Source organism: Coffea arabica, chromosome 6c, assembly GCF_036785885.1.
Source record: "Coffea arabica cultivar ET-39 chromosome 6c, Coffea Arabica ET-39 HiFi, whole genome shotgun sequence".
Lineage (NCBI taxonomy): Eukaryota > Viridiplantae > Streptophyta > Magnoliopsida > Gentianales > Rubiaceae > Coffea > Coffea arabica.
The window spans coordinates 13,217,764-13,278,711 of NC_092320.1; the positions used below are offsets into that span (position 1 = coordinate 13,217,764).

The 60,948-nt window shown below is 38.7% G+C and overlaps 4 protein-coding genes and 4 long non-coding RNA genes across 15 annotated transcripts in view; 6 read left to right on the plus strand and 2 right to left on the minus strand.

Annotated features, from left to right (window-relative positions):
- LOC113741334 (uncharacterized) overlaps positions 1-4,681 on the plus strand; it is a 5,735-nt gene extending 1,054 nt beyond the window's left edge. For 3 of the 8 annotated variants that reach the window (XR_011815860.1, XR_011815857.1, XR_011815855.1), the window contains 10 exons: positions 13-52; positions 141-202; positions 1,012-1,083; positions 1,396-1,428; positions 1,783-1,835; positions 1,948-2,023; positions 2,220-2,271; positions 2,392-2,492; positions 2,568-2,671; positions 3,588-4,681. This is a non-coding gene — a long non-coding RNA (uncharacterized lncRNA). Of the gene's footprint in view, positions 1-12; positions 53-140; positions 203-1,011; positions 1,084-1,395; positions 1,429-1,782; positions 1,836-1,947; positions 2,024-2,098; positions 2,144-2,219; positions 2,272-2,391; positions 2,493-2,567; positions 2,672-3,587 lie in introns of those variants that run through there. The other 5 variants (XR_011815859.1, XR_011815861.1, XR_011815858.1 and 2 more) reach the window with 5 other exon arrangements.
- A 458-nt stretch (positions 4,682-5,139) lies between these two features.
- LOC140008629 (uncharacterized) lies at positions 5,140-9,380 on the minus strand. The gene is made up of 6 exons (XM_072053460.1): positions 9,360-9,380; positions 8,118-8,382; positions 6,017-6,221; positions 5,774-5,934; positions 5,555-5,645; positions 5,140-5,403 (listed from the first exon to the last, which is right to left on the minus strand). The coding sequence occupies exons 1-6, from the start codon at positions 9,378-9,380 to the stop codon at positions 5,394-5,396; spliced, it is 753 nt and encodes a 250-aa protein (XP_071909561.1). The 3' UTR covers positions 5,140-5,393.
- Positions 9,381-10,095: 715 nt separating this feature from the next.
- LOC113692957 (uncharacterized) lies at positions 10,096-10,884 on the plus strand. The gene has a single exon (XM_027211554.1). The coding sequence runs from the start codon at positions 10,096-10,098 to the stop codon at positions 10,882-10,884; it is 789 nt and encodes a 262-aa protein (XP_027067355.1).
- Positions 10,885-25,650: 14,766 nt separating this feature from the next.
- Positions 25,651-26,136, minus strand: LOC140008631 (uncharacterized). The gene is made up of 2 exons (XM_072053461.1): positions 25,894-26,136; positions 25,651-25,770 (listed from the first exon to the last, which is right to left on the minus strand). Exons 1-2 carry the CDS (start codon positions 26,134-26,136, stop codon positions 25,651-25,653), a joined length of 363 nt encoding a protein of 120 aa, XP_071909562.1.
- A 15,687-nt stretch (positions 26,137-41,823) lies between these two features.
- Positions 41,824-43,265, plus strand: LOC113694278 (uncharacterized). Its single transcript, XR_011815406.1, has 2 exons — positions 41,824-42,000; positions 42,683-43,265. It is a non-coding gene; the product is annotated as an uncharacterized lncRNA (long non-coding RNA).
- A 2,717-nt stretch (positions 43,266-45,982) lies between these two features.
- On the plus strand, positions 45,983-47,413 carry LOC113694279 (uncharacterized). The gene is made up of 2 exons (XR_003449302.2): positions 45,983-46,118; positions 46,803-47,413. It is a non-coding gene; the product is annotated as an uncharacterized lncRNA (long non-coding RNA).
- Positions 47,414-49,614: 2,201 nt separating this feature from the next.
- Positions 49,615-51,040, plus strand: LOC140007988 (uncharacterized). The gene is made up of 2 exons (XR_011815407.1): positions 49,615-49,748; positions 50,433-51,040. It is a non-coding gene; the product is annotated as an uncharacterized lncRNA (long non-coding RNA).
- A 5,091-nt stretch (positions 51,041-56,131) lies between these two features.
- LOC140008632 (uncharacterized) lies at positions 56,132-58,404 on the plus strand. The gene is made up of 4 exons (XM_072053462.1): positions 56,132-56,487; positions 56,629-57,322; positions 57,959-58,100; positions 58,166-58,404. Exons 1-4 carry the CDS (start codon positions 56,132-56,134, stop codon positions 58,402-58,404), a joined length of 1,431 nt encoding a protein of 476 aa, XP_071909563.1.
- Positions 58,405-60,948: the final 2,544 nt, after the last annotated feature.

Sequence of the window (60,948 nt, forward strand, 5' to 3'; positions counted from 1 at the left end):
TGGAATGGACAGGTTGTTGCAGTTAAGCAATTGGATAGAAATAGACTTTAAGGTAACCGGGAATTTTTGGTTGATGTTCTTATGTTCAGTCTTTTATATCATTCTAACCTTGTAAATTTAATTGGTTACTGTGCTAATAGGGACCAGAGGCTACTTGTCTATTAGTTCATGCCCTTGGGATCATTGGAAGATCATCTTCATGGTATCATTTCAGGCATTCTTGTTCATTATCTTGTCAATTGTTTGCGGTTTAGTTATTGCATGCATTTTTAAGTTAAATTTACATGTTTACTGAAATTTACAAACTACATAAATTTTCTTAAGGAAGGCATGATGACTGTGTAAGTTTTGTTTAGTAAGTTAATTGGGTTTTTTCTACTTAAACTAACTTTTATGTTGATTGCTCTTTCTTTACAATAATGCCATTTATAAGGAAAAATAAAATGCAGAACTAATGAAGCCTCAAGGATAGAGCTTAGGCTCAAACTTGCTTATTCTAGGTATGGGGGTCAATATTCGTTTCAGGAAAAGGGGAAAGGTGGGGTTGAGGGCATATAAGTGGCATAGTATGGTGAATGGATGGTTTGGTGTTTTTAATAGTGGTGATAGCTGCTAGCATTGAAGAATCTTAAGTCCTTTAAGGTAATGCCTTCATTATTTTGTCATTTCTCTCCATTTTTTTTCCTTCCATGTTTGAACTATTGTGGTGTTGCTATTTTTTGTAATTATCAGCTGTTCTTTTTGCTTGTTTCATGGTTGTTTGTTTTGATTTTTCTGCCCTGAAATTTTCTGTTGGTTTTTTGTCCGATAAAATCCATCTAAAGATGACTATTATTTGTGTTAGTATGGCTTCTGCCTCCGATTAGTGATGCAAATTTACTTCTTTTTCAATATCGAACCAGCCTTTGCATTTAGAATAATGTCTTCTTTAACTTTCTGCCTTTTGTTTTCCCTGTATTCTATACTTTTAGATGATTTATTATTGTTTTCCTATTATTGTTGATCTATTAGGGTTCAGCTGCAGAAAGTGCTTTCTCGGGGATTTGATGAAAGTACTTGGCCACTCCAAACTAAAACCGGCAGGTATACTCTACAAAAGATAAAAGGGACAATTACCTGCCATATTCACCCTTTTGTAGGTTAATACATACTTGAACATTTAAAATTGTACTTATGAGAAAATTGGAATAGCTACTCAAACTTGGTATATTTGTAAAATTTTGACAAGATTGATAAACATGCTATATTGTTTACATGGTATTTTTCTTACTTGTATTTTGCTAAATGGTTTAAACCATGCCATGAGATAGATGGATATATTCAATGATGCACTGGAATCTTTCTATTTTCATGCTTAATAGTTGCTATTAATTCATTTTCTATCTTCTGTTGCAGCTTCTAGAAATAGCCCAAGTTCCTGATGAACATGTGAGATTCAATTTCTTCTGGTTTCTTTACCTTTTAGCGAAATGCTTTTAACTGTTGGCATACTGCATGCAATCTTGTGCAATTTAAACATTGTTTCTTTAAATAACTATTTCTACATAAGAAGGTCCCAGGATTGATGTATGTAGGGGTATAAGCACGTTACATATAACCAGTTAGGTTAATCAGTATGGTTGTTTACTTAATGTGGAGTTAGATCCATCGACCTATTTAGGCAACTAAACAAGGGTATCCAGAATTAGCCCATTCTTGATGTAACATCTTTTTCTTGGGTTACACAATTTCATAGGCATCATTTTGATATTAAAGGATTATGCTGCTCCTCTTTTTTTACAGGTGAATGAATTCAAGTTGATAGGGAAGTTCAAAATTTTCAATCCCAACAACTTGTAAGTGTTATGCTTCTCATTTGAAGCTAAAATATTATTTGCTTCAAGCACTGTGGGCAATGCTTCCTTCATGGAAAATGCAATGGAATGATATATTTCTGCTATCATATAGATGGGTGAACTTGAAAGCAATCAAAAGACTTGTACAAGAAAGTGCACTGAAGATGGAGATTATTCCAAATCCAAAGGTTCTATTTCTTAACTATCCGTTCTGCATTCTGCCAATGTATTTGTTCTTCTATTTAATTTTGTCTGATTAATAGGAAGTAGATGGGGTGAAAGTTCTTCAACTTGAAACTGCTATTGGCGCTACAATAAGGATACATTAACCTTATCTCTTGATATTCATTTAAACATCTTTATTTTCCATTTCTTTCCATTTAGGTTTATCAATATGGCATTTCACATTCAGTCTCCTCTCTACCAACAACCAAAGGTAAGAAGTAAAATCATTTACTTTCAGCCCCCACCCCCAATCAGTTCTTTGATCATGCTATTGAATTCTGTTTTGAATACTATATGAATTGGTATTTATTCATGCATTTAACCTTTACAGTCCGACCTGTACACTTTGTCTGATGACGGCTATGTGGTCTGCAACGAGGCTAGGAAAAATCCAACTAACCCAACTATGAATTGGGACCTGAATTTAAGAAGGTTGAGATTTTAGCCCCCTATCTTTCTCCACAGGTTGAATTGTTTATATAGCTAATTGTTTTTTCACTTTTTTAGGTAGGCAACTTCTTAAGTCGTATCAAGTCTATTCCCAGTATTGTTGAACTAGACAGCCTAAAGATGAGTGGTGATGGTGGTTTGGATCTGGTATCACCCTGAAGGTAATACAAACTAACTACTTGTCTCCCTATTACTCTGTTTCCCTGTTACCCTGTTTCTGAAGCTTTATGGATGTATCTGTTCCTTGAAGATTTTCTTGTGATGTGGCAATTTGTGGTTGTACAGTGGTTTGTTATTTCTTATTTAATGTCCATATGGCATATGCATTAATTTCTTCTTTTCTTTTTTTTTCCCCTTGTTTTAAGGGGAAAGTGACAATAACTGCAAAACCTGGAACCAAATTAGAAATTCCAGACAAAGTTGTAATTGCTGATAAGGTAATATATGCAGCCGACTGCCTTAAAAATTTGGTTCACCGATTCAAAAAAAAAAATTGGTTCATGGTGCATAGCAATTTGGCTTTACATTCTCTATCTATTGCCAGGTTATAAATGGCCTTGAGGATATTTAAGAGGTCTAATTCTCTGGAAGTGATGCATAGTTTTGCCATTTTTAACGTTGAAAGAAATATTTGTTTCCATTTGTTTTCTTTGTGCAATTTTTTTTTTAAAGAAAAGGTACTGAAAATTCGAAAAGTGATTGACTACTTTTGAACTATTTAAAAAGATTATTTGAGAGATATTTGGTGAATTATGGTCCATAAGAAAGAATAATTGGCACTGAGAATATTTCAAGCAATAAAAGATGAAATCCCTTCAAAAGTTGTATGATTGAAATTACATTGTTGATGTTAAGTTCCAAATTTTGAACTTTAAGTATCATCAACTCCAAACTTCATATTTATAGGGTGAACTGGTGGTTTAAGAAGAATTATTCTCAATTTCGCAGAATGACGTTGGATGTTAATGTAGGAAAAATTTAATCTGGTTGAAAAATTCTTTTGTAATAATCCATTGTTCATTCTCTTCTGCTTGTTATACATGTACTTAACCCAAATCGTCATTTGGTTTTTTGTAGGACTGGTTCCAAAACTGAGCTTGCTCCAGTTTCAGTTTCAACAGGTTCTCGCACTGATGCAATACCATATTCTAGGAAATATGATGGGGTAGTTGGCATGTTGGGTACAATAGAAGCCATCAACGTTCTAAAGCGGTATGTTGGCTAAATTGGCTTGACTGACTCTTGTTAGCCCTCTTGAATTCTTAAATTGTACCATGGCCCAAAATTCAAGGTTGCAGTTGTTTGCTGGTTTGCTTTACCTAAATTTTTCGCTTGTTCGATGGTAGGTAATTTTTTTACGGAGTTGGAATCTTAGAGAATTGCCTTTCCCCCCTACTCCTTTATGTGTTTCTTGGATCCTTGCTTTACTAATGCTGCTATGCAATGGTCTTAATGCTAATTTTTTCATCTTTTTTCCTTGTATGCTTTGTTCTTTCCCTTATGCTAAATATCTGGCTGTGATTGTTTGCTGCTTTTTGATGTTTTATCTTTTCTGGAGTTTTGTTTGATTTCTTTTGGATTTTTCATAAGAGATGTTAAAAAGTAGGAACAAGTTTTTGGATACAAATCTGGAGAAAGTTTGTGGAGCTTCCCACACATTCATTTGGCAACCAAGATACACGTGATGCTTTGTCTGCAGCAATCCACCATGAGAACAAAGCTGTCATGTACCACTGCAAATATCCGCTTTTAAGGTTTATTGATGACTTTATTTTCATGTCAACGTCAAAGAAACGGGCCTCTTTGTTCTTCTCCCGGTTGCAAGGAGGATTTCATGGATACAACTGCTATATGAATAAAGGGAAATTTGGTGTAAATTTTGATATGGATCATGTATCAGGATTCAGGTCAAATATACTCTATATGGGTTAACTCTATGGTTGACCATAGAGTAAATTTTGAAATGAAGCTTATGGATTTGAAGCTCAAGATAAGATAGCTAATTTGGATTCCTATTTTCGTGAAACAATTTTGCCTCCTACTTATTCATGTATATTATATTTAGCTGTGTACACAAATTATTAACTGACAAACATTTTTGTTCCATGAATCCATATGTCTAAGTGGGCATATTTTCTGTTTATCCCAACGCGCGCAGCGCGTTTTGTGCCTCCTAGTTCTATATATGTTGAGAATATGTAGGCCATCAATTTGCATCACATTTGTTTTCCACAAAAGGAGCGTGCAAGGACGTGGCCGCTTTGCATTGAAGTTTGACTGACGATCAAAATATTGTTGGGCCCACTCAATTTGTTTTAGCTCTTTTAGCAATGTTTTTAACCGGCCAGTGAACCAGAGAGGGGGGCGGTTCACGGTCCGACCGGTCCGACCGGTCGGACCGGCCGGTTCAACGGTTCTCTGTTTTTTTTTTTTTTTTTTTGCAGCTTTAATGCTAAATACTTCATAGGTCTTCACTGTACAGTCTACATTGGAACTTGACGGTTAATGTACATTCTAACATGGTTATTAATAACTTAAGTCCCTAAAATACATTCATCAATATAACTTAAAACTAAATTTAAGTTGAGATAATAATAAATTTTCTAAAAATTATACATGAAACCTGGAATGACAAATATAACTAAAATATCATAATTCACCGCAAGTTTTCATAAATTCATTACAAACATAAATAGATATAGCCCAAATATTCACCAATTATCACAAACAAAAACACACAAATAACTAAAATAAATATTGACATTCTTTCACAATTCTAAAAAAGTCCATAAAAGAGTTCAACTCATATTCAAGGCATACAATTTGAATAACAAATGTCCATCATTGGCATGACAAGGCATGAGCACCCCCTTCACAATTTCATCAATTTAACCTGAAAAAGTTAAAAAGTTTATTACAAAAAATATAAATCTAATTGGTGAAACTAAAAAAAAAAAGCCAAAAAATTTTGAAAAACAAAGATACAACCAAACACAAAAAAAATCAATTGCTACTAAACATCACTAATTAATATGTTATATTACCAATCATTATCTTCATCACCATCCAAAAGGCGCCTACGCTGAAATGCTTCCAAGTCAATATCATTATCTTCTCCAACTTCACTTTCATCATCTAAATAAATAAATAAAGTAACAATTAAGGACTTATCCATATTTATAATAAAATTCAAATTAAAAAATGCACTTTTAGCACCTCATATTACAAGTTAAAAATATATTTATTTTACTATTAAAACCAACCTTCAACTAGTTGAGAATCATCTTTAGGAAGTTCTTCAAGTTCTTCCTCCAATTCATCACAATTAAGCTCGCCATCTTGTTCTTCTTCTATGACCCAAAATTCCGTTTTATCAATAGATTCATAATCAATGGGATCATAAGATCTCTTTCGGTGATCAAACCTACAATAAAATACATTAGTTACAAATTTAATATTACTTTAAAAAATAAAATATAAAGAATAAAGTAAAAAATCAATTATACCTATGTTGCAAACGCAAATTGTAGTGCACATAAACAAGATCATTAAGTCTTTGGTGCTCCAACCTATTCCTTTTTTTAGTGTGAATGCGTTCAAAAACGCTCCAATTACGTTCACACCCAGAAGAAGAAGCTGTTTGACTCAAAATTCTAATTGCAAGCTTTTGCAAATTCGGAGCATCACAACCATATAACTTCCACCAATTTTCTGTCACAATCATATTAAAATATTAGATCAAATAAAAAATAAATTCACAATTTTTGATATTAAAAAAATAGAAATAACCTGGCCGATCAGATTTACAAATAATTAGATATAATTAGTTCATTTGTAAAATATAGTGTACTAATAAGCAAATAAAATTAACAAATTTTCAGTAATATAAGAAGATCAATTAGTCACATGAATAGCTCAACTAAGAAAATGAAAAGAGAAAAGTCAGTGTTAAACTATGTCTATGCGAAAAGGAAAAAAGAAAAGTCAAGCGTAAAAGTGTTACAATGAAAAAATCAACTCATTACAATGCAACACAAATGAAAGCAACAAGAGGAATATTAATGGTACGGTTCTCAGTAGCACAAAATTGAAAAATTCAAATGCAGCAATCTTGTTTTTTGTTTTCATAAAAAACTAGGCCTTAGTTGACCCAAAGAAATAACAAGAAGGATATATACTAATAGTGAGACAATTAAGTACCCAGCCAATTTCTGTGACCATTCAACTAATTTCCTTGTGCTAATGGCAATATATCAAAAGAAAATTTTAGGTTAGGAAGTGAATAAATAGTTTTACCACTAATGTAAACAATCCAACACTTCTTACTTTTAGAGTATTAATAATCAACAGTAATTAAATAAGCTAAAGCTGCCAAACTTTATAGAATATAGCACCAAATAAATCTCCTGAGCTTTGAATGAAAGAGATATAATTTCTTATGATCCTAGTTGCTTTTAACAAATAAAAAGCAATTTATTTTGTAATTTTTTGTAGCCCGGATGGATTTAAAGAATATATATGTGTGTGTTATTGTCTAGGTAAATTGAACAAGCCATAAAAATATACCCAGTCATAACACCAATGATCAAGCCATAAAAATATACGAGATGAAATCTAAAAAAAAATAAAAAAAAAATCTCCTATAACTGAAGTATATTGCATATCTCCACAAAAGACAAACATGTTGAAAAAATGAACAAATACATTAAGGTGGCACAATAACAAAGTACTATCAAAGTCCTTGTGATTGTCAAACCCAGAGGTCCTACAGACAGAAGAAATCCCTGCGCTCCTTTAATTAGACAAACTTCAAGTTGAAATAATATTGATTAAATAAAAAAAGCTGTATGAACTTTGAACATTTGAGCAGAAATTAGTTTTTGGTCACAGAAATTAATTGAATAAAAAAAGGGCATACGGTTGCATACTATAATCATAAATCATAAATTAGTTGCATACGGTTATTGTCACAAACAATATCAATGGAACAAAAAAAGGGCATTCCAAATATTAATTCCAGAAAAATACAAAATTAAAAAACCAAACATGACTAATTTTATTAATTTGATGCTTCATCCAAAAAATAACTTCTCCAAACATGACTGCCAAATAATTTATGATTCATAAACGGATGAAAATTTGGGGGAAAAAAAAGAAGAAAATACGAAAAAATCCACTAAAGATAATATAGAAAACAAAAATCAAGAAAAGGCAAAAAAAAAGCCGTATGAACTTTGAACATTTGAGCAGAAATTAGTTTTTGGTCACAGAAATTAATTGAATAAAAAAAGGGCATACGGTTGCATACTATAATCATAAATCATAAATTAGTTGCATACGGTTATTGTCACAAACAATATCAATGAAACAAAAAAAGGGCATTCCAAATATTAATTCCAGAAAAATACAAAATTAAAAAACCAAACATGACTAATTTTATTAATTTGATACTTCATCCAAAAAATAACTTCTCCAAACATGACTGCCAAATAATTTATGATTCATAAACGGATGAAAATTTGGGGAAAAAAAAGAAGAAAATACGAAAAAATCCACTAAAGATAATATAGAAAACAAAAATCAAGAAAAGGCAAAAATTAAACTTACCAAGATGCAAAGCTTTGGAGTCCCGTCTAAAAATAATAGTGTGCTGATCTTGTTGTGGATATTTGGATGTGGAAGGATGATGAAGAAAAAAAAAATAGATTAACTGGAAATTGAAGGAATGGAGGAACTGAGAAAGTGAGAAAGTGAAGTGAAGCCAAGGAGAAATGAGAAATGGTGCCGTCGCCGTCTGTGCGTTTGTGGCTTTGTGCGGCTGAGAAAGAATTACGAAAGTGAATTGAATGAATGGTGCCGTCTGAAACCAATGCTAGGGTTTTTTTTATTTAATCTAATTTTATATTTTGATTAGATTAAGTATAATTCTACACAAGAAAAGGCTTGTCCCTCAGTTGTAGATTGGTGGTAAGTATACCCCTTGTGATCATGATGGCCCGAGTTCGAATCTTAGCTGCCTCTATTGTTGTTATTGTTTTCAATTTCAGGTCTATTGCTTGAAAATTTATGAACCGGCGGTTTACGGTTTAAACGGTTTTTAACGGTTCGTCCGGTTCTTAGCGGTTTTCCATTAGTTTCCGGGTGTGATGCTGGACCGGACCGTTGATACTACCGGTTCGCGGTCGGACCGGTCGAACCGGCCGGTCCGGTCCGGTTCTGAAAACGTTGTCTTTTAGTTGTGGACAAAATCAAGTACGCGAGCTACACAACCTCTATTATGATGAGAAAGAGTTTGCGTAGAGTTGAACAAAAACTACAATTCTCATTTAGCCCCACTTTCTCGTAACAGCCACTGCTATTAAGGATATTAAAACCGGAAAGAAGACTCAACTATCTGTTTTGGCCCTTTCGGGCTTCATGTTGTCATCTGTACTCGGCAAAACGAGGCTTTCAATGAGACAACATTCATCACTGAGGTTGTTGAACTCCTTGAAAAGCCTAACAGATTGTGACTTTCTCTTAAATTGTGAAGTCCAATTTTTTGATACGCTAGTTCACCTCAGCTGATATAGAAAGTACCTTTCGTCTAAACATCATCAAAGGTTCATGTGAAAGAGTGATCACCTTAGTCTAAGATTCTCCATATTCCTTCATAACCCATAGATCACCAGCCCTACACAAGAAAGAGTCAAAACTGCCAATTTCTCCTTCTTGATGCAATTTCAGAAGCCCAAGCTTTACCAATGTTTGGTTTGGAACTTCCAGCACGAAAGAAGTGTATTAACTTAGAAAGCGACCTATTTAATTCTCAAGCAATGCTGAAATTGTTCCTGGTTTCTATTTTTCTACCTTAGAGCAATGCTGCACCATCCGTGTAATTCTCTATCCCATTGATCAGCAAGCCTGTACACCAAGCACTTTCATTAAATGGACTTCTTAATACAAACAGAAAAAGGGGCATAAGAACAGTATATAGGTGACTAATAGATTCATTAGCTACAGAACAAAGAGGATAAATAGGATTCAACACTAGACAACATGCAACCATATGATATCTATTATGTTCCTTCACATGTAAGCCACTGTGTGAAAGCATGTCCTAGAACATGCGTTTTTTTCCCTAAAGTAGCTGAATTCAAGGCACAGAAGGACCTGCTATCATCAGCTTCTTCGTAACAAATTTAGTGGTGCATAGACCTTAAGCATCAGCTAACCAAACAGCAGAATAAAAGGGGCCTACAAGATGGATTTGGTTGACCAAATTTGTGCTGTAATTGTCGTTGGACAAAACTGCTGTATTACCCTCTATTTTAGGTGTTTTAGGCTTTGGATTATGATGTGGCCCAACCTTCGTCTTGGTATAGACTGGGCCAACAGTTAGCGTCATTAATATTTTATTTAGATTAAACCCTTTGTTATGCAATTTTGGCTCCTCACTAACTTACAAGCCCAGCCTTACACGGCTAAGTTTGTGTAGGAACTTTGGTAAATATGATTCTAGTGACAATAGTTACAGTAGAAAACAAATCTAGGTTCATACATACATCTATTTATAAGAGACATGTTTCCTAAATGAAAGCTTACAATGAATTTGCTTTCTACTTGCAAGATGTTATCTCCGCGAGCCTTCCGTTTGATGACTGTCGGGGCCATGCTGCTCCTATCTGGTGGCGTCTTCATCACTGGTTCAATTTTGGCCTCTCAGTTCGAAACCAGCTGTACCGACTTTGTGCAGTCCTTTTTTGTTGTATATGGAGCAGCTGCGGTCCTATGGTCCTGTTTCGGTTTGTTCTTCCTTTTGAAGAACCATCCATATTGGTACTTCTCTTACATGGTACTTCAAGCTCTCCTCTCTTTGGGTCTTCTAGCTACCTTGATAGCATTCTGGACGTTGGTGGCTACGACCGATCATGGTTTAGAACGTTGGTGGATGAGGAGATTTTTGTCCGAGCATGGATGGACACCTGTGGTGCAATGCTTGATGAGCACTCACTTCTGTAGACATTTCCCTGACGTTGGTGGTTGTTGCCAGATGCCATTTGGTTGTGGCACAGATAAAAAACTTGATCCAGATTGCCATAGGTGGGCAGGCACAAATGAGAAACTTTGTTATACATGCTTTAGTTGTCGGCGAGCCATAGCTCATCGACTGAGGGCTCATGGGAGGAGCCTGCAGCCTGCCTTTGTGATACTTATACTGCTGATGCTACTTGTGGAGGTTGCATTGATAGTAGAGTATTTGAAGAGAGGAGCACTACCATCAACCGATGTGCCGCCCAGAGGGCATGAGCCACCAGTTGGGGCAGCTGAGGGAGTGCAGGAGCCACCAGTTGGGGCAGTTGTGAGAGGGCAGGAGCCACCAGATGGGCATTAGTTGAGCGTGAGTAAGCAGTTGTGGCAGCTGATTCTGAGCAGGAGGAGCAGGTTTCCACTGGGATATTATTTCCACTATGCCTGTCTCTATCGTATTCCGATGCAAGTTTTACGTTATTTTAGTGGTGCACAATCTTAGGGTTATTGTGCACTTTGTTAACTATCAGCTTATTCTTAGAAATTGTACGTCTTTCTGTGTTCATTATCATATCTTGAACCCTATGCTGCAAACTCGTGGGTATCATAGTATTCTAGGAGGACTCCAATCGTGCAAGCACATCTTATTTGGTTCAACAAGTTGTTTCTGAAATCTTGGTTGCTCCGTTAACGAACTATCATCAGCAAACAAGAAGAATAAAAGGTTTATTTTGGTCGAACGAAACTTCATTAATTAATCCAATGTAATAAAGGAAAGGAAAGAGCAAAAGAAATGTTTGGAAGTTGTTGCATTGTATGTGCAAAATTCATCTATATGAAAATTTTGGTTAGACTTAGTCCTCTTTCTTTCAATGTGTCAAAGATCTTTATGAAATATATATGGAGACAACTTACTCCATCTTTGTATTCTCAAAAAAGATAATTTGAAATTGCAAAAGTCAAACTCAGCATGACATAAAGACAGTAAAGTTTTAGCATCTAATTCATGAACAGAATATTGGTTAAGATCATAGAAGAATAGGTGGGCAACTTGAAATCTAGTGCTGATTATTCTCAAGAACCTCCCAGACAATTAGGCTTACATGAATGATGGAAATAAGCATTGCATTGGAGGGCTCTAAGAATTATTCTCCTGTCAGAGTTTGAGCTTGAATCCTGGACCCGCTGGGGGCGGAAGGGTTAAAAAATCATCAAATGATTCCAACCCCAAAATGTACCATATGATATAATTGATTAGACCTGGAAGAGCTGGCAGAGTAATCGCGGACATATGTAATCATTGCCGTTGGTGTTGACCGGCTCTTGCCTGGAAATTGACTCATGGAAAGAAATTTAGGAAATACTAATAAAGGAACTTTTACTACATAGCTGCGGGCAGAAACTTCTAAGACTCTAAGAAAAAACAAAAGAAGTTCAGGGATTCCAATTCAAAACTACAAATGTTAATGAATAAGATAGTAAATCAATTTTTATTAGATGAGACAGGTACCAAATTAACGCAGTTGTATTGCTGAACTATGAGGATATATATATATATATATATATTTCATATTATAGATTTTTACTATTTTCTGTTTCTGATGATGGGGTTAACTTGTTAATAAACAGCCCTCTGTGCCAAACAAAAAGAAATTATAGCAGAATTTGACGTGATTGAATGGGAAAAAAAAGCCTCCCTAAAGGTTAGATGAAGCGAAATTTTGCATGATTTTAGGAAATCATCAACAATAGGAAAATCCAATATTCTACAAGTGCTGATATTCCCCCGCATCTTTGATTGGTCGCAAATGTCAATCACTGTATTTAAACATCACATTGCAACTTTGGGATTAATCACTGAACACAACAATGCATCGAGTATTCTTTCTAATTGCCATCTTTTGCAGCCTAATGGTTGCTAAATACCGACAATTTGTGACTGGAGATTCGTCTCTCATAAAACAAATCTGCAAGAAAACATCGGAACCTCATTCTTGCCAATTTTGCTTTCGGTTGATCCCACGAAGCAATCGAGAGGATGCAAGAGGGCTCGGAGATGCATCGATTTCTCGTGGTCACCAACGAATGTTTGTACAGCGACAAGACATTGTTGATTTGGCAAGAACTTCCAGTTCTAGCAAGTTTAAGGATGGAAACTTGCTTCAATTGCTTAACCAATATTGATTCAATTGGACAACATTTGGCTCAGGCACTCCTCAGTTGAAAGGATGGAAGCTATCGGATTCAGGCGTCTTCCGATCAAGTCCAAGAAGCTCTCGATGATTATCAACGATGTCATGATGGATTAGTGAATTATATACTTACATTAAAAGTTATTAATGAACTTTCCTTGACAAAGGCTTTCGTTGAAGTTGCTCAACGAATTCTCCTTCGATTATAGATTCTATCAATTTGGAACAGGATATATTTCTTCGTAGCAGTTCAAATTTCACTAGGCGTTTCATACGAAATTTAGTTTATATTTGAAGCGTTTCATGTGAAAGGATTATTGAAGATATATTGGTTGCAACAATTTCACAAAAATAGCTTATATACAAAGAGTTAGCACTTTTTAGCTTAATTTTATGATTTTGTTTTTAGTTCTTTAATTATTATCTCTGCAATATGTCATTATGGATTCCGAACAATTGTATATAATTGTATGCACGCGAGGAAGACATTAGCAAGAAGGAAATTCACCAATTTCTTCAGCTCATATATGCCTATCTCTCTAGGCATAATTACTTCTTGAGGTATAAACACACGAGTATGCTATAAACTATTGCCCCGTTTAGCAAGTGGTATTTGTTTAAAACTCTACTGTAGAAGTTGTAGAAATTTTTATTTGAAATATGTAAATTTTTGGATATTTTGAAGTGTATAATTTAAAATTTTTGAAATATTTTTTGAGGTTATTATATTTAAAGTTATTAAAAAACTTGTAACAGACAAATTTGGCCAAAAACTTACTTACCAAACAAGGCCTATATGTAATTCTAAAATTATCCTAAACATGCCATGCATAGGAAAAGAAAAATCTCTCACAGGAACAGCCCTGTAGTTATCACAACAGGTTAGTTTTTTTTTTTTTTTTTTTGTCTCTCTCTCTTTTTCCCCTTACCCATGCGAAAGGATTCTGGAAATCTGGAAGAAAGATTGATTTCAACAGTTGGAGAAAAACAGCTTATACATAAACGTTTACAACTTTTAAGTTACTCACACGATTTTACTTCAATTTCTTAATAAATTCTTGACGGTTAAGTCTGTCCGTAATATTGTATTCTTTTTTTTTTTTTTTTTTGAAAAAAAGGTTTGTTCCCTAGTGCAGAGGCCCTGTATTGGGCCTAGACACGTGGCAGCCCAGGTATAGCCGAGTTGGGTTCCGGCCCCAGGCTCCTGGCTACCGCCCTGGGCCGCACCCCCGCTAGGGCTCCAGGGGGATCAGGAGACCGTCCCGCAGAGGTCGGAGGAGATCCCGCTCGGCGCGGGATTGAGATTATATCAGGAAGGTCCCGGAACGTACGGAGGTCGGACTCTGGCCCAGGTATAAATAGTGCTACACACCCATTGCCCAAGGTACGCTCACTATAGGCAAATTACTCCCGGTTGTTACGACCTCCCGTGAACTCTACTCACCGGAAAACTAACTTGACCGTCGGAGCGCCCTCGGGGACAACCCTCGGGCCCCCTCGGTTAGCTCATCCTTTCTGTTTTGCAGGCTTGGAGTCAGCTCTGCCATCAGCGACCCGAGCTGATCAGGTCAGCTCGGTCCGGGGAAGCCCCGCGCTTCTTCAGTTGGCGCCGTCTGTGGGAACCGTAAGGTAAGTAAGATTGTGCTGATGGCCAGGACGCGATCCAAGCGCACGGTAGAAAGCACCGGTCCGGGGGGCGGTGAAGGATCCCAGCGAAAGGAAATTGAGGCTTCTCGGGGCGCCGGGGGCTCAGCCCTTTCAGGAGAAAGGAGGCAGCAGATCCTCCAATTCGTGACAGAGAACCTCCCCATGCTGGAAGATATCATCCGGCAGGCAAAGGAGGGGGAGGAGGCTGGAGGCGCGCAGACCTCCAAGGCGAAGGGGAAGGAGAAGGAGCCACTCCCCGAACCCTCGGAGGATGAGTCGCGCGACCAACCCCCCGGGAGGAAACGGCCACGGACGCCGCCTCGCCCGCGAACCTCGGAAGTCAGAGACAACGAAAGGTACTCCCGACACAGGTCCACGGGGAGCAAGCCGAGGGGTCCCTCGCCGGCGAGGCCTGCAAGGAACGGTCTCGTGCGCTCTCCAGACAGGTCTGCCAGGAGCCGACCTCGCGACCACCTGCATTCGGACCCTGCCCGGGATGAGCTTGAGCGGATCCTGAGGCCCCGGCAGTACGAGGACAACTACGCAATCTCGCCTTTTACCCGGGAAATAGAGGACTACCCTCTACCCCGGAGGTTTAAGATTCCGAGCATTGAGATGTACGATGCCTCCACAGATCCAGAAGACCACCTTTCGGTCTTCCTGACGCATATGCGCCTGCAAACCGCCGCGGATGAGATCCGCTGCAAGACCTTCCCTATGTTCCTAAAGGGGAAGGCGCGACTCTGGTTCCAGGGACTGAAATCGGGGTCTATACGGAGCTTTCCCGAGCTGGCCCGGCAGTTTGCAGCCCAGTTCGTCTCCTCGAAGGTCTACGCGAGGAACGCAACCCACCTGATCTCCATCAGGCAAAGGCCCGACGAGTCACTGAGGAATTTCATGACCCGCTTCAATGCGGAGAGCTTGCAGGTCAGGGACAAGGACGAAAAGGTGGTGATGGCCGCCTTCACAAACGGGGTCAGGGTAGAGGAGCTTTTCTACGACCTGGCCAAGAAGCCTCCCGTAAACCTGGAGGAGCTCCTTCGCAGGGTGCACGCGGCTGTCAACGCAGAGGAGGCAGCCCGCCTGAAGAAAGAGTCAGATCGAGGGCTCGGAGAGCGGAGAGAACGGAAAAACCCCCCATGAGGTCCGCAAACGGCTTTAAATTGCGAAATTTGAGAGTGCGATGCTCGACCCCAAGAGGTCGGCACGCCTGTTAAAGACGGGAGGCTTGACGCTCAACCCAAGAGATCGGCATGACCGTCTTGAAGGTGTGATGCTCGACCCCAAGAGGTCGGCACGCCGTGACTTACTTTGAGGCAGCTTGTCAAAACCAGGGAGCACGCTGGCTCGGCCCAGGAGGTCGGCACGATTGCCCTGAGAATGTAATACTCGACCCAAGAGGTCGGCATGACTGCCTGGAAAATGTGATGCTCGACCCCAAGAGGTCGGCACGTCTGCTAAAATCAGGGAGCTCAACGCTCGACCCAGGAGGTCGGCATAACTGCCTTGAAAATGTGATGCTCGACCCCAAGAGGTTGGCATATCCGCTAAAATCAGAGTTCGACGCTCGACCCAGGAGGTCGGCATAACTGCCCTGAGAATGTAATGCTCGACCCAGGAGGTCGGCATGACTGCCTGGAAAATGTGATGCTCGACCCCAAGAAGTCGGCACGTCTGCTAAAATCATGGAGTTCAACGCTCGACCCAGGAGGTCGGCATAACTGCCCTGAGAATGTGATGCTCGACCCAGGAGGTCGGCATGACTGCCTGGAAAATGTGATGCTCGACCCCAAGAGGTCGGCACGTCTGCTAAAATCATGGAGTTCAACGCTCGACCCAGGAGGTCGGCATAACTGCCCTGAGAATGTAATGCTCGACCCAAGAGGTCGGCATGACTGCCTGGAAAATGTGATGCTCGACCCCAAGAGGTCGGCACGTCTGCTAAAATCATGGAGTTCAACGCTCGACCCAGGAGGTCGTCATAACTGCCTTGGAAATGTGATGCTCGACCCCAAGAGGTTGGCATATCCGCTAAAATCAGAGTTTGACGCTCGACCCGGGAGGTTGGCGTGACTGCCTTCAAAGTATGATGCTCGGCCACAAGAGGCCGGCACGGCTTGAAATTTTGAAGTCGGAAAGTGCGATGTTCGGCCCCAAGAGGTCGGCACGTTGTGCCTTAACTTGAATGAGTTTGTTTGACCCAAGAGGTCGGCAAGGCTCAAATCTTTAAAAGTCGGGGGCTTAAACCATGTTAGTGTTAATTTGATGCTCGGTCCCATGAGGTCGGCACGCATTGATCAAGTTTGTCGAAACTTGGGAGTTTGACGCTCGACCTAGGAGATCGGCGCGGTTTTCTCAGTGACAGCACTGTACCAGAGGTGACCGGGGCAGAGCAGTGCGCGACGCTGGTCTCCCACGTGACAGAGTATAGATTAGGTTTGCCTGGAAGCCTTACCTAATCTAGGGGGCTAGTGCAGAGGCCCTGTATTGGGCCTAGACACGTGGCAGCCCAGGTATAGCCGAGTTGGGTTCCGGCCCCAGGCTCCTGGCTACCGCCCTGGGCCGCACCCCCGCTAGGGCTCCAGGGGGATCAGGAGACCGTCCCGCAGAGGTCGGAGGAGATCCCGCTCGGCGCGGGATTGAGATTATATCAGGAAGGTCCCGGAACGTACGGAGGTCGGACTCTGGCCCAGGTATAAATAGTGCTACACACCCATTGCCCAAGGTACGCTCACTATAGGCAAATTACTCCCGGTTGTTACGACCTCCCGTGAACTCTACTCACCGGAAAACTAACTTGACCGTCGGAGCGCCCTCGGGGACAACCCTCGGGCCCCCTCGGTTAGCTCATCCTTTCTGTTTTGCAGGCTTGGAGTCAGCTCTGCCATCAGCGACCCGAGCTGATCAGGTCAGCTCTCCTAGGGGAAGTTCCGTGCTTCTTCACCTAGCAAGGGAGATATTAGTGGGAGGAAGGGGAAAAAAAACATCAAGTTCTTTGGCACATGCTTGTCTCCATCGATACAAGTATAGACAGTTGCAAGCTGCTAAAAATCACATTCAATAACAAGATTACTAGATTCTACGGATCACATTACATATACTCACTGACCTATATTGTTGCTGGGAACTTTTTATATTATGTTCTTTAACAGAAGCTATGTCCATTTAAGGTGCTGCGACCGTAGGCAAATTGAAAAATGAATAGCAAGAGAATGAAAGTCTGCGCAGAAAACTCCTGGAAAATATTGCCCAATTTTTGTTCAAAAGCTTCAAACTGAACCAAAATTACAAGATTTGCTCATATCCAACAAGAATTCGTCAATTGCTAAACTTCCCTTTCTAACCTGTTCATTGCTTTGCTGTAGAACCTCACAAGTAGACGGGTTTTTCTTGAGACACACTTTTCCATTTGTAGTGTATACAAACTTTGTTGTATACACATACATTTGTCCTCCCAATGTTGGATCCTTAATCCAACGTTGGACTTATATGTGAATAATTATGTGTTGCAAACTGTTTAATAAGGTTAAATCCAATTAAAGTGATTAATTATGATTTGAATTTTTAATGTATCTAATAGGTTGTGGGCCTTAAATGTGTAGAGAGTTAAGAGTAATTTATATTTTTATGATGGGTTGAAATAGGAATTTAAAAGGTAACATGAATGTTATCTATAAATAGAGTTATGGTCCCTAAGTCACACGTATTCTTATTATCGTACTTTCTAGTACCATAAAAATAGCTCTTTCCTGATATCCCATCGTCAAAAAAGATACTAGAGAAAAATTAAAGTGTTCTCTTAAGAGAATAACAAATGCGTGTTGACCTGAAAGGTCATTCCAAAATCTCTAAGAATTTAAGTACCAGTTTGTTAACATGAATTCTGGTACGTTTCTATAATTTTATTATTAATTTATTTCTTAATAATCGACATAAAGATTTTGAATTTAATACGTGATGGTTTTTACCAAAAGTTAATATAAACTACCACCTTGCACCCGATACACAACCTCTTTCTCAATTACATTTTCATTTCCCAAAAATGGTTTGGACCTAACTTAACTCTTGACTTGGATCAAGGAAACACTTTTCTTCCAAATACAAGGAAATCGTAATTGGATGACAAATTAGAAATTAAGATTTTGTGAATCAATTACGGGGAGATTTTGGGCTGATAGGGGAGACAAGTAGGACACAAAAGACGTGGGGACCCCTATCGAGTTATATTAACTCATACACGATATGGATCAGGTTAAATGCACTAAATCTGACTCATCAAATAAGCACTTAACCCTCCCATTTGCATTTTAAGACAAAAGTGTCCTTACCATTTTATTTTATTCTTTTTTTGGTGATTCATTCCCTTTTTTTTTTCCCTTTTCACCACTTTCTTTTATTTTTTTTTATTGTTTTCTTCCTTTACTATTTTGTCCCTTCTCTTGTGTCATATTTTGTTTCATTTTCTCACTAGTATTGCTAATTTTTATGCTTATTACAATATTGCAATTATCTTTTACCTATAATTTCATTCTTATTTTATTTATTTACACTATTAGCAAATTTAAGACAAACTATATAGTGGTAAAAACTAATATATGGTTGTTATAATGAAAAAGTGTATTTACTTGCAAATTGACTATTTAAACAGATATTACTAAATTAGAACTTTAAATTACTTAATATTTAAAAGTATATCTCAAAAAATGAAGTAACTATTAGTTTTATTTACTTTTTTATGTATAGTTTATTAACCATATGTTATTATGATTTGAATTTGTTGCCGTTGTTATTAGAAATTAATTTATTTTAAACTCTAGATGTATTGATTTAAATAATATATAAAATAGTCTATACACTTAGATATATACTTTGTTATTGCATAGACTTTATGATAATTATTTTTTCCAATAACAAAAGTAAAAAAGATAGAAATAAATAATGAATAAGTTTAAGAAGATTCAAATTAATACATAGATAATAATAGCAAAGAGAATAAAGTAGTTGATCACGTGAGAGAAGGGAGGAAAATAAAAAATATAAAGGAAAAGGACAAGTAGAAAAAGGTCAAAAAAGGAGAAAAAAATAAAATAATAATTAATATGGAAGGAATACTTTTATCCTAAAATATAAAATGGGGGGCAAATACCTATTTATTGAGTTGAGGGGGCAAAGTGCAGTTGAAAATAAAGTTCGGGGGGAATTTAATGCTTTTAACCCATATGGATATAAAATAATATTCCTTGCACTAAAATTCCTTTGATTATAGAATCAATCGTGAGATGCCATAACACATGAAATTTGATTAGCTCTAAATCAATGAAATTTATGGGGGAAAATAATTTGACAGATTTAGCATCCCAAATTTCTCTAAGAATCATTGCTGCAATTATATTAAATTTGTATATATATATATATATATATATATATATAAGCCACAGAAATGTATCATATATATATATATAAGCCATAGAAATGTATCATATCTTATGACTAAAAAAAATGGCCTCTTTAATCCATTGCCAATCTGTGGCACTCTTGATTTTCATAGTTGCATTTTTTTCAATGCTTCCTTCTTGGACTTGCCTTGAACAATGACATTAAGGATTACAGTTTATTGGACACAATTTGCAGGGAAAATAAGGTAGTACAAATTTACGAGTTTTGCATAGACGTGTTAAAGTCGGATCCACATAGCGCTAGGTCAGACCTTGCTGGAGTCGCTAGAGTCGTGTTGGAGAAAGCGATTTACGAAGCAAGGACTACATTGATTTTGATTGATGACATTGCTAGAAGACCAGGTATGGATGATATTTCGCATTTTTATTTTAACATATGCCTGGACAAATATGCCGAGATTTTCTCTAATATTCAAGCGAGTTTTGGAGATTTGAAGGGGGGTTTATTTGGAGACTGATGCGACTGTTGAGAGTACGATCCGAACTCAGCAGCACCGGGTTGCGCGAGCTGCGAGGGAACGAATTGACGAACGAGGTACGTGAGCGGCCTGACCTGCAAAGGAATGAACAGCAGGACTAGTTCCCTGTTGTGATTCTGAAGGTCAAGTTAGCAATGGTAAAAGGTAGAGCAACATTATTGATTACTGTAGATGGTGTACCTTGTCTTGTTTGGTTGTGCTGTATTTATAAGCTTCTGGGTAGTAGTTTGCTTATAAGATTAGGAGCCCTACTAGAGAGGGATTCCTCTTAGGGTTCCGTCCAATGGCTCCGAAGGGTTCGGGGGGCTACGGCCCACCAGGCCCATCTAGCTGGGAGGCGGCGGCCATGCGCGAGCTGGCGTTCTACCTATTCGAGCTGATATGGCAGAGTTGACTGGTCACCATGTTCGAACTGACACGTGGCTCCAGTGGATTGGCTCCACCACACTAGCTCCCCTTTGAGTCTAGAGTAATCGAGAAGTCGCATGAGTCTGGACCAAATTTCGAGATGGCGCGTCAGTCATCTCATAATGATAGTTGCTAGCCTAAGCATCGCATAGTACTGTGGTTATTGAAATTAAATTTTGAATTTGAATTCGGGACGTTTTGTCTTCCTGCTCTAGTGGCCTATAAATAGGCCTCACCAGACGTTATTTTCACGCTTTCTCCTTTATTTCTCCACTCTCTCCATTTTCTAGTAGTTCGTGCATCTCCTTCTTGTGCGTCTTGTTGAGAGTTCGATCGAGAGTCAATTCGCGCACCTTTCTAGGCACATCACAGCTACTCTTTCTTTCTCACCAGTAAGTCTTCTTTCTCTCCCTTTTATGTCTTTTTCTGAACACTCTGATATTACTAGTTCAATCCCTAGGCGTAGGATAGTCCGACCTATCCACATAGAGGTCCTTTCCTTTTCTTCTCCTTCCAATTCATCCTCTCCCAGTTCATCCGGGTCTGAGTACATTCTTTCCCCAGCTCGTTCCTTTGTTCCAACCATGGACCAGCCCGACCAGCCTGACCAATCTGTTGTCGAAACTGCTGCCCAAGGAATTCCACTGGAGGCAGTTCCACTTCATACTAGGGCAAGGACCTCTAGAGACCATGACATCAATTTCAGGGAGGTCGATGTGATCCCTCCTCTCTTGGAGCAGGAGGGTGTGGACGAACTGGTGGGGAGATATGACATTCCCCCCAGTTCGAAGCTAGGGTTGTCTGACCTGGGATGTACGCTAGCCGACCTCCCCCTGGGTTTGTGGCTATCTATAAGGATCAGTTCATAGCTAGTCTCCGTTTTCCAATTCCCCAATTCCTCTTTCAGATCCTTACCTTCTGGGGAATCCGAATAACCCAACTCATTCCCAATGCTGTTCGGTCGATTTTAGGCTTCTTTATTATGTGTCGTCTTCTTCAAATCCCCTATTCTTTAGATCTCTTTAGGTCATTCTTCCATATGAAGATCAGTGGTCATGTTCCGGGTTGGTTTTACTTTGCTCGTAGGGGTGGAGCGAAGCACCCAACCCGCGAACTGTTCGCGGGCGTTCCCTCTTCTATTCAGACATAGAAAGCCCAATTTTTCTAGATGAAAAATATTGGGTTTCCTCCACTGATCTGGAGAGAGGAGACCCAAGTCACTGATCCTGTCCCCTCTCCTTTGCCTGAGGCCAAACTGGGCCGCCTGCTCAGTTCGAACATAAGGCTTAAGGTGAAAGAGTTCAGCAACAACCAGCTCTGGTCTGCGGGTCTAATTCGGGCAGATGTGTCTGCTCCTACCCCTGACATTAGGTCCCTCACTCCGGACGAACTGGCAGCCCGTAATTTCTTCTTTCTTTTTTTTTGAAGCGAACTTCCTGATGTTGTTGGTACTGATAACTTCCTTCTTGTTACAGTGAAGAGATTCTCTCAACTTCTGTCCATGGGTGGAGGGGGCAGTTCGACCACGCCCACTCCCATGCCCTCTGCTGCCCCTGCCAGTTCGGTGTCTCCACCTCCGCCATCAATGAGCAGGCCCCAGCTCAGTCCTCCGTTGCTGAGGAAGGAAAAAAGAAATGCAAGAAGTCCACAGCCAAGAAGGCGAAAACAGAAGCGACCTCTTCGCCAGTTTGAGCGGAAGGTTCTGTGCCTTCTCCTCATCAACTCGGGCATTATGGGGTTAACTAGGCTGAGCAGTAAGCATCCTCTGAGTCTCCTCCTGTGATGTGGCGGCAGAGGAATGTCATCCCCCTCAAGCAGATGTTCGAACTAAACTCACATCCCCACTCGATGCACTTTTGTCCGAAGTGTGGGTTGTCGGTCAACGACCGAACTCAGTTTTCGGAGGCAGCTCAGGAGCTTCCTTCAGTCCTCCCCCGTGACTATAACTTTATTCACATTGCACCTGATTCTGAACTACTCTAGCACTACTATCTTAGTGCGGCTCAGGTCGGTCCCGAACAGCCTCTTCCCTCTACTTCATTTTAGTCAAGTTCAAGTTTGTTTATTGTGTTTAAATGCAACTGAACGTCGTTGGCTCCGAACTAATGAGAAGATACAAAAATATGAACGAGACGTTGTCTCAAGTTAGAGCAGCCAAGGACAAATTGGCAGACCAGCTTGATGCTACTGATGCCGAGCTGGAGTCCCTGAAGAAGCAACTCACGCAAGCCCAGGCCGCTAGCGAGCTAGAGAGGATGAAGGCTGCCGATCTGGCCTCGCAGCTAGAAAACGAACAGAAGAGATCTGTCGAACTGCTGGGTCAGGCTGAAACTGCTTGGGAGGAAGGGCACCAGCTGGGCGTTCAGGAGTTCAAGAGGTTAGAAAGCTTCATGAACGATCTGGCCATCCTAAATGGCCCAATCCTGCAGATTGGGTATACACAAGCTATGAACGACGTGCAGGCCCTGAACCTGCCAGGCTTTGATCTTAGGAGGTGGTCCAGCTACGACCCACGAGTGATGGAGCAGGTAGATCGGCTAGTGGAAGGCTATGCGCACAGGCGTAAGCTGGCAGACCTCGTGGTTGACCCGATCTTGCCTGTGACCTCCCTCGAGCCCGGACAGAAAGACCAGGGAGAGTACTAAGTAGCATAGGTGAAGTGGATGGTAGTGCGTAGAGTAGGTCCCGAACTGAGCAAAGCCAGTTCGTTTTGTATGCTCTTCCTTTTGTATATCTACTTTAAATGAATGAGCCCTTCTTTTGCTTAACACATAGCCAAAATTTTCATTCATGTTTTTCTAAAAATACTTGTTCGAACAGAATCCCTACAATCAAACAGACTTGACAGAATTGACACTGTGCTCGAACTAATTTTTCATGAACTGTCTTCTAACTCAAACAAAAAATAGCGACCTCAAATGAAGACTTTTGTGTTAACTGATCTCTAACTTACCCAAAATATGTAAATCTCCACTGAATACGCTGGTGCAGACTGGATTCTAACTAGTCCAAATTTACATAGAACAGCTCGGATGAGCTCTAACGGAAAAGTCTCAGATTTGAATTGTGCCACATACACGGGACTGCTTCTCCGCTAAGGTGAGCTAACCTGTAGTAATTCGCTTGATCTGCCTCCTTAATCACATAGGGTTCTTTCCAGTTTGGATCTAACTTACTCGTGCCTAGGACCTGACTTACTGAGTTTTTCATAGAACTAGATCCCCTGACTTGAAGGAGAGGTGTCTGACCCTAGCGTTGTAGTGCTGCGTGACCTGTCCTTTATGCTTAACCATTCTTATAGCTGCTTTTTCTCTCTTCTGTTCGAGTAAATCTAAATTGAGCCGCATCTCATCCTCATTTTCCTAGGTTACGAAGTTTTGCACCTTGTTTGATGGCAAACCAATTTTCACCGGATTTACCGCTTTCGCCCCATAAGTTAGAGCAAATGGACTTTCCTGGATGGCCTTCCGGGTGTAGTTGGGTAAACGCAGAATATGGTGGGCAGGTAATCCATCCATCCAGTTCGAGCAGACTCTACCTGACCATTAGCTCGAGGGTGTCCCAAGAAAGTGAAGTGTTGCGAATCCCGTGCTCGGAGCACCAATCTCGAAAGAAATTGTCGGCGAATTGCCGGTTGTTGTCTGAGACTAGAGCTCCTGGAATGCAAAATCGACAGACCATGTTTTTCCAGAAGAACTTCTAGACCGACTTGCTGCTGATTGTGTTGAGTGGTTCGGCTTCCAGCCACTTAGTGAAATAGTCTATTGCCACCACCAGATATTCATAACATCCTAAAGCTCGGGAAAAAGGACCACGTAGGTCGATCCCCCATTGGAAGAACGACCACGGGTTTTGAAGGGGAATCATCTCCTGCATTGGGGCGTGGTGAACGGGCACGTGTAGTTGGCGTGACCTGCACCTCGCCAGCAATTTGGCCGAGTCCCGGAAGATGATAGGCCAATAATATCCGGACAACATCCACTTCTTAGCCAGGACCCGCAGGTCGACATGTTTTCGCAGATGCCCCTCATGCAGTTCGCCAGGATGTAGCCCCCTTCCTTTGGCATCACACATTTCAGCCATGGATGCAGGTATGATTTCCTGTACAGTACTCCATCCATGAGCGAATATCCTTGCAATTTGAGGAAGATTTTTCACGCCTCCACCTTTTTTGAGGGGAGCACCCCACTAGCTAAGTACTGTACGATGGGATCCATCTTTGAGTTCACTACGTGGATCACCGCCGTGTCCAACTGTTCGTACACCCACCTTTTGACGGCCTCCACCAACACTTTCTTATTTAGCGTGCCAAACGAGGTAGAGGCCATCTTGAAAAGGGCATCGGCTCTCTTATTTCAACTCCTAGGGACTTGTTCGAGCTTGAACAGACCCCTTAGTTCGTGCGCCTTGGCGACGTACTTTTTAAGTGGCTCCTGCTTCACTTCGTATTTCTTCAAGACCTGGTTTACTGTCAGCTGTGAATTGCTATAAACTCTTAACGATTCAGCCCCCAACTTCCGAGCCATCTCTATTCCCGAGATTAGAGTCTCATATTCGGACTCGTTATTAGAGACTCTAAAATCGAATCTTAAGACGTAAGTCAGTTCTTCTCCCATAGGGCTGATGAGGAGGAACCCGACTCCACACCATTCTTTGTTTGAAACTCTGTCAACATACAACGTCCAGATCGGGATATCCTGTTCGGCAGGCTCTTTGGTATTTTCGGTCTCGGCTTGTATGGCAGTCTATCTGGTCTGTTCGGCCTCAACCCGTACAAAAGCCTCTTTGGCGTGTTCTGTCTCAGCCTGTTCAGCGCCCGCCTCTTTGGCTTGTTCGGCCTCAACTAATTCAGCTCTAACCTCTTTGGCCTGGTCAGCCTCCTACTGCTCAAAGGAAACACCTTTCGTTATAAAGTCAGCCAGCGTCTGGCCTTAATGGCCGTCTGCGATTAATAACCAAGGTCATACTCAGACAGCTCGATAGCCCATTTGACCATCCTCCCTAACGTGTCAGACTTGGACAAGATCTGTTTCAAAGGCTGGTCACTCACCACCACGATGGGGTGATCCTGCAAGTATGACCTAAGTTTTCGTGTTGCGTGAACTAGCGTTAGAACATACCGTTCAACCGCGGAATACCTGGCCTTCACCCCTTGTAGAGCGCGGCAGACGTAGTACACCGACTTTTAGACCTTATCTTCCTCCCGAACTAGCACCGCACTGACTGCCTCTTCTCCCACAACTAAGTAGATGAACAGGGTTTCGTCCTGTCCAGGAGAAGTTAAGGTCGGCAATTCGGCGATGTGATCCTTCAGTTCGTTGAACACTTTTTGGCATTCATAGGTCCAATCGAACTGGGGACCTCTTCTTAGGACCTTGAAGAAGGGAGAACCTCGAACTGCCGATTTTGCTAGGAATCTGTTCAAGGCTGCCATCCTACCAGCTAGTCATTGCACTTCTTTTATATTTCGGAAAGGAGCCATATCCATGATGGCCTTTATCTTGTCAGGGTTAGCTCTTACTCCAATTTTGGATATCATGTATCCTAAGAATTTGTTCGACCTGACCCCAAAAGTACATTTCTTAGGGTTCAACTGCATTCGCGATCTCCGAAGGATGTCAAAAATTTCTCTAAGGTTCGCAATGAACTGCTCTTGGGTTTTGCTTTTCACCAACATGTCGTCCACATAGACTTTCATATTTCGATCTATTTGGTTCTTAAACAGCCTGTTCACTAACCTTTGGTAGGTCGTACGTGTGTTTTTTAGTCCAAATGACATAATGACATAGCAATAGGTACAGTACTCAGCGATGAATGAGGTCTTCTCCTGATCTTTCTCATCCATGGCTATTTGGTGGTATCCTTTGAAGATATTCAAGAAACTGAAGATCTTGTATCCCGTGATTGAGTTCACAAGCAGGTCAATTCGAGGAAGTGGGTAACAGTTCTTTGGTCAAGCTTTGTTCAGGTCGATGAAATCCATGCACATTCTCCAGACCTTGTCGTCCTTTTTTATTAGTGCAGGATTAGCCAGTTAGGTCGGATAGAAGGCCTCCTTCACGGTCTTTACCTCTAATAGCTTGCCTACCTCATTTTTGACGACCTCATTCCGTTCAGGAGCGAAATTCCTCTTCTTCTGCTTTACAGGTCGGACGCTGGGGTCTACGTGCAGCTTGTGAACTGGCTGTTCGGACGAAATCCTCGGCATGTCATTCGCACTCCTTACGAAGATTTCAGCATATTCCACCAAGAGGGATTCTAAAGGCTTCCTGATCAGTTCTCTCAAGCATGCGCCGGTCCAGACCACACGATCTGGTCACTCTTTGCTGATCGAGAGTTTGAGCAGCCCCTCATCCATCTCCAGTCTCTCCTTCTCCGCTGGCTTTTAAGGCTCTAAGTAAGCTGTTTGAACTACCAACTTCTCCTTACCCTTGAGAGTGGCGATGTAGCAGGCCCGAACTACTTCTAAATCTCTTAGCACTTCAGCTACTCCTACAGGCGTGGAAAATTTCATACTAAGGTGCAGAGTTGACCAGACAACTCGGAGTGCGTTCAGGGTAGGCCGCTCGAGGATCATATTATACGATGATGGTTCTTTCACCACCGCGAAATTCACCAGAACAGTTCGACATTTTGGCGGTACCCTCACCGTGACCATGAGAGTATCATTTTTTCAGGTCTTACTGGTGGACCTGCAACGCCAATCAAGGGAGTTCGGATTGGGATGAGCTGCTTGTCTTCCAGTTGCAGTTCTTTGAAGGTCTTATAGTATAACACATCAATGGTGCTCCTATTGTCTATGTACACCTTCCTCATTTTGTAGTTGTACGTTATGACCTCTATCACGATGATTTTATGGTTATTGGAAGCCAGGGGTACTGCATCCTCGAGGCCATAAATGATCTGCTCATATATTTTTAGTTGTTTATTTGGGTTTTTCTCACTAGAAAGGGGACGGTTGCTCTGTCGAGTTACGTGACTATCTCCTCTGACGGGTGCTCTCGCAATAGTATTGATTACCCCCGCTAAATTCTGTACTTCCTGTTCGGGAGTTTGGTCCCGAGGACCCCGAGTTCGGTCACGGAAGTAGTTCGCGCGTTCTTGTTTGTGCTCCTCTCGTCTCTGGTCAGTTCGTCCGTTTCGGATGAACTATCTAAGGTTTTCTCGTTTGATCAGCTCTTCGATGTCCTTCTTGAGGTCACGACAGTTCTCGGTATTATACCCTACGTCACGATGGTATGCATTATACAAACTCTGATTTCGTCTGTTCTTATTGCCAACCAATTGTCAAGGGGATCAAGAAAGACCTTCCTGTTCCATTACCATAAGGACCTGAGCCCTGGGCGCTGTGAGGGAAGTCCAGACCCTCTCTCTTTCAAAGGGCCTGTTCCTGGGCAGGCGATTGAAGGTATTCTTTCATGCTTGATCAGGTCACGCATCTCCCTGATCCATGTTCTTTCTCCATTTTTCGTCCTCATTCTTTCCTCCGCGCTCTTGAAGCGATTGCCTCCTCTACATTAGCCTATTTGTGAGTTCGGTCCAGCATTTTTCAAACTGACTTGAGAGGTCTTTCGACGAACTCAGTATATAGCTTCTGTGCGCGCAATCCGTTGATGAAGGCGGCCATGACAACATTGTCGTCTCGATCTAGAACCTGAAGAGACTGGTTGTTGAACCGCAACAGGTATTCGTGCAATGATTCCTCACGCGAGCTAGCTGAAAGACCGAATTGACTTAAGGGGTAATCCTTGAAACCATTGACGCGTCTTTCCTTCCAGGAACATAGGAAAGGTCTTATACTTGATTGCATCAGCAGTTGTTTGTAAGTGCATCTATATCAAAAATGTGAACAAATGATCCTCCGAATCTGTGGTCATAGTGTAGGACTTTATATTTGGTATTTTGAATTTTGTGGGCAGTGGGTAATTCTTAATGTCGAGTACGAAGGGGGAGTCAAAATATTTGTCCTTTTCTGGATCCAGCAACAGATCCAGTTCGTCCTGTATCTGGCACTCTTCTCTCCTTGGAGAGTGCTCCATCCGAGAAATTTTTCGAAAAAGTTCAGGATGCTCTGTTCGGGAGTTCCTGTGAGAAAGTTCCAAAACTTCGATCTATTCACGTGAGACCTCCTTTTGTGTCCGCTTTTGTCGGGGGTTGGGGCTTCCCGTTCTAAACTCTGAAGGCTCAATTTCACCCGTCTTCTGGGTCTTGGGCTCCTGGTCATGGTGGTCTCTGGTCTGCCCTTTCAGGTAGTTCACAATGGTTTCGAAAGTAGGCAGATTTTTCGCCTCCGCTTGCACCAGCTGTTTAGGCGGGATTCGCGAGAGTTCTGTCCCCTCGTCCCCAGGAGTTAGACCTTGATGGGGATTTTGGGGATCGCTTCGCTCGTTCCCTTTGAATTCATCAGCGTTTCTTTAAGATTTAGTTTTCGGCATATTTTCGCAAGGAAAGAATTGCATTCCCACAGACGGCGCCAATTGATGCTGTTACCAAGAGCGCGATCCGAATTGAGCAGTACTGGGTTGCGCGAGTTGCGGAGGAACGAACTGACGAATGAGGTATGTGAGCGACCTGACTTGCAAAAGAATGAACAGCGGGACCAGTTCTCCGTTGTGAATCCGATGGTCAAGTTAGCAATAGCTAAAGGTAGAGCAACAGTATTGATTACTGTAGATGGTGTACCTTGTCTTGTCTGGTTGTGCTGTACTTATAAGCTATTGGGTAATAGTTTTCTTATAGGATTAGGAGCCCTGCTAGAGAGGGATTCCTCTTAGGCTTCCGTCTGTTGGCTCCGAAGGGTTCAGGGGGCTGCGGCCCACCAGGCCCATCCAGCTGGGAGGCGACGACCATGCGCGAACTGGCGCCCCACCTGTCCGAGCTGATCTGGCCACTATGTTCGAACTGACATGTGGCTTTGGTGGATTGGCTCCACCACAAAGACCTTAGTAGCAAGATTGTTAACGTTGGAGTTACGGCAAATAGTTGTGAAGTAAAGTTCAATGGTCCTCCAGTTCGTCATTCACCAGTTTGTTAAATATCTAGGATGAAGAAGTAGTGTGATAGGTTGTTAATTGTCATTAGATGGGTAGTTTTGTAACGAAATAACTCTATCTTTTTGCACCCATTACGGTGTAGAGTTGCTGAATTTGGTATTGTTTGGATGTTGCAGGAAAAATAAGAGGTTTTGATCAGAAACGGCTAAGAAAATAAACGAACTGAAGTTGTCTAGACCAACTCTGGTGCCGGTCTTGGTCTGATGAAGTGAGGAGCTAAAGTCCGAAGGAATTCTGGTGCCGGTCTTTGCGGCAATCTTATCGACGGTTTTCATTGGGTTTTGACGCATACGTTTGTTTTTAAAGTTGAAGGAAACCTAATCTAAGGAGGATTCACTTGTAACCACTAGAGGCTATATATAGGAGTTATTTAGGTCATTTTAAAGAGAAAAAAAAAACATTAGTCTAGGAAGGAATACATATTCTTTCATCTTTTCTCATAGTTTCTCTTGGAGATCAAGATCAAGTGTGAGAAAAGCGAATCAAGGAGAGCAAGGAAGAGAGTTGGCGAAGGGCACTGCAAAGTTCTTTTCCCTCAATTTTTCTCCTTTGTATTATTTCTTGAATTTGTTGTTTAATTTGTTCATTATGTCATACTAAATTTATATTAGGGCTAGGGTTCTTATGAAGAAGCATTGATTAATTCTTTCAATTAAAGTTCTTGTCTTTAGTTGTGATTTATATATCTTGAGTTTAATTTCGTGTTTATGTTTGATTACCATGAACCTGACCTTGGGGTTGCATTGAATTGAGAAAGGATATATAACCGTACATTAGATAGATAAACGTACTTAGCCTATCACGAAAGCATGTTAGAATTTGTATGACACACTTATATCACCAAAGTTCTCAAGGGGTTTAATTGAGTATTTGCAGTCTCCAGAGAAAGACAAAATTTAGTTAGGTACACTTTAGATGTATCAAGAGGTAATCTAAAATACAATTTTGTGGTGCGTTCATAGTTTGACAAAAAAATAATTGGAGAATTAATTCAACTTCTGGATTAAAATCCTGAACTCTAGACTTGCTCAACTATTGTTTTCCTACTTCTCAGTAGTTTAATCCAATCAATTGCTAGTTCCTGCATGATAATACAATATCTCTACCAGTTTAATCATTTGTGAGAATAATTAAAGTAGAGAAATTTGATTCGTCCTTATGGGTTCGATCCTGGAGTACTTCAGGTAAATATTACTATGATCGACCTTGTGGGTTGGCAAGAATTCGTCGATCATAGTGGAATATTTTTAACTAATTATCCTTGTTAAAAAAATGTTCCCACTAATTATCCTTAGTGGAATTATTCACTAAGGCCGCCTACCAAATACTTCCAATTAGTATTGGTTGTGATTAACAACAAATGATAGTTAATGAAATTAGTTACTTTTGGTTCATAAGTGTTTCAAGATTAATGAATTAATCCAAAATGAGGGAGTTGAATTAGTGAAAAATATGGAAGATCATAATTGAAAAAATAGCCTAGGATATCGTATTTAATAGAATTTGGACATATAACTATGGTAAATATGAATAAATTTTGTTTTGTAAATCTGAATAATATATTGTGCCATACGTGCCTTTACATGAATATAAGATATTCGCTTGGAGACAAACTCACAATAGATATAGGGTGAATTTGATAAAATTGAAATCTAAAATCTGAATCTCTTAAGTTATCTAAAGTATTTAATCTTAACATTTGAGTATATTTTGCATTAAATGATAAATGAACAGTTTATTACTTATTTTCTAGAGTAAGTTTTAGCTAGACAATTTAGATATCTAAACGTGTTAAATCTAAACCTATTATATTTAAGTGCTAGATTAGATTTTCAGAGGCCATAATCATATAATTACCCATATGCAATTAACCAAAGCAATCCTCTCTACATGCCTTCTAGATGCGCATATATGGAAGCTAAAAAGGTTATGTAGTAATGCATGACAGGAAACAAATATGACCCGTAATTCCTTTACCTATGTATTTGTTAAATCATTGCCAATAAGTACCTCTACATTGATGCAAACCATTTTTTCCAATCTTGGATAATAGATGCAATCAGCCTAACATATTTGCAATGTCAAGAATTGGCCTCTCTGCCTTGTTTTCCCACTTGATAGTTGCACAATTCCTGTAAATTTTGAGTGCAGACGCAACACTAATTGCTAAAGTTTGTGCCAGAACACTGCAACCTGATTATTGCTACATTTGCATTTAAGGTGATGCTAATCGAGATAGAGAGGATGTAAAAGGGCTTGCAAGACAATCGATGACTTGTTCTGGAATAAAAATATCGTGTCAATAACGATTTTGGTAACTTAGTGAATAAAACATCTGATCCTAAATTTAAGGAAACATGCAAAACTTTGATTGCTAGCGCTTTGCAATATGTGGTTCAAGCACGAAAGATTTTTATGAGTGGCAATTACAAGGAAGCATCAAATGTGACTGCCCCATCTCCCCTTAGGCCATATCCAAGGGTTTGACGGACCGCCTACCCAACTCTCGTCAGGACTCAATCACGCATCATGAAATTTATAAATAATAACCTCAATAATAAAAGTGATATGAATTGCAAAGATCAATGTGTACACTCATAGATCTCCAATGCCCATACAATCTATAAATATGACCAAGGAGTCAAACTTGCAAAAATCAAACCAAGCAAACCAGCTAGACATCTTTGGAGTGCTCACGTGAGCAACTAACAAATTTAGATGAAATCTAGGCCTTTTCCAATTTCCACTCTCACGTTCTCATCTCTGTAAGGAAAACAAATTCATGGAATGAGCTAAAAGTCCAGTGAGATTCCATGAAAACAGGCAAGTAAACTAGCAAGCATGATACCATCATAGGATATCAGGAAACTACTCATGCTCATATTGATCATGGCATAGTGTATAGTAAAGTAGGTAATCATATAGATCATGCAAAAGTATACAATAAAGAGCATATTCATGTCAAAGGATATAGTCCGCTCTCAGGAGCAGGTTCCACAATAGCTTGTCCGAGGTCTGTTGACTCTATATCAACCAGGAAATTATAATGTCCGTAGATCACTATTAAACATCAATCTCCGTCCACCGATCATCCCCCTACCGGACCCGAACATCAAAGAAGTACCCATGGTTCGTCGATCTGCTCAACCAAGCCCTTACTTATTCGATTCAACGAACTAACCCTGGGTTGGGTTTATAGCCCCAGATATTCAGGTATTCAAGATCTGGCTTATACTCCCAAGTATTCAGGTATTCAACAGTGGAGTCGTTGACTGTTATCCAATATTCATGCAGTTAATGATTGAAAACATTAGTTGTCACTTAACGTTTCGTATTCAGAAATATCATAGTTCAAGTCATGAATTCCAATCAGGAGTAAACAGGTTAGGAACTTGTCCTTTACTCAAGGTTGCCCAACTTACCCGATTGCTCTAAGGTTGGTCTGAAGTAAGAGGTCCAACGAGGGCTCAGTTCAGCTATTACCAACCTACATTCATGCATACGCATGAGCAACCCAAGTTTTCACTTACTCGACGTGTCGGATAAGGATCCAAGGGCTTAATTCAACTGTTGCAAGAGAAATTCATCCGATCTACAACCATGCACATAAACATGAAAGTCCGCATGCAAGATTAATTATTTCAAGTTCACGAAAGTCGAGTGCACATAAAGGTACACTCGCCTAGACAAGATCAATTAACAAGCAAGCTCAGCATATCATGTTTTCAAACATTTCAAGTACATATATGAACAAGATATCAAAAGCGTAGTTGAGTTAGGTCAACTGCGATAAAGTATACATTTGCCTATGAAATGACAAATCATGTGACTAGCAATTTCTAGCAACAATGAGCACGAATAGGCAGTGGGAACATTCACCATGGCAACAAGCTTAAATGTTTGCCTCAGGAGCACTTCCGACCTCACCTTCAAGTCCTAAAATCAAGTATGTAAAGTGCCATGAGATCCACTACTCCAAACTACTTTATTCAAAGGAAAATACTTTCAAACTGACCAAGTTATCTGAACTCCAATCATGAAATCAAGTTCAAAATGGTCCTACAACACCAACTTGAAGTTGGAAATGTTTTGAAGAATAGAATTTTCTCCAATTTTGTGCGATACTATTTGAAAAATCATATCTCAAGTTTCTTAAGTCTAAAATTTATAAACTTTACACCGTTGGAAAATAGACTCAAAGACTTACAATTTTCCAGAAGACATATTTGTAAGATTCTATCCACAATTCAGTCAAATTTCAATCTCAAGTTGCTGCTTCATTCAGTAGAAAAACAGAACAGGTGCGGAAATTCAGTCAAATTTGGAAAATCACAGATATTCATAAGAATTGAGAAAATTTTTGAGATTTTCACGGTAGAAATTAATATAAATCTAGTTTCAAACGCAATAAACATAACTCAATTCTGACCTTTCTACATGAAGTTATAACCAATTTTTCAAAACTGCATAGAGTTTCCTGCGAAAATTTCTAGCAGCACAATAATGAAGAAAAACAAGGTAGTGCACCACTTTTGGTTATGATATTCACTCCAATTCAACACACCATAGTTGTTCAAGGTTTTAACAAGTGAATTGAGCAAGATTGTGTCCAAAAAATTACCAAACTAAGGGTTTAAGGCTAAAAGATAGCAAGGTACAAGGCTGCCCTGCCTGCCAGAAATTTCAACAATGGAACAAGCAAAATCATGAGGCTTTCACCTTCCAAAATTCACAGCTTTTATTCAAGTTTAACATAGAAAAAGTCCCAACAAATGTTTGGAATAGGTTTTGGCCAAAACTTATCATAAAAAGGTTGAAGAAAAATATGGTAACAATTGTAGTCAGCAAATTAGAGAAAAGTACCAATGAAAACCCTCCATTTCATCTCAAATTCAACACATAAGTAAAGCTTAAAGTTTACCCAGTATCTTAGGCAAATTTGCCACAAATTCACTCCAAGATGATTCCTAATCGGACAGCATTTCCCCTTGATTTCTTAACTTTCCTTTCCAAATTCAACACTTATATTCGTAGCAATCTGACCTCAATCACAATCACAAGTTATAAGTTATAAAGTACACTTGTTCAAACCCACAAAAGCTACCCAAAATAGACTATTATCCAACTCAATCATAACCACATCAAAGCTGGAAAAAAATGTAACCTTAAGCTGAAATTTATATACTAAAGCCAAAAGTTCATATAATGAAGTCACAAGTGCACACAAAAGCTAGAGAAACTCCATGGCAAGACAATAAGGACATAACATAGCTAAAATCAACATTTCAAGGCTGAAATTTCTCTCTCAAAGCTGAAATTTTTCCAATCACCACACAAATCATGAAATTTTTCCTAGAATCCACCATAATCAAGTTATATATCCAACAAAAGGCAAGATAAGAGTGAAAAGAAGGTTGCTTAGTGTGAGAACCCGTAAATTTCTCTTATTTTTATATTATTTTATTTTATTCTCTCACATGCATTTTCTTCATTATACCTTCTTATATTGATTTTTCCAGACATTTTATAAGTAAGTAGAGTTTTTAAATCATTTTTCTAGTTTAAATTAGTTCATATTAAGTTTGAAGTGTATTATGGATGTGGGGCCCATTAGTGCGCTAAGTGCGATAAAGTTTTGCCAATTAATTGAAGTTTTGTACAAAGGAATATTACTGTACAAGGTACTAGGAGACAATTAAAGATTAGCTAAATAAATTACCATTGGTAGACAAAAGAATAGAATTGAAATCCTAAAGGACCATTTGTCACAAAACTATTGGAACTTGGACTTTGACCAACCTTTCTTACCTTTCTTAAAATCAATTTTGACCAACATTTCTCTTCATTGTTTTGAGCTTGCTTGCCCGAAACTTTGAGGGAGAGAAAGGGAGAGAAACCATCATCTTCTACTTCAAATTCTTGTCCAAATCTTAAGTTCCAACCAATTAAATCGCAAACTACTCCATAAAAGTGCTAGTTAGGGTAGTTTCCAAGGTGTTTGTGGAGCTAATTTGGGAAGAAGAATTCTAAGCCACCATCTTTCTTGAGGATCCAAGGTACTTTGCTTGCAAAATCCCTCTTTGTTTCTAATAGTTGCCAATTAGTGGTTTAAAGTTGTAGTTTTGGTAGTTTTATGAGCATATTTCATAGTTTGAAGTAGTATTATGAAAATTTCAGTTTTTATGGTAATTTTTTTGCCCTCATGAGATGAGTAATGGTTCGTCATGGAATGATAGCTCTATATTGCGTGAAATGAAGCTTTGGTATGCTAGTTTTGGTTACCTAAAGAAATTTCAGCTTATGTGCACAAATTCTAGCTTAGGGTTAGTAATCTGCCCTGATTTTGCACTGCATGTTTGTCCTTGAGAGAGACCGAATTAGCCCTTTCTCAAAACATAAAAGTTGTAGATAATTGAGTTAAATAGCTACCTGTAAAATTTCAGCTCAATCGGAGCACTGTAGCATGTGAAATGATCGAATACTCTTGACTACCCATAAGCCCTATTTCGCGAACAGTTTTCTGTTTTCATGGAGATTTCCATTTTTGACCTTGAAAATGCATGTTTTAGCCTTGGAGGCCTTCATAAGAAATGTAGGTATATGTATTAGCTTTGAAACGCCATAAAATTTGCCCCAATCCGATAAGTGTAGCTTCAGTTGTGACCAAAACGCCGGTAGATGTCAACCTGTTGCTTAGCTATTTGTTTTAAAACTAGTTTCTAGCTTCTAACTTGGATTTCGATGGTTGCATTGCTAGAATTGTCTTGTATTTGGGTGACTTTAAACCTAGTGGAAGAGTTATGGTGTTAAATATATTTATGTGTTGAATTGGGCTGATTTGAAGAAAAATGAAGCCATGATGGCTGGAAAAGTAAGGAAATTTAGGGGAAAATACTGTCCAATTTTCTAGGCCGTTTGGTTCCTTTAAGTTTGTGTTACATTTTTGGGAAAAAATGAAGGGTTTTGGGGGTTGTTTGTATCCCTAATACCAACTGTTATCCTTTTGCTCAAAAGTCACATTTTTATTCTTTTGTACTAGTACTTAACCTGGAAAGGCATACGACTTGTAGTTGAGCCTCACTTATGCATTCCATTTACTGGGTTTATGGATGTGCGAACTATAATTGTTTTATCTTGGTTATTTTAGGATTTCTTGACGATTAAAACCACTTTGGGTAAAAACTTTTGAAGTACCTGTACTGGAACTGGTGAGTGTACCACTCCCCTCATTTGTTGCGTAACTTGGTTCCTGTACATGCAATTTGTGATTTGAATAACTGTACTATCCGTTTATTTTATTTGAGACGAGGGTGTACTTTATCACACTCATTCTCGTATCTGTATGTCTATTTACTGTGTACAATTAACTATGTTATCTGTGCTTAATCTGTTGTCATTTGGAGGGTTGAGTCCAACGACTATTCTGTGACTTTTGAGCTCAAATCCTGTGGCTAGTTACTCGAGTTGAGCCGGCAAGGGCCTGGTCGATTAGATAACGAACCACGGTAGTCCGTTTTTGGGAATCTTTGGGTATTGAGACTCTTGATTCCGGTATACTCAAGTATACCACTTCTATTTCTGTTGAGGTGTTCGGGCCCGGTAAGAGGTATGTTTGGTGGACGAAATTTGGTATAAAGTGGGGTCTACGGACATGGTTGTTCTTTATACATTGACGGAGAGTCAATAAGTTTGGTTCAAGTACAGCAATGGGAATTTTGGCTCCTGAGAGCCACCTGTATCCTTTCTATCTAAGGTATTTGTTCATTTCTCTATTTGATATACCTATGTGACTAATTGAACATGAAGTTCCATGATTCTTGACTGCTATTATTTTGGTACCTCATTGAGCGTAAGCTCACCCCCTTCCCGTTATCTTTGTTCTCCTTTCAGGGGCAAACTTTGTATTCATGATTTTGGAAGAAAGGGTCGAGCTAGTGTAATTATTATTTTGTTAAACTCTTTTGCAACCGAAGCCCGAATCGTATTTTTAATTGTATAAATACTTTGGCTTGTATTTTAGTTTAGTTAATTTGTTAAAGACTCCGATGTAAATATATGTATAAGTGTTTAATCTTGTCTATTAAGTGTATTCATTTGAGATATTATGATTTTATGGTTTGGTAAGCATGTTCTCACCTTAGTAGTCTCCGATTGTTCATTTTCTTTGGGTCCTATCGCGCGTACTATAGAGTTTGTGAGATTTGACTCCGTAGTTCTGGCGAGAGCTGGGCAGGCGATCCGCCGAACCCTTTGGTTCGCCTTAGGGGGAGGTGGGGCTGTCACACTTAGCTTGATACCTTCAACCCCGAGGATAACAAGCCAATCAAAAGGGTTGCAATGCTTTCTTTCTCCTAAGACTTCACTAAGAGCTTCCCTCCAAGTTGGATTCAAGGTTTTATGGCGTGATTTTGGTTTCTATCTTGTTTGTTCACTAAAAAGGCAAGGATTCAAGACTAGAAATTGGTTTCTCTCCTCTCCCTTTCTCTCTAAAGGTTCGGCCAGCCCAAGGAAGAAAATGGGGAAAAATAAGAGTAAAGTGGAAGCTTAATGGTGTAAGTAAGTTGTCTTCATTCTTGGTCAAAGTTCCATGGATCATTGACACTTGGCAAGAGAAGGATGAAATGGTTAATTGATAACCTAATTACCCTTCTTTCTCCTCCACAAATTTCGACCAAGGGGGATGATAAATGAAGGATTTCTTTGGGTCAAATTTTCAAGATAAAGACCAAGAAAGGTCTTGGTCAAAAGATGGCTAGATGTCCGCCAAGTGTTGCCGTGGGGTTCCAAGCTTATCTTCTTGTCTTTCCTTTGTCTCTAATGGCCAATCTATATTGTTTTCCTCCAATCCACTCTTAACACTTCTAATCACATAAACCTTCTTAAAAACATATCTCTTTTTGTCCACTAAATTTATTATGCAACTCACTAGGGGGTGCCACTTCCACAATGCATTATGAACTTAACATACACTAATTTATAGGAGAAAGTGTTTAAAAATCTTAACTCACTTATAAAAATATCTAGAAAATTAAGGCAATAAAGCAAAGTAAAGATAATGTATTCAAAGAAATAAAAGAAAAGATGAAATAATTTTCGGACTCTCACATCAAATATACTAGAGAAATTTGTCAAAGATTAGTGAGTATGTTACAAAAACATAGGGGTGTCAATTGGGTTTTTTTTTTAACCTGACTTTAGCAAGCACAAACTTGCACTCACAATAAACTTTTGGAATTTGAGTTTCAGTCTCATATTAAAAGGCTCAAACTCAATTCAAACTATTATATGAGTTTCGGATTCAAGCCGAACTTGGCCTAAACTCATAATTATATACATAATTATATATAATACATATTTTATAATTATGAATTAATACAAATTTATATATAAATTATTAACATTTTATGTCATAATATGTATAATTATAAATTATAGATAATATTATATATTTTTTACATATATAATTATACTCATATATGGGTCAGGTTTTAATGGGATTTGAGTATAATATGATCCAAACTCATTCACATTTAGTTTGGACCTAATATTTAGGCCCAACCTCTGCCCCCTAATATTTAGTGAGCTTCTTTCGTGCTGAATAGGCTAAGCTTGGGCTGCCCCAACTCTATTAACAGTCTTACAAAAACATAACGCTCATTGACTAGATCATTTCGCCAAAGATGCCTATCAATTTGAACAACATAAAGGGGGTTTTTTTTTCAAGAAGTTGCTGTTGCAATTGTGCTCCAAATTTAAGTATATTTCTATTGGACTTTTAAACTTTTATCTATTAGATAAAATTTTTTTGTGTTGATAATGTATAAATCATCGAATCTAGAGACATGTCACATATGCAAAATTTAGAGTTAAAATTCAAATTTTACACATATATTATGCAACCAGATCCGCTAGTATATATACTATCAATCTAGGAAATATAAATCCTTATGATTATAGTTTCATTCTAGGCATTTGATCAAGAATGAATAATAAAAAAATGATGTATGTTAAGTATCAATTTTGAATAATATTTATATGATTCTAACTCTTCAAAATCACATTGTTTTGATCCAGATTGACGAGTAAGATGTTTATTTTAAACTTGGTTCAAGATAGGATATTAAAATTTTCCTGTTGAAAATTTTTGACTTTTTGACTTACATATTGTTTGTTGTATAAGGAAAAAATATTATTTTGAGAGACTCAAATTAGAACTAAATATAGGAAAAAGCGGTGGATAAGTGTTAAAAAGGAAAAGTTGTTCATCTATGACTATTTAGTAATGTATATGAATAAATTTGCACAAAGATGGATTACTTATCCAGAGAGAGGTGAGGGTCATAAATAAGAACAAAACTGGATTAGTAACTAATCTTATCTCGTCATAATAGTATATACACTATCAATGTATATAAGATTAATTCTTTGTACAATTTTTTTTAAAATTTAAGCCACTTTCGAAAGATGAGTTTGGGTTAAACCCCTAGAGTAATTTATTAAAGAAGGCTTGAATCAATTAAATGGCTTGGATTTTTTGTAACCGAAAATACTCAAGACTGTAGAAAACTTTGAAAACATAAATAACCACTATGACAAGAATCTAATTACTAGCCGAATAAACTTATATATATATATATGTATGTATATATATATATCCTATTTAACACTTTATATGGAGGGTAAATGAGTCTTTTCCTAGCTCAGGTATTCGTATGCATTGCACCTAACAAAAGCTATGAATGATTTTGTCCTCATGCAAGATAGGAATGACATTATGTCATTATCATTCTGTATTCAACTTCAATAAGTATTAATCCTGAATTAATTTTTTGTTATTTTCTCCAAAAAGAAACAAAAACACAATGCCTTTAGATACCACTAAATCGATGCAATAAATCTAATCACCATGAATTTCTAAGACTCCAACCTTGGCAACTTTTGCAATTTTATTTGAAATACTATGTTGAGAATTGCCCTTTTATCCTTCTTTTGCTGCCTCATGGCTGCCCCATACCTACAAAATGTGAGCAGAGATGCAGCTCTAATAACCAAAATTTGTTCCTAAACACCACGATTTGACTGTTGCTATATTTGCATCCGAGGTGATGCTAATCGCGATAAAGAGAATATAAAAGAGCTTGCAGGACAATCAATAACTTGTTCCGGGACACAAACGTTGTCCGTGCATAATGATTTCGACAACTTGTACTCTTACTTGCACAAAAGGAAAAAATAAAGGGTTTGTTCCCAAGCAAGGGAGTCTAGGTAGGTATCAGTTAAAAGAAAACCAGCAAGTTCTTTGGCACACGCTTGTCTCCTTCGATAGAAGTATAGACATTTGCAAAATGCTAAAAATTATGTTCAAATCGAAGATTACTAAATTCTACAGATCACATTACACATAATCATAGAACTATATTGTCGCTTGGAACATTTTATTTTATCTTCTTTAACAGAAGCTATGTCCATTCGAAGTACTGCAACCGGAGGCAAATTGAAAAATGGATAGCAATAGAATGGAAGTCATCGCAGAAAACTCTTCAAAACTCTTGGAAAATATTGCCCAACTTTTGTTCAAAAGCTTCAAACTGAACGAAAATTAAAAGATTTGCTGATATGCCAACAAGAATTTGTCAATTGCTAAATTTTTTTCTCTTTGCCACCTTTTCATTACTTTATTGTAGAACCCCATAAGTAGACGGGTTTTTCTTGAGATGCACTTTTTCATTTGTAGTGTATACACTTAGAATTGTCCTCCCAATACACAACCAAATTCTCAATTAAATTTTTTAATCATTTTTCCTTATGAAATTGTCAGCTAATGTCTTTGGGAGCTTAAAGAATAAATTGGGAACAAACTTTGTAGTCAGAATTTTCAATCAGGCCTTTTTGTAAGTCACTTATGAGTCATGACCGGGGTTATTTTATTACCAAAAACCAACGTATTATTTCAAAATTAGAAGGGTACTAACTGAAAATATCAGAAAATATCACAGTAGGTTTCTGAAATTATCTAAAAATATAACTGATTTGGCAACATTTAACACTTGTCAACTAATGGATGAGATAGTTGTTTAGAGAAGATATGGACTGCCACCGGTCTTGGATATTCACAACTCAAACCGATCGAATTTATGTTGCAATCAATTGCTGGTTGTCATTTCTGGAATCCTTAGATTTCATTATTTAAGAGAAGAGATCCAGGAGTTCTTCATTTCAATTCTCGTTCAACAGTTTTTGTTTGGGTAAGTTTCTCGTTGAGGTTTTTTTTTTCATAATTTGCTATCTTTACTCCATTCATGGATGATTGTTTTAATTTCTCTGCTATAGTGATTATTTGTCATGTAAAGTTGATGTTTTCAAATACTTTCTTGATCCTTTCACATACGTACATGGAGTATATTTCTTTCGATCACAATGAATTTACCTCAACAACCCGCTAATTTGATATATGTCCAAAACACTGATTTCCTAAAACACCGTATTTCCCTCTTCCTCACCACCATCACCTCCTCTGCCACCCCTCCTCCTCCCTTTTGCCTACTACCTGCTACACCTCCATCTCCCTTATTTTTTTTATCCCTTCTCCCTCCCTCTCCTCCACCTCCATTTCCTCATTCTCCTCCCTCTTTCTCCCCACTTTCCCACGATCCATTCCCTTTTTCCCCTATCTGATTTGGACCAGTGGTGGGAGGTGGCGGGGATAGATAGAAAGATGGGGGAGGAAGGGAGCAGAAGGGGGAAAAAGGAAGAAAAGAAGGAGCAAGATGGTGGCAGTCGAGGGTGGCAGTGGTGTGGAAAGGGTGAATTTTTTTTTTATTTTTTTTTACAGTGGTGTATTTGTTTGTTGGTGTTTTCTTAAAACTTCTATAGCCAGAAACGCACTCATGTTAATTAATGATTCTTTCAATTTGATCACGAGTGCAGCAAAATCACATGGCTTCATTTGGCAAAGTTTATATGTTTGCTTGGCTCTTGTGGGGAAGCTTAGGGGTTCAAGTGACAGGCGATGATTCCGAGATCAGACGTGTCTGCGACAAGACAGACTACTTTTACTATTGCTATGATTGCTTGAGTGGGAAAAAGGGATTCAACAGCAACGGAGCAGACTTCGGTGGCAAATCCATCTTGTGCACTATTAATGCATTTGTCATCGTGCGAAGAACAACTTTAGAGTTTTCATTAAATTCTACCGGACATTTTCAAGAAACAACAAAGGTCTGTCTGGAAAAATTTGACTCATGCATGGGTTATTGTAGAGCCGCACTTAAAGCATGGAGACTGAAACGAAAATCAGATGCCATCCAGTTTCTTAATTTTAGCTGATAACAGACCCCATCTCGCAAGAATATGTCAAACAACTAACCAAAGCGAAAAATCTCATTGAGGTGTCTCTTAGAATTGTCGCTCTATCATGATCAGCATTAGTTTTGCTCCAAATTAATTTGTAAAATTGGAGTGTATTATTATTATTATTATGTTAATGTTCATGGACTCCAGTTGACTTCAATGCTGCTGTATTATTCTTGTTACTCGATTTAGATTTACATTTATAGTATTGTTAGCAAATTTATCTGGTTAAGCGTGATGTTATTTAGTGGAGTCCAAAAAAAAAAAAAGCTTCCACCTGATTCTTGTGTCGTAATTTTAGCTTGCCCGATGTAATGGAAAATTTTGCATAAAGGGTACAAGATTTCCCTTTACACTTCCAGAGTTTATCAAGAGAGAAGGGGTTGGGAAGGCGCAGGTGAAACGAGTCTTCTCATGAACTAAAAACAAAAATTTTGGATGTACTCTCCAGTGCCTTTTAGAAAAATGATAATGGTGAACTTTTTCAAATCGTCTATTAATGTATTTTAAATTGATTTGAGAGGAAAGAATCTTTTCATCAAAGATCATCCAAGATTATAACAATCTAATAGATTTTTTTGGCAACATTGTTATGATTAATATTCTTGCAATGTTACTGCGAAATTCCTTATGATTGTGGTCGTCTATAAGGGTACATAGATGACCAATTCAAGATGGGGTATATCGAGAAACATTCCTTTGAGTAGAGTAAAAAATTTTGGATGCTATTAGGATTTGTGTAAACTAGGGCTGCAAACGAATCGAGCCGCTCGCGAGCCGCTCGAGTCAAGCTCGAGTCGAGCTCGGCATTAATCGAGCTCGAGTCGAGCTCGAGCCAACTCGAGTCAAACTCGAGCTCGAACTCGAGCTCAGAATATTAAGCTCGTTAGCTCGCGAGCCGGCTCGCGAGCTTGAGTATATATATATTTTTTTTTATTTTTATTTTTATTTAATAATAAAATTACGTATATTATATATATATATTTTTTATTTTTTGTTTTCATAGTGAAATTACGGATATATCCTTAATATTTTATTATTTATTCATAAAAATATTATTTTATTTATTTTTTTAAAAATAAAATAATTTTTTTTTAATTTTTTTCGAGCTCGGCTCGACTTGATTCGAGTCGAACTCGAGCTCGAAAATTGCCAGCTCGTCGAGCTCGAGCTCGAGCTCGAGCTTGGTAAAATTTAGTCGAGACTCGGCTCGATTAGCTCAAAGCTCGACTCGGCTCGGCTCGTTTGCAGCCCTAGTGTAAACTGAACTAAATGCCACATGTCACAGTGTTCCTTTACTTGTGCCTACTTAAGGTTTTGATTAAACAAAATTCGAAGTTAAATAAAGAACCAGTAATATAACTCACCACTGTTTCTGTAATAATCAAACTCTCAACGGTTGAGACTATAGAACGCAAAGGTTCTGAGCTCTAATCTATTCATATGCATTGCACATAACAAAATCTATGAATGATTCTGTCCTTGTGCAAGATAAGAATGACAATGAATGATTTTGTCCTTGTGCATGATAAGAACGACATTATGGCATTATGATTCAGCATTCAACTTCAATAAGTATTAATCTTGAATTAATTTTTTGTTATTTTTTCCGAAAAGGAAATAAAAACACAATGCCTTTAGATACCACTAAATCGATGCAATAAATCCAATCACCATGAATTTGCAAGACTCCAACCTTGGTATCTTTTGCAATTTTGTTTGAAATACAATGTTGAGAATTGCCCCTTTATCCTTCTTTTGCTGCCTCATGGCTGCCCCATACCTACAAAATGCTAGCAGAGATGCAGCTCTAATAACCAAAATTTGTTCCAAAACACCGCGATTTGACAATTGTTTTATTTGCATCCGAGGTGAAGCTGATCGCGATAAAGGGGATAGAAAAGGACTTGCAAGACAATCAATAACTTGTTCCGGACACAAACGTTGAACGTTCATAATGATTTCGACAACTTGTACTCTTACTTGCACAAAAGGAAAAAATAAAGGGTTTGTTCCCAAGCAAGGGAGCGTAGGGAGGTATCAGTGAAAAGAAAACCAACAAGTTCTTTGGCACACGCTTGTCTCCTTCGATAGAAGTATAGACATTTGCAAAATGCTAAAAATCATGTTCAATTCGAAGATTACTAAATTCTACAGATCACATTACACATAATCACAGAACTATATTGTCGCTTGGAACATTTTATTTTATCTTCTTTAACAGAAGCTATGTCCATTCGAAGTACTGCAACCAGAGGCAAATTGAAAAATGGATAGCAATAGAATGGAAGTCATCGCAGAAAACTCTTCAAAACTCTTGGAAAATATTGCCCAACTTTTGTTCAAAAGCTTCAAACTGAACGAAAATTAAAAGATTTGCTGCTATGCCAACAAGAATTTGTCAATTGCTAAATTTTTTTCTCTTTGCCATCTTTTCATTACTTTATTGTAGAACCCCATAAGTAGACGGGTTTTTCTTGAGATGCACTGTTTCGTTTGTAGTGTATACACTTAGAATTGTCCTCCCAATACACAACCAAATTCTCAATTAAAATTTTTAATCTTTTTTCCTTATGAAATTGTCAGCTAATGTCTTTTGGAGCTTAAAGAATAAATTGGGAACAAACTTTGTAGTCAGAATTTTCAATCAGGCCTTTTTGTAAGTCACTTATGAGTCATGACCGGGGTTAATTTTATTACCAAAAACCAACGCATTATTTCAAAATTAGAGGGGTACTAAGTGAAAATATCAGAAAAAATCACAGTAGGTTTCTGAAATTATCTAAAAATATAACTGATTTGGCAACATTTAACACTTGTCAACTGATGGATGAGACTGTTGTTCATAGAAGATATGGACTGCCACCGGTCATGGATTTTCACAACTCAAATCTACCGAATTTATGTTGCAATCAATGCTGGTTGTCGTTTCTGGAATCCTTAGATTTCATTATTTAAGAGAAGAGATCCAGGATTTCTTCATTTCAATTCTCGTTCAACAGTTTTTGTTTGGGTAAGTTTCTCGTCGAGGTTTTTTTTTTCATAATTTGATATCTTTACTCCATTCATGGATGATTGTTTTAATTTCTCTGCTATAGTGATTATTTGTCATATAAAGTTGATATTTTCAAATACTTTCTTGATCCTTTCACGTACGTACATGGAGTATATTTCTTCCGATCACTCTGAATTTATCTCAACAGCCCGTTAATTTGATATATGTCCAAAACACTGATTTTCCTAAAACACCGTATTTCCCCCTTCGTCACCACTACCACCTCCTCTGCCGCCCCTCTCCTCGCTTTTGCCTACTACCTGCTACACCTCCCTCGCCCTTATTTTTTTTTTATCCCTTCTCCCTCCCTCTCCTCCACCTCCATTTTCCTCATTCTCCTCCCACTTTCTCCCCTCTTTCTCGCGATCCCTTCCCTTTTTCCCCTATCCGATTTGGACCAGTGGTGGGAGGGGGCGGGGATAGATAGAAAGATGGGGGAGGAAGGGAGCAGAAGGAGGAAAAAGGAAGAAAAGAAGGAGCAAGAAGGTGGCAGTCGAGGGTGGCAGTGGTGTGGAAAGGGTGAATTTTTTTTTATTTTTTTTTACCGTGGTATATTTGTTTGTTGGTGTTTTATTAAATCTTCTACAGCCAGAAACGCACTCATGTTAATTAATGAATCTTTCAATTTGATCACGAGTGCAGCAAAATCACATGGCTTCATTTGGCAAAGTTTATCTGTTTGCTTGGCTCTTGTGGGGAAGCTTAGGGGTTCAAGTGACAGGCAATGATTCCGAGATCAGACGTGTCTGCGACAAGACAGACTACTTTTACTATTGCTACGATTGCTTGAGTGGGAAAAAGGGATTCAACAGCAACGGAGCAGACTTCGGTGGCAAATCCATCTTGTGCACTATTAATGCATTTGTCATCGTGCGAAGAACAACTTTAGAGTTTTCATTAAATTCTACCAGACATTTTCAAGAAACAACAAAGGTCTGTCTGGAAAAATTTGACTCATGCATGGGTTATTGTAGAGCCGCACTTAAAGCATGGAGACTGAAACGAAAATCAGATGCCATCCAGTTTCTTAATTTTGGTTTTGAAATGTATTTCGACTGTGATAAGCTGATAACAGACCCCATCTCGCAAGAATATGTCAAACAACTAACCAAAGCGAAAAATCTCATTGAGGTGTCTCTTAGAATTGTCGCTCTATCATGATCAGCATTAGTTTTGCTCCAAATTAATTTGTAAAATTGGAGTGTATTATTATTATTATTATGTTAATGTTCATGGACTCCAGTTGACTTCAATGCTGCTGTATTATTCTTGTTACTCGATTTAGATTTACATTTATAGTATTGTTAGCAAATTTATCTGGTTAAGCGTGATGTTATTTAGTGGAGTCCAAAAAAAAAAAAAAACTTCCACCTGATTCTTGTGTCGTAATTTTAGCTTGCCCGATGTAATGGAAAATTTTGCATAAAGGGTACAAGATTTCCCTTTACACTTCCAGAGTTTATCAAGAGAGAAAGGGTTGGGAAGGCGCAGGTGAAACGAGTCTTCTCATGAACTAAAAACAAAAATTTTGGATGTACTCTCCAGTGCCTTTTAGAAAAATGATAATGGTGAACTTTTTCAAATCGTCTATTAATGTATTTTAAATTGATTTGAGAGGAAAGAATCTTTTCATCAAAGATCATCCAAGATTATAACAATCTATTAGATTTTTTTGGCAACATTGTTATGATTAATATTCTTGCAATGTTACTGCGGAATTCCTTATGATTGTGGTCGTCTATAAGGGTACATAGATGACCAATTCAAGATGGGGTATATCGAGAAACATTCCTTTGAGTAGAATAAAAAATTTTGGATGCTATTAGGATTTGTGTAAACTGAACTAAATGCCACATGTCACAGTGTTCCTTTACTTGTGCCTACTTAAGGTTTTGATAAAACAAAATTCGAAGTTAAATAAAGAACCAGTAATATAACTCACCACTGTTTCTGTAATAATCAAACTCTCAACGGTTGAGACTATAGAACGCAAAGGTTCTGAGCTCTAATCTATTCATATGCATTGCACATAACAAAATCTATGAATGATTCTGTCCTTGTGCAAGATAAGAATGACAATGAATGATTTTGTCCTTGTGCATGATAAGAATGACATTATGGCATTATGATTCAGCATTCAACTTCAATAAGTATTAATCTTGAATTAATTTTTTGTTATTTTTTCCGAAAAGGAAATAAAAACACAATGCCTTTAGATACCACTAAATCGATGCAATAAATCCAATCACCATGAATTTGTAAGACTCCAACCTTGGTATCTTTTGCAATTTTGTTTGAAATACAATGTTGAGAATTGCCCTTTTATCCTTCTTTTGCTGCCTCATGGCTGCCCCATACCTACAAAATGCTAGCAGAGATGCAGCTCTAATAACCAAAATTTGTTCCAAAACACCGCGATTTGACTATTGTTTTATTTGCATCCGAGGTGAAGCTGATCGCGATAAAGGGGATAGAAAAGGGCTTGCAAGACAATCAATAACTTGTTCCGGACACAAACGTTGAACGTTCATAATGATTTCGACAACTTGTACTCTTACTTGCACAAAAGGAAAAAATAAAGGGTTTGTTCGCAAGCAAGGGAGCCTAGGGAGGTATCAGTGAAAAGAAAACCAACAAGTTCTTTGGCACACGCTTCTCTCCTTCGATAGAAGTATAGACATTTGCAAAATGCTAAAAATCATGTTCAATTCGAAGATTACTAAATTCTACAGATCACATTACACATAATCACAGAACTATATTGTCGCTTGGAACATTTTATTTTATCTTCTTTAACAGAAGCTATGTCCATTCGAAGTACTGCAACCAGAGGCAAATTGAAAAATGGATAGCAATAGAATGGAAGTCATCGCAGAAAACTCTTCAAAACTCTTGGAAAATATTGCCCAACTTTTGTTCAAAAGCTTGAAACTGAACGAAAATTAAAAGATTTGCTGCTATGCCAACAAGAATTTGTCAATTGCTAAATTTTTTTCTCTTTGCCATCTTTTCATTACTTTATTGTAGAACCCCATAAGTAGACGGGTTTTTCTTGAGATGCACTTTTTCATTTGTAGTGTATTCACTTAGAATTGTCCTCCCAATACACAACCAAATTCTCAATTAAATTTTTTAATCTTTTTTCCTTAGGAAATTGTCAGCTAATGTCTTTGGGAGCTTAAAGAATAAATTGGGAACAAACTTTGTAGTCAGAATTTTCAATAAGGCCTTTTTGTAAGTCACTTATGAGTCATGACCGGGGTTAATTTTATTACCAAAAACCAACGCATTATTTCAAAATTAGAGGGGTACTAATTGAAAATATTAGAAAATATCACAGTAGGTTTCTGAAATTATCTAAAAATATAACTGATTTGGCAACATTTAACACTTGTCAACTGATGGATGAGACTGTTGTTCATAGAAGATATGGACTGCCACCGGTCATGGATTTTCACAACTCAAATCTACCGAATTTATGTTGCAATCAATGCTGGTTGTCGTTTCTGGAATCCTTAGATTTCATTATTTAAGAGAAGAGATCCAGGATTTCTTCATTTCAATTCTCATTCAACAGTTTTTGTTTGGGTAAGTTTCTCGTCGAGGTTTTTTTTTTCATAATTTGATATCTTTACTCCATTCATGGATGATTGTTTTAATTTCTCTGCTATAGTGATTATTTGTCATATAAAGTTGATATTTTCAAATACTTTCTTGATCCTTTCACGTACGTACATGGAGTATATTTCTTCCGATCACTCTGAATTTATCTCAACAGCCCGTTAATTTGATATATGTCCAAAACACTGATTTTCCTAAAACACCGTATTTCCCCCTTCGTCACCACTACCACCTCCTCTGCCGCCCCTCTCCTCGCTTTTGCCTACTACCTGCTACACCTCCCTCGCCCTTATTTTTTTTTTATCCCTTCTCCCTCCCTCTCCTCCACCTCCATTTTCCTCATTCTCCTCCCACTTTCTCCCCTCTTTCTCGCGATCCCTTCCCTTTTTCCCCTATCCGATTTGGACCAGTGGTGGGAGGGGGCGGGGATAGATAGAAAGATGGGGGAGGAAGGGAGCAGAAGGAGGAAAAAGGAAGAAAAGAAGGAGCAAGAAGGTGGCAGTCGAGGGTGGCAGTGGTGTGGAAAGGGTGAATTTTTTTTTATTTTTTTTTACCGTGGTATATTTGTTTGTTGGTGTTTTATTAAATCTTCTACAGCCAGAAACGCACTCATGTTAATTAATGAATCTTTCAATTTGATCACGAGTGCAGCAAAATCACATGGCTTCATTTGGCAAAGTTTATCTGTTTGCTTGGCTCTTGTGGGGAAGCTTAGGGGTTCAAGTGACAGGCAATGATTCCGAGATCAGACGTGTCTGCGACAAGACAGACTACTTTTACTATTGCTACGATTGCTTGAGTGGGAAAAAGGGATTCAACAGCAACGGAGCAGACTTCGGTGGCAAATCCATCTTGTGCACTATTAATGCATTTGTCATCGTGCGAAGAACAACTTTAGAGTTTTCATTAAATTCTACCGGACATTTTCAAGAAACAACAAAGGTCTGTCTGGAAAAATTTGACTCATGCATGGGTTATTGTAGAGCCGCACTTAAAGCATGGAGACTGAAACGAAAATCAGATGCCATCCAGTTTCTTAATTTTGGTTTTGAAAAGTATTTCGACTGTGATAAGCTGATAACAGACCCCATCTCGCAAGAATATGTCAAACAACTAACCAAAGCGAAAAATCTCATTGAGGTGTCTCTTAGAATTGTCGCTCTATCATGATCAGCATTAGTTTTGCTCCAAATTAATTTGTAAAATTGGAGTGTATTATTATTATTATGTTAATGTTCATGGACTCCAGTTGACTTCAATGCTGCTGTATTATTCTTGTTACTCGATTTAGATTTACATTCATAGTATTGTTAGCAAATTTATCTGGTTAAGCGTGATGTTATTTAGTGGAGTCCAAAAAAAAAAAAAACTTCCACCTGATTCTTGTGTCGTAATTTTAGCTTGCCCGATGTAATGAAAAATTTTGCATAAAGGGTACAAGATTTCCCTTTACACTTCCAGAGTTTATCAAGAGAGAAGGGGTTGGGAAGGCGCAGGTGAAACGAGTCTTCTCATGAACTAAAAACAAAAATTTTGGATGTACTCTCCAGTGCCTTTTAGAAAAATGATAATGGTGAACTTTTTCAAATCGTCTATTAATGTATTTTAAATTGATTTGAGAGGAAAGAATCTTTTCATCAAAGATCATCCAAGATTATTACAATCTGTTAGATTTTTTTGGCTACATTGTTTTGATTAATATTTTGGCAATGTTACTGCGAAATTCCTTATGATTGTGGTCGTCTATATGGGTACATAGATGACCAATTCAAGATGGGGTATATCGAGAAACATTCCTTTGAGTAGAATCAGAAATTTTGGATGCTATTAGGAGTTTTGTATACTGAACTAAATGCCACAAATCACAGTGTTCCTTTACTTGTGCCTACTTAAGGTTTTGATTAAACAAAATTCGAAGTTAAAAAAAGAACCAGTAATATAACTCACCATCGTTTCAGTAATAATCAAATTCTCAATGGTTGAGATTATAGAACGCAAAGGTTCTGAGCTCTAATCTATTCATATGCATTGCACATAACAAAAGCTATGAATGATTTTGTCCTTGTGCAAGATAAGAATGACACTATGTCATTATCATTCAGCATTCAACTTCAATAAGTATTAAACTTGAATTAATTTTTTGTTATTTTTTTCGAAAAGGAAATAAAAACACAATGCCTTTAGATATTACTAAATCGATGCAATATATCTAATCACCATGAATTTCTAAGACTCCAACCTTGGTAACTTTTGCAATTTATTTGAAATACAATGTTGAGAATTGCCCTTTTATCCTTCTTTTGCTGCCTCATGGCTGCCCCATACCTATAAAATGTGAATAACCAAAATTTGTTCGAAAACACAGCGATTTGACTGTTGCTTTATTTGCATCCGAGGTGATGATAATCGCGATAAAGAGGATAAAAAAGGGCTTGCAAGACAATCAATAACTTGTTCCGGGGTACAAACATTATACGTTCATAATGATTTCGACAACTTGTACTCTTACTTGCACAAAAGGAAAAAATAAAGGGTTTGTTCCCAAGCAAGGGAGTCTAGGGAGTATTAATGAAAAGAAAACCAGCAAGTTTTTTGGCACACGCTTGTCTCCTTCGATAGAAGTATAGACATTTGCAAACTGCTAAAAATCACATTCAATTCGAGGATTACTAAATTCTACATATCACATTACACATAATCACAAAACTATATTGTCGCTTGGAACTTTTTATTTTAACATAAGCTATGTCCATTCGAAGTACTGCAACCAGAGGCAAATTGAAAAGTGGACAGCAAAAGAATGGAAGTCATCGCAAAAAACACTTCAAAACTCTTGGAAAATATTGCCCAACTTTTGTTCAAATGCTTCAAACTGAACGAAAATTAAAAGATTTGCTAATATGCCAACAAGAATTTGTCATTGCTAAATTTTTTCTCTTTGCTATCTTTTCGTTACTTTATTGTAGAACCCCATAAGTAGACGGGTTTTTCTTGAGACGCATTTTTTCATTTGTAGTGTATATACTTAGAATTGTGCTCCCAATACACAACCAAATTCTCAATTAAACTTTTTAATTTTTTTTCCCTATGAAATTGTCAGCTAATGTCTTTGGGAGCTCAAAGAATAAATTGGGAACAAACTTTGTCGTCAAAATTTTCAATCTTATGAGTCATGACAGGGGTTAATTTTATTACCAAAAACCAACATATTATTTCAAAATTAGAGGGGTACTAAGTGAAAATATCAGAAAACATCACAGTAGGTTTTTGAAATTATCACAGTAGGTTTTTGAAAGTACCTAAAAATATAACTGATTTGGCAACGTCTAACACTTGTCAACTAATGGATGAGACTCTTGTTTAAAGAAGATATGGACTACCACCAGTCTTGTATTTTCACAACTCAAACCGACCGAATTTATGTTGCAATCAATTGCTGGTTGTCGTTTCTGGAAGCCTTGGATTTCATTATTTAAGAGAAGGGGTCCAGGAGTTCTTCATTTCAATTCTCGTTCAACAGTTTTTGTTTGGGTAAGTTTCTCTTCGATGTTTTTTTCATAATTTGCTCTCTTTACTCTATTCATGGATGATTGTTTTAATGTCTCTGCTATAGTGATTATTTGTCATGTAAAGTTGATGTATTCAAATATTTTCTTGATCCTTTCACATATGTACATGGAGTATACTTCTTTCGATCACTATGAATTTATCTCGAGCCCCTTAATTTGATATATGTCCGGAACACTGATTTCCTAAAACACCATATTTCCCCCTCTCTCACCACTACCACCTCCTTTGCCACCCATCAGGAATAGCCATTCTCAAATCTCACCCTTTCCTCTTTCCTCTCCTTCTTTTTCTTCTGCCTCTGACCATATCCGTGACGCCATCCTCTTCACTTCCTTCCTCGTTGACCTAACCCGCCATCCGTCCTCCTTCCTCTTGCCTACTACCTACTACACTCCTCACTCTCTCTCATTTTTTTTATCCCTTCTCCCTCCCTCTCCTCCGCCTCCATTTTCCTCCTTCTCCTCCCTCTTTGATGAGGAACCACCAAGACCTTAAGTCGTCACTTCACAAGGCTCGAGTAAGAATGATCTACACGCACCATCAATAAACCCTGGACCAATGACTCAAGCAAGAGCAAGAAAGATGCGTGAGAACCTCCAAACATTTCTCCAAATTGTTCATAAACGCATTGGAAGGGTTCAAGAGGCTAAACACACGATGGTGAGCTTACTCCAAGTCCATGAAGAAGCCTTAGATTACTAGAGAAAGGATGAACCGCATAATGGGCTTCACTATCGAGTTAAGCGACTAATATAGGCTTGAGAATAAAGGTTGGACAACCCATGTGGGCCCTAGCTGACCAGCCCATGTTGGGCTTCGTTTGTTAGCTTCCTTAGTAAGCTAGGTTTAGGGTTATTTTGAGTTAATATGGTTTTCCATTGCTAGTTAGGATTAGGAGTACCAAAACCTATAAATACAAGGCTTGGCCAAGCTTGTTATTCATTCAATAATCAATAAACAAATTTCAAATTTAAGAGTGTTTCTCTTAGCTTCGGTTAAGCTTTGAATATCTTAGATTTGTTCTAAGTGTTCTTATTGGCTTATCAAACAAGAATCACACTTGTTTGTGGCGCCTTCCTACTAAAAACCATAAGTTTCTTTAATCTTTTCTTGAGGGTTAAGAATTATTCTTAGTTCACATCCAAGAGGTTCTAAGGGGGTTTAGGGTTCCGTACACTCAAACCTTGAAGTCACGTGTCTAGATCCTATTGTTAGAATACGAGTTCGCCAAGTACGGTTGGCTTTGTATCATCTGGTAATCAAAGTTAGTTGACAACTTTCAGGTTATATCCTACCTATTCTTTTTGTATTGAGTCATATCCCTATTGTCCAATTCGTTATTTGTGTCAAAAAAAAATTCCTTGTTGTGTCGCTAGTTTTTCTTTTAGTTCTCTTGCTGCCCGAGTTGTTCTTGTTGTTTGCTGAATTAATATTGTTGCATCTATCCAGTTCTTTACTCATTGATTATCGTGTCTTTTGGGTCTTCAAGTGTTGGGTCAAAACAAATTTTGCGTCACCAATTTTCTTGTTTACGTTGCTGTCCATATTGTGTTTTGTTGTTGCCAATCTGTTATTGCTTTGTTACTATCCGAATTGTGTTTGTTGTCGTGGCCATTGAGTCTTCAATTGTCAAGTCAAAAAAAAAACAGAAACTCTAGTCGCTAATTTTGATCAAGCAATTCGGATTTCTCAAAACAGAAATTCTGGTTGCTAGTCTTGATAAAGCAACTCAGATTTCTTGAACAAGAGGGTTGGGAAATTTTTGTTTCTTGCACTACCATAAGGCTGACTTACCTTGTCTTAAGGAGTCTTGATTCAATTCTTGAATTGCCAAAAGGTTCTTGCACGCAAATCTGAAAATTCGTGAGTAATTCTTGAAATTTTTTTAAATCACTTCATCCAATTCTTGAATCTTGAAGTAGTCGCGGCTGTTCCTGCTCACAAACATAGCTGAAGTCCTGTCTTGGGGTTGTGACCGAAATTGGAAGAAGAAAAGAAAGCAATCTGGTTTGCATCAATACCAAAAACAAAAAAAGAGAGACACAAGAAAGAAACAAAAAGGAACCAAATTCGGTCCTACTACCAAGGAAATAGAATTAGGAAGCTTAGTAGACTTGGGTTTGTAAAAGCAAATCCTAGTTCTACTTGGATTCCCAATTTCTGATTAGGCAACTTAAACCACGTGAGAAACTAACCCATCAGCAGCAACACCTACCCCAAAAGAGTCCAAGAAGCCGTATCTTACTCCTTCTCAAAACAGCCAAGTGCAAGTCGGGTAAGTCCTTCTAGGATCCACAATACTTCAGCCACTATCTTCTTGTTTTTTTTTGTCGGGTCAAGTCACTCACTAAGTTCTTATTTGTCCATTGTCATAACTGATCACTCCACATCAAGTATCGTTTGTGTTAAAGTTGTCTTAGTAGAGTCATTACTTGTCTCGTGTATTCCAAATCTGATTCCCTAATACTTGTCTCGTTGTCTCTTAGTTGTGTCCAAATCTTTCCTTTGATAGGCCGTTTCATCCCTTGTGAACTGATCTAACCTCTTCAAAGGCACAAATCAAGCTTTGAGAATATACTTTTGTGAGCCAAAAAAAACGAGAGTGTGTGATACGTGAGAGCGAGAGTAAACACTAAAGGAGCGAGTGAGGAAATTATTTTTTTTCAAGCTAACCTTTTCTTGCAGGAGTACCAAGCATGTTTACTGCAGGAGGGGATAGCCCATTGGTTTTTGACTTTAAAATCTTTGCCGAATCCCTAAAGGGTGACATCCGACGAATCATGGACCAAAAATTAGAACTTGTCCATGAACGGCTTGACAAGGTGGAAGCTACCCAAAACGGCACACGAAGGAGTATGAACTGGCGGAGAACAGTCCAACATGAGTCTGAAGGGTCCAATTATTCCGACGATGAACTTGGACCACACACAAGAAGGGCTAACAAGAGCTACAAACCAAGGGGAGAAGCAATTAAAGGCATCAAAATGCAAGTGCCACCCTTTGAAGGGAAATCCGATCCGAATGCCTACCTCGAGTGGGAAAAGAAAGTTGAACTTATGTTCAATTGCAATGACTATACGGAGGAGCAACAACTGAAACTAGCAGTCATGGCATTCTCCGAGTATGCCATCATCTGGTAGGACCAAATTACCACTAGTCGAAGGCGTAGTGGAGACATTAAGATCGCTACTTGGTCTGAGTTGAAAGTCCTTATGCGCAAACGCTTTGTTCCTAGCTATTAACATCGTGACTTGTACCACAAGTTACAAAATTTAAGGCAAGGAAATCAAAGTGTTGAAGATTACTATAAGGAGATGGAAGTAATCATGCTCCAAGCGGATATAGTGGAGGATCGGAAAACTACCATGGTAAGATTCCTTAGTGGTCTACGAGTGGAGATCGCGGATGAGGTCGAGATGTACCATTATGTGGAAATAAAAGACATGCTCGAGAAAGCTTTGAAGGTGGAACGAAGGCTAAAAAGGAAGGGCCAAAACAGGACATTTTCTACACCATCACCCTCTTATAGCCGTACTAGCAATCCGAGGAGGGAGTTCAAGCCCTCGGGGAGCTTTACCACTCCAACTAAACCAAAGCCGACGCCGTTCAAAGAGGAAGGTAAAGTCATGTCAAAGTTGAACAATGAACCTTCTCGAGCAAGAAGTCGTGACACCAAATGTTGGAGGTGCCAAGGACTTGGCTATATTGCTAGCCAATGTCCAAATCAAAAGACAATGATCATACTTCCAAGCGGAGAGATAATATTCGACGACAAGAAAGAATACAAGGAAATGCCACCATTGGAAGATGAGGGCGACATGGAAGCGGTCATACAACTACCATTGGAGGAGTCCATGAGTTTAGGACTCTTGGCAAGGCGCGCACTAGCCGCACACATTAAGGAAGAGGAGATCCAACAGAAGAACATCTTCTACACCCGATGCCATGTAAATGGTAAAGTGTGTAGTTTGGTAATAGACCCTAGAAGCTGCACCAATGTAGCAAGCTCAGTGATGGTCGAAGCATTAGGGCTTCCAACTCGCGAGCACCTCCGACCATATCGTTTACAATGGCTAAACAATTATGGAGACATCCGAGTGTCTCAATAGGTACTCATTTCTTTTAAAATTGGCGCTTATGAGGATCAAGTACTTTGTGATGTAGTACCTATGCAGGCTAGCCATATTTTACTTGGTAGACCGTGGCAATTTGATAGATGTACTAGCCATGATGGTCGTACCAACATGTACACTTTCCTACACAAAGGAAAGAAGATCACACTTGCACCACTCACACCTAAGCAAGTGTATGAGGACCAAATGAAAATCCAGCATGAGTGTGAGAAAGTTGATGAGAGGGAAAAAATTGAAAAACAAGAAAGAAAAGAAAGGAAAAGATCCGTGCAAAATGAGCGGGAAAATGCAATAAATGGGACGGATCTTGAAGTAAAACAAGAGGGAAAAATATTGCTAAGTGCAAAAGCCAAAGATGTGAGGAAAGGGCTACTTGGAGGCAAAACCATGCTTCTATTTTATACCAAGAAAGTTTTGAATGATGCTAACACATTTGACCCTTCGTTGCCTAGTTCTTTTTCTAAGTTTTTGCAGGAGTATGAGGACGTTTTTCCCGATGATGTGCCAAGTGGATTGCCACCCGTGAGGGGTATTGAACACCAAATAAACCTCATACCTGGTGCATCCCTACCTAACCAACCGGCCTATAGAAGCAACCCCGAGGAGAAATTCAAAGGCAAGTGGAGGAGCTTCTAGGCAAAGGATGGGCAAGAGAAAGCTTAAGCTCTTGTGCTGTTCTAGTCATCCTTGTGCCAAAGAAAGACGAGACTTGGAGGATGTGCACTGACTGCCGAGCTACCAATACCATAACGGTAAAGTATCGTCATCTCATCCCTCATCTAGATGACATGTTAGATGAATTACACGGGGCAATTATATTCACAAAAATTGATCTGAAATCTGGATATCATCAAATTAGAATTAAAGAGGGGGACGAATGGAAGACTGCATTTAAGACTAAGTACGGGTTATATGAGTAGTTAGTCATACCTTTTGGCCTTACTAATGCACCAAGCACCTTTATGCGACTAATGAACCATGTCTTGCGTGAGTACTTAGGCAAATTTGTAGTAGTATATTTTGATGATATTCTCATTTATAGCACAAGTCTAGAGGAACATTTACAGCATGTTAAACTTGTGTTAGAAATACTTCGAAAGGAACGCCCATATGCTAATCTAAAGAAATGTACTTTTTGCACTGACCAACTAGCGTTCCTAGGCTATGTTGTGAGTTCACAAGGCATCAAGGTGGATGAGAGTAAAATCAAGGCCATCCAAGAATGGCCAAGACCAACCACCATTGGGGAAGTAAGGAGCTTCCATGGACTTGCAAGCTTCTATCGACGCTTTGTGCGTAATTTTAGCTCCATAGCCACACCATTGACCTCCATTATTAAAAAGGATGTATCGTTCCACTGGGGTGAAGAACAGGACAAATCCTTTAACTCTCTTAAACGCGCACTCACACACGCACCCGTATTGTCTCTGCCTGACTTCTCTAAAACTTTTGAAATTGAATGTGATGCATCAGGAATTGGTATAGGAGCAGTGTTGATCCAAAGAGGATGACCAGTTGCTTACTTCAATGAGAAATTGAATGGTGCAATGTTGAACTACAGCACCTATGACAAGGAGTTGTACGCCTTGATTCGAGCACTACAAGTGTGGCAACACTACCTACGACCCAAGGAGTTTGTCATACACACTAACCACGAATCACTCAAGTTTCTCAAATCTCAAAACAAGCTGAGTAAGAAACATGTGCGATGGATCTCATTCATAGAGACTTTCCCGTATGTTATAAAATACAAGACTGATAAGTCTAATATAGCCGCTGATGCACTCTTACGAAGGTACACACTTCTTGCTACTTTAGATGCTAAATTACTTGGTTTTGAACTTATCAAAGACTTATATACAACTGATGACGATTTTAAGTTAGTGTTTGAAGCATGCAAGCAAAAGGCCCAAGAGAAATTCTTCATAGACAACGGGTTCCTTTACTACTTAGACCGCTTATGCATCCCTAAATGCTCAATTCGTCAATTACTAGTTAAAGAATCTCATAGTGGGGGACTAATGGAACACTTTGGGATAACTAAAACTCTTTCTATCTTGCAGAAGCATTTATACTGGCCAAACATGCAAAGGGATGTCGAGAGAGAGGTTGCACGATGCATTCAATGCCTTCGCGCCAAGTCCAAGGTAAACCCACATGGTCTCTACATGCCTTTGCCTATACCTAGTGAATCTTGGGTGGATATTTCTATGGACTTTATTCTTGATTTACTTAGGACAAAAAGAGGACATGACTCCATCTTTGTAGTAGTAGATAAGTTCTCAAAAATGGCACACTTTATTGCATGTCACAAAACTGATAATGCACCATACATTGTTGACCTGTTCTTTAAAGAGGTAGTCCATTTACATGGTATTCCCCGCACCATAGTCTCTGATCGTGATGTTAAATTTTTTATCTATTTTTGGAAAATACTTTGGTCTAAATTAGGCACTAAGTTGTTATTTTCAACTACTAGTCACTCTCAAACTGATGGCCAAACCGAGGTAGTTAATAGGACTGTGTCTACTATGCTACGTACCTTAATCACGCGTAACTTGAGAACGTGGGAAGAATGCTTACCTCACATTGAATTTGCTTATAACCGTTCTACCCACTCTACCACTCAATTTTCTCCTTTTGAGGTGATGTATGGTTTCAACCCATTAATACCACTAGATCTTATGCCCTTACCCTTGAGTGAGCATGCTAGCCTTGATGGTAAGAAAAAGGCCGAAGTGGTGAGACAACTGCATGAGAAGACATGTGCAAACATTGAGAAACTCGTGGAGCAATTTACCAAACATGCAAACAAGGGACGTAGGCAACTACTGTTTGAACTTGGAGACTGGGTATGGTTACACATGTGTAAGGAGCGTTTTCCTGAGAAGAGGCGAATCAAGTTGATGCCCCGTGGAGATGGGCCCTTTCAAATCCTTGCCAAAGTCAATGACAACGCCTACCAACTTGACCTTCCAGGTGAGTACGGTGTTAGTTCTACTTTCAATGTTGCTGACTTACTTCCATTTGATGTAGGTGACGACTTCGATTTGAGGACAAATCCTTCTCAAGAGGAGGGAAATGATGAGGAACCACCAAGACCTCAAGTCGTCACTTCACAAGGCTCGAGTAAGAATGATCTACACGCACCATCAATAAACCCTGGACCAATGACTCGAGCAAAAGCAAGAAAGATACGTGAGAACTTCCAAACATTTCTCCAAATTGTTCATACATGCATTGGAAGGGTTCAAGAGGCTAAACACACGATGGTGAGCCTACTCCAAGTCCATGAAGAAGCCTTAGATTACTAGAGAAAGGATGAACTGCATAATGGGCTTCACTATCGAGTTAAGTGACTAATATAGGCTTGAGAATAAAGGTTGGACAACTCATGTGGGCCCTAGTCGACCAGTTCATGTTGGGCTTCGTTTGTTAGCTTCCTTAGTAGGCTAGGTTTAGGG

Bases quoted from the DNA above. Each gene is read 5' to 3' on its own strand.
- LOC140008629 (XM_072053460.1), bottom strand. From the start codon at position 9,380: ATGGTGCAGCATTGCTCTAAG. The intron at 6,222-8,117 runs GTAAGTTTAATT...TGATTGTGACAG, and splicing joins CTCCAAAGCTTTGCATCTTG to AAAATTGGTGGAAGTTATAT. The intron at 5,646-5,773 runs GTTGGTTTTAAT...TTATTTATTTAG, and splicing joins TGATTCTCAACTAGTTGAAG to ATGATGAAAGTGAAGTTGGA.
- LOC113692957 (XM_027211554.1), top strand. From the start codon at position 10,096: ATGAATTTGCTTTCTACTTGCAAGATGTTATCTCCGCGAGCCTTCCGT.
- LOC140008631 (XM_072053461.1), bottom strand. From the start codon at position 26,136: ATGGCAGCCTTGAACAGATTCCTAGCAAAATCGGCAGTTCGAGGTTCT. The intron at 25,771-25,893 runs GTCTAAAAGTCG...TCATACTTGCAG, and splicing joins TAGTTCGGGAGGAAGATAAG to GATCACCCCATCGTGGTGGT.
- LOC140008632 (XM_072053462.1), top strand. From the start codon at position 56,132: ATGGACCAAAAATTAGAACTTGTCCATGAACGGCTTGACAAGGTGGAA. The intron at 56,488-56,628 runs GTAGGACCAAAT...ACAAAATTTAAG, and splicing joins TCCGAGTATGCCATCATCTG to GCAAGGAAATCAAAGTGTTG. The intron at 57,323-57,958 runs GTAATAGACCCT...AAGTTTTTGCAG, and splicing joins ATGGTAAAGTGTGTAGTTTG to GAGTATGAGGACGTTTTTCC.